Consider the following 72,089-nt stretch of genomic DNA (forward strand, 5'->3'; position numbering starts at 1 on the left):
CTTGGACGAGACAGAGTAGAAGATTGCCGAACCATGCAGAAATCATGAAGGAGAACTGCATGTGATCATCATAGAAGAAGGAAAGAGTACAAACGACTTAGCAAAACAACAACAAATGACCTCACAAACAAAAGAATATCAGAAGCGGGCCTTCTAGGCAAAACACGATACGTGTAAACGAGTCTTCTCTAATTCAAATAGTTGTGAGAAGATAAGAAGACACTTTTGAACACGTACTCTAAATGCTGCACTACATTTATCTTCACCTCCTCTCGCTATGCCCGATATTGAAGAAAAAAGTGACCCTTCGAGAAATAGGCAAATCAATTTTTACTTGAATGTTAAAGCTTACAGAATGCTCAGATTAGATACTTGAAACTTGTGGATGGGCTCTTAGCCCCCAGTGGTCAGAGTGCAGTGCCGCCTTCTAGCTGGCGCGGGTTTGAACCTCGGTTCTACGTGGGTCTCATATTTCCTTCTTAATCTTAATAATCTTAATTAAAAGCCGTAGGGGCTCCTCTCCATACTGGTCTAGTTTTTTTTGTAAGATACTTGAAACTTTTACGAGTAAACTTTCTTGAAAGATATTTTCATGCACATATAGTTTCCTTGCTAGGTGCTGTAGCATAATTGCAGGAACCTTATGTAAGCACGTGACAGACCAGCTGCATATTTTGGACGACTGAGAACAGTTATGATCATGATGTGCGACCTAACAAAGGTGGATAGGGACAAGGTACACGCAAGTCATCATCATGGTACCCATTGGCCATTATCCAGTTCACTTAATTGCCACACTATTTATAACATTGTTGCGCAAGTTTCGTGTTGTGGCAAAAGATGGTACTCACAGCGTTTGGTTTCATTCCGGCATCAACCATTGTAACATATTATTTAGTTTTAAAATTAGGACAGCGTAAAGGATTGCGATCTGCCGACACCCAATGGTTATTGACATCATATTTTATACTCCTTTGTCAGGAATTACTTGTCACAAAAATGAATGTATCTAGACGTATTTTAGTTTTAAATATATCCATTTTTTTCTTTTCGTCACAAGTAATTCAAGACGGAGGGAGTAGTATATTCCAAGGGATTTAGGGTTCCACCCAAGAGATCTCCCAGTAAATATTTATCCTTTTGTGATAGGCTCCGTGTAACAGTGCAGACTCTTAGTTACGTTTACACTTGCTCAATTCATGGACATTGCGTGCAAGTTAAGAAAAGTGGTGACCTATTCAACGGTAGGGAAGTCAGTGATATCTGAGAATTTGAGAATATGTACAGTAGAGTTGTATTTTTTGTTGGATAAGGTAGTTGTGTATAGGGGCACAAGCAAGATTATTGTAAGCTCTTTCAAAGATATGCTTCACATAAATAAAAGTTCTTCCGTATGCATGGATGCATGTGCATACGTACCTACATTCTTTTCAGATCTTTATCAAAAAAGTACCTTTCCAGATTTACAAATCTAAAATTTTGCTGGTGCCACATCATTGTCATCGGTGCGCCGAGTCGACGAGTCGTATCCACAAATTTGGATTTTTCTTGATATCCGATAGGTCCCTATAGCGACGTCTAAACTAAGAATAGTCTATAGACAATGCTTAGGATCACTATCTGAATAATATGGACAGCAGTTGACGACTGACTGAACTACTCTTAATACATAGTGCTCTATTGCTAATTCTAGGATTGCCACGTCAGAAAGAACTGTAAAGTCCGTTCGGAAGGGATGTGATTTTTTTGTACCCATCAGTATTTAGTCCAAGTTTAAGCTAAATACTGAAGGCGGCAAATTTTTTACACCCATTCCAAAAAAACCTAAACTGATGTAGATAAAGCCGACCTTTTCCAATTTCCATGTATGGCATTGTTCCTGTTATTGCTTAGCATTCCAGTCCATCCATTTTAGTTCATCTACGATTACACTAGTTATGGGCTTAAATTATTTAAGATGGCTCAATATTTTTTTTGATAAAGGTCATTTTCATCCATTTAATACTGAACGAATACTCTGGTGCGCTGGTCTTTTAGGGCCTTAGAACGACGACTTCTCAATTGTCTACTACAATAAGATTAGCCCGGCTCTAGTGAGAGATGGGCGATGACGGCGGCGCGCCTTCGGCTTTGCTCCAATGCATGTAGTCGTCGCTAGTTGGTCCATGGACCTGGTTGTAATTTTATTACCTCTAGTGCTCTATGTACTGCCAAGATTGATGAATAGATTGAAAAGTTCTCTCGCAGAAAAAAAATCCATGATCGACAAACTACAACAATAACCTCATGCGCACCAAACATCTTATGAAACCACAAGCGATGATGTTCTTCAATAGCAACGCCTTCATGAACGGAGCCGCACTCAAGCGTCGTTGTCACCTGATCTAACCATCAAAGGCCAGATTCTAGGTTTTCACCCTAAAGAATCAGTCCGAGCAATACCTTCTATAAGGTAACGGCGCATAAATATCACCATTGCCAGGTATACCAACTCGGGTCGGAGCTAGGTTTTCACCCAGGAGCTCGAGACCGGTGCTTAAGTAGCACCACATCAAAGTCACTCAAATGTTGTTGGCACCACTTTTCTACTATCCCAGCAGCTACATGAGATTGGCGACCGTCACCGCTGCATAACCATACCCTCTGCATCAAGCCGTCGTTCATAAATTACATCTCATCGTCGAAGACAACCATCGGATCTAAAGGGAGAACCCTCACGAAGACCTTTTGGTGGCCACCACAATCTGTAGTGAGGCTGCCTCTGCAGGACGGAGTGGTCACCACTCGGACCAACACCGACGACAAAGCACATAACCGCCGACTGCCACTTCGCCAAAAAGAGCTCTGCCCATGCCCGTCGTCCAACGGGTCGACATGGCTAGATCTGGAGCACGAAAGTAGATGCCCATTATCGATGCTCACCCACGTGAAGTGCAGCCGCCACTAGACCAGGAGTGCACCGGCCGCCAAAGTAACGTCGCGCTTCCTAACCAGAGCACTACGCCCGGCACGAGCATGCCCACCATCATGCCTCAACCATGCCTTCACACCGCCGCCTCGCAGCCACGCCTTTGAGGAAGCCCACAACCGTGTCGCCGTCCTTGGGAGCCTTGAGGCTTGCCCTCCGGCCCTCTCTGGTGGCGGCGAGAAGAGGGGAGGAAGAGAAGGACGATGGCAGCAAGGTGATGACCCATAAGTGTAGGGTATCAATCATAGTCCTTTCGATACTTAAGACTTTCAAACCCAACAAGGAGCAAAAGGAAATGATAATCGGTTTTCAGCAAGGTATTGTCTACAAGTACTGAAAGTGGCGGTAACAGATAGTTTTGTAGCAAGGTCGTAACAAGTAGCAAGTAGCAATAGTAACAAAGGCGCATCAAGTTGGCCCAATTCTTTTTATAGCACAGGACAAGCCGAAACGTTGTCTTGTAATAAGCAAAGTGTTCTCGAGGACACATGAGAATTATTTTCTAGTCACTTTCATCATGTTTATTTGATTCACGTTCGCTACTTTGATAATTTGATATGTGGGTAGACCAGTGCTTGGGCGTTGTTCTTACTTGAACAAGCATCTCACTTATGATTACCCCCTCTCGCAAGCATCCACAACTACGAAAGAAGAATTAAGATAAATCTAACCATAGCATAAAACATATGGATCCAAATCAGCCCCTTACAGAATAACGCATAAACTAGGGTTTAAACTTCTATCATTCTAGCAACCCATCATCTATTTATTACTCCACAATGCCTTCCCTTATGCCCAAGTATGGCGAAGTATTATGTAGTCGACGTTCACATGACACCACTAAAGGAAGCAACAACATACAAATCATCAAAATATCGAACGAATACCAAATTCACATGATTAATTATAACAAGACTTCTCCCATGTCCTCAAGAACAAAAATAAGTACTCACAGATCATATTCATGTTCAATATTAGAGGGGTATTGAATATCATTAAGGATCTTAACATATAGTCTTCCACCAAATAAACCAACTAGCATCAATTACAAGATGTAATCAACACTACTAACAACCCACAGGTACCAATCTAAGGTTTTGAGACAAAGATTGAATACAAGAGATGAACTAGGGTCTGAGATGAGATGGTGCTGGTGAAGATGTTGATAAAGATTGGTCCTCCCACGATGACATGATCATTTGTTATGTCGATGGCTTCGATTTCCCCCCTCTCGGAGGGAAGTTTACCCAACGGAATCGCTCTGCGGGGGAGAAAAAGTGCTCTTGCCCAGGTTCCACCTCGAGACAACGACGCTTCGTCCCGAAAGTCTTATTATTATTTTCTTGGGAAAATGGCTTCATATAGTAGAAGCTGGGCACCAGAGGCCTACGAGGGGGCCCACAAACTCATAGGGTGTGCCGAGGGGGTAGGGCACGCCCCCTGAGCTTGTCGCTCCCTGGTGGCCCCCCTCCTGGTATTTCTTCTGCCAATATTTTTCATACATTCCAAAAGAATTCTCTGTAAATTTTCAAGAGATTTGGAGTTGTGCGTAATAGCTATCTCAGTTGTAGCCTTTTCCGGTCCAGAATTCCAGCTGCCGGCAATCTCTCTCTTCATGTGAAACTTGCAAAATAAGAGATAAAATACATAATAATTGTATCATAAAGTGAAATAATCACTGGTACACGTCGGTGCTATACAAACGGTTTTAAACCCCTTTTTGCGACGACATTTGGAACCGTCGCCAAGTGAGTGTGGGCGATAGGGGAGGTCCTTCCCACACGACCCAGAAATCGTCGGGGATAGGCCCTCTTGGGACACCAGATGAGTTCGTGTGCAATCGGGTGACCCATGGAAACCCAATCATTTCCGTACGTATGTACATCCCACACGGTAAATCCCAGAAAACATTTCCGTAGGTATGTACATCCCACACGGTGAATCCCCAAAAAAAATTCTGTAGGTATGTATATCACACACAGTCAATCCAAGGAATACGTTTCCGTTCTTATGTACATCCCACACAGTCAATCCAGGAAAAACGTTTTCGTTCGTATGTACATCCCACACAGTCAAACCAGGAAACATATAGGCTCGTGTGTGATACATGTAACTATCACACACGCTCTGTCTTGGTTAACCGTTTGCTTTTATCAACTACATCACACATGATTTGATGAAGAAAACTGTGTGGCATTGGGCTATCCATCACAAGCGCTTTTACTTCTAGAACCGTTTGCAAAGTTCCATGACCCATTTCGCAGATTTATTAGTTTACAATTAATAATTCTAGTATTACGAAAATTCACATTTCATATCGAACAGTCGTTTGCCAATTTCATATCAGGCACATAGATATATTTTAACATCACAGTACGATAGCTACCTAAAAATAGCAGAGTACAACATATAGATAGTTCAACTTCATAAGAACAATATTAGAATAATATATTCATTTCCCTAATCGAGATCATCCAGACTCTCCTTATCCACCTTTGCTTTCAGTTCAATAAGAACCTGTTTTGCACTGGCCAACTGGTAAAGTGCCTCCTCCTTCGCCACCACCATCTTTGCAAAGTCTGATTTAAAAATCTGAGCTCATTCTCCACCTTCCTCTTTTTATCGCGCATTTTCAATTATTCTTCAGCATTGACAACACTATCTCTAAGCCTATCTCTGTTCTCTTCCTGATACATGCTCCAGAGCTTTGCTAGGCACATCTTCAAAGACTATGGCCACTCTTGATCAACCCACTCCAAGTAAGAACACTTCTGTTCATCCTATAATATTTAAAACTAGATTAGTAACAATTGTAGGGAAAATGGGTTTATAGCAACATAGAAAATCACCAATACTTATTTTAAAAAACTGAAGAAACATGTTAATTATGACATATCTCCTCAAAAAGATCAATGTGCAAATGAATTAATTGCTACTGACGGAACAACCAAATTCTGAAACATCAGAAGCTATAATTAACTATAACAACGCTACAAGTTCTTATTCATGTACTATAAATAAAAAATTGAACATTTTAAGAGGAAGGTAAACATAACTGCAACAACATAGCGACAGTGTTTGGATGACAGCAAATTGATACTAACAGGTGTGTACATGCACAAATTTAGTAACATAGAACTAATAGCACTAAGGCATCCACTATGTAAGCCAAAACCAGTGTAAAGACAAATGTTGCTACATCTCGCACCGGTGCCCTGCACTGGCGAGCCGATGCAGCGGAAAAAAATCAGGGACCCGAACTCCGAAGCACCTAGTTGCTTCGACGTCCAGTTCCTTCGTGCCATAAAGATATAGTATTTTACTGCTTGGCTACTCGGATGTGTGGACAAGTTGGCTCCACAAACTGCTGAAGCGGTGCCAAATAATTCTCTAATGGCACCGCTGATGAGATGGCAACATTTCTAGATACTAGGTACAAACTGTGATACTGTCTTATGATGTGTTTGGTTGAAAGTGTGGTATGAATGGGTTGGGATCGTGACAGTGTCTGAATCACATCTAACAGATGATTTGTAACAACGAAAGAGGGTCTAACCTTCTCTGCACATGCCAGAAACTTCCTCCCACTGTCCACAGATTCAAATGCAATTAGCTTCACGCATGGAGATTGATGGTGACAACGAGCAGACAGATCTTCAGCCAGCAAGCTCCATTCATTGTAACTGATGGTCCTAGGGAACTACAAGAGGAAGAAATGACTCAAATTGACCGCTGGATAAAAATCCTTCACAAAGTCATAGACTGAGAGAGAAGAGAGGTATACGCGGGTGGTGAAGGAGTCGTCGTCGGAGGAGGAACCGTTGGAGAGGTCTTTGAAGAAGACCATGGCGACCCCGGCGATAGGATGCGAGACGGCGAGAGCGAGGAAGCGACTGTAGCTTAGGAAGGAAGGAAGGCGGAAACAGGGGAAATGTGACTTGTGGTCGGGGAGAAAAGGGGATGGGGAGGGTAGATATTTCGGCGGTAGGCCAAAAATTTTGAAATGTGGAGGGAAACTTTGCGCGCGGTGCCGGCGGACACCATTCACTTTGAACGATAGTGTGCATCGCAAACGATTCTTCTGCTTAATGCGCATGGGATGAGTTTGATAATTGAAATTTTGGTGAAAATTTCCCCGCATACGTCATTGCATAATTTAACATCGCTTGCTAATTTGGGCACACAAAATAGCGTACATCACACAGACCAGACTTACTGAATTGAGCAATTTTAGTAATTAAACAGATATAGTTCACCTAAACATTGATCTAACAAAAGACCGGCTTTAAAAATAAAGCCTAAGTACGAATAATTTTAACAAATCTGCCGCCGCGCCGGCCTATGCATAGCCGGTGTGAGATGAGATGTCGATGACTTGTCCTGGCGACATGCCGCCGTTGATGGACTCTGTGTCCCCCCTGCTGAAGTCGACTGCGTCCTCGTCCTTGGTGCCACCCTCAAGGTTGTAGTACTCGTAGTAGTGGTTGCGCTAGAGCTCACGTTGGTACCCCACCGCCGATTCCTCGACGGACAGACTCTTCTCTACCTCGACCTGGGCCACGTGCAACTCCTTCTCCTAGCGCTGCTCGATCTCCGCCGCCTCCTGCATCTCCAGCTCCCGCTCGACGACCTCATGAGGAAGCAGGTGCTCCATGGCCACCGCCGCCTTTTCGAACGTGGGTTGCATGCTGGATTCTGAGGTGGCCTGGAATATGTTGGCGTGGATGGCCTCGACCCAGGCCAGGGCGACAGCAGCGGCACGGACATCAGCTCGAGCGCTCTCGGCGTTTGTAGCGGCCGTCACAGCAGCAGCTGCAGCTGTCTCGGCTGCTGCAGCTGCCCTATCGGCTGCCACAGACGCTCTCTCGGCGGAAGCGGCCGCGCTCTCGGTGCAAGCGGCGGCGCTCGGCGGGGATGCGGCCATCGTACGGGCCTCAACGAAGTGTTTCCACGGCGTCATCTTTGCAAGAAGGGGGTGCGGGAATGGGGATCGGAATTTGTGGATTCGGGGGTAGCCGACACTAGAGCAGACGAGCCGATGAAGCTTAAGGAGGAAGACTTAAATAGACCAGAATTTTTCACCGCAAACGATTCCTACAAAACAACTGTGTGTGATGTTGTACATATTTTTCATTAGCTGTGAAAGACGAATTTGGAGCAAAGTGGCAACGGATGGTGTTTTAAATGTACGAGAAAATTTGTAGTACTAATACAACTGTCATGTTAAATTTTGGAAAAATTTAGGGGTCATTTGACCTTTCAAGACAGTTAAGTGATTTTCTAGCCATTTAATGACCGTAATTGAAATTTGAACTACATGTACATGCAGCAGCTAACCAAAACGGTTTGAAAAGTCATATTTTGTGTATTTGTGTGTGATTTAATTCCACGTGCAGTAAATTGGAAGGAATTTTCAAATATATTGGTCTAACGGCTATGACACAATTAAGCATGGAGTGTCATAAAATTTAAATTCCAAAAAATTAAAAACATGAAACCTTGCTAGAGGTAATGTCATACCACCAAGATGATCTGGTACAAAAATTAGCCTGTTTGATGAAAGTTTGGACACACATCCCTCACAAACCGGAGCAACTCACTAGAAGGCTCGTGGTTCTGAGAGGGAACAATGCATGTTTGTTGACAAACGACAGATAGCTTCCTCTTACGGCTTTCAATTTTTTTTCTACGTGTAATGTGCACTGATACTAACTGTCATGTGAAAATTTGGAAAATTGCAGGGGTCATTTGACATTTTTAAGACATTTAAGTGATTTTCTAGCCATTTAATGACCGTAATTCAAATTGGAACTAGATGTACATGCAACGACTAACCATAATGGTTTAAAAAATCATGTTTGTGTACTTGTGTGCGAGTTAATTCCATGTGTAGTAAATTAGAAGTAATTTTCAAACACATTGGTCTCGCGGCATGGACACATGCATTGAGTGCCATGGCATTTTAATTCCAAAATATTAAAAAATGATCAGAAAAACATGAAACTTTGCTTGATGTAATGTCATGTCATCAAGATGATGTGGTACAAAAATTGGCCTGTTTGACGAAAGTTTGGACACACACCCTCACAAACCGGAGCAACTCACTAGAAGGCTCATGGTTCCGAGAGGGAATAATGCATGTTTGATAACAAACGGCAGATAGCTTCCTCTTACGGCCTTCAAAAAATTTCTACGTGTAATGTGCACAGATAGAAATTGTCATGTGAAAATTAGGAAAATTGCAGGGGTCATTTGACCTTTTGAAGACATTTAAGTGATTTCCTAGCCATTTAATGACCGTAATTCTAATTTGAACTAGATGTACATGCAACGGATAACCATAATGGTTTGAAAAATCATATTTGTATACTTATGTGCGAGTTAATTCCATCTGCAGTAAATTAGAAGCAATTTTCAAACATGTTGATCTCACGACATAGACACATGTACATGCATGGAGTGCCATGGCATTTTAATTCTAAAAATTAAAAAATGATCAGGAAAACATGAAACCTTGCTTGATGTAATGTCATGCCACCAAGATAATGTGGTACAAAAATTGGCCTGTTTGACGAAAGTTTGGACACACACCCCTCACAAACCGGAGCAACTCACTAGAAGGCTCGTGGTTTCGAGAGGGAACAATGCATGTTTGATGACGAACGACAGATAGCTTCCTCTTACGGCCACAACGGCCTACACACGACTAGAAACCCAACCTGTAGTTGGGCCAGGATGCAGGCCCGCTAGCCCAGTAGGCCTAACAGGGCATCGTAGTAGAGGTAGCCCAGAAGGCCTGCATTAGGAAGGAGCTCGAGACAGCAGCCGCGGCGGGGCTTATAAGCTGGCGTGGGCGCCCCTCGGCTTGCGAGGTGGGACTAAATTTGCCCGCACCGCACCTGTGCCAGGGCACACCTTTAGTCCAGGTTGGTGGCTCCAACCGGGACTAAAGGCACCCCCTTTAGTCGCGGTTGGAGCCACCAACCGGGACTAAAGGTCTAGTCCCGGTTGGTGGCTCCAACCGGGACTAAAGGTCCCAACTATATAAACAACACTTACGAAAATTTCATTTTCCTCTCCTCTGTTTCTCCATCGACTCGCCGCCCCATCCTGCGCCGTCCCCATCGCCGCCCTCATCGTGCGTCGTTGCCGTCGCCGCCTAGGCCCGTCCCCGTTGCATCATCCCCGCGTCGCCGCCTGCGTCGCACCTTCCCCGCGTTGCCGTTCCCCATCGCCGCCCCCGTTATGAGCTTTCCCCCCTCTCCCTCGCCCCGGGCCGCCATGGCCGCCCCTCCCCGAGCCCACACACACACATGCATGATGAACACACACACACACACATTTTTAGATTCTTATTTTAGTTTATATGTTTTGATGTTTATATGTTTTAGATTATGATTTTAGTTATAATTAGTTTAATTATTTTAGATTAGATGTCTAGCCATAGCTTTAATTAGTTTAGATGTTTAGCCTTTAATTATTTTAGATTATTATTTTAGCTTTAATTAGTTTAATTAGTTTAGATTAGATGTATAGCCATATGTATGAAATGCATGTTAGATGGATATAATTAGTGTTTAATAGTACGGATTTTTTTTATATAATGTTGTTTTTCTGTTTTTAATGAATCGATGTATAGAAGTTGCTTTTTCTGTTTTTAGTGTTAGATGCTTAATTAGTGTTTCCTTTTCTATTTTTAATTTTATACAATGTTGTATATCATAATATAGAAAAAATTGCATATAAAAAAGTTGCATAGGAAAAAGTTGCTCAAAATTATATTTGTTAGACGGAGGACTAGGAAAAGTCGCATAGGAAAAAGTTGCTCAAAATTTCCTAATAAAATGACATTGCATATACAGGAATTTTTTCATAAGAATTTGTTATCGACGTCAACGATGCCCGGCCCGCATCCACGCCGTCGACCCGTTCACGACGACGTCCTGCTTCAGAGGCGCCATGTCCTGGACTGGGCTCCGCCGGGCTAGCACTGGGAGGTGCTACCTTCAAGAGCACACATCTTGGTGAGGAACTCGGGTCCCGTCGTCGACCCGGAGCTTCTTTGGTGGCGGGCGTGTGGGCCACATTCGGTGCGGAGGCTGGCATCCCCCAAGGAGGTGGTATGCCATCGTGCCAGTGAGGAGGACGAGCACGTCCGTCGTTACATGGTTACGTTGGACATCAGGTTCTCCAATACCTGGCAGGTTCTTCAAGGATCTCATTGGAGCTATGATCCTGTGGTGGTTCCTTCTCTTTGGGTGTCCACCACGACTCAACTAGATTATTCGATAGTATTCGATCTGCATTAGCTAGAGTGATGTATTCGAGATCTTCGAGATGTTATATTCGAGATTATATTATTCGATAATATTCGAGGCGGTGTATTCGAGATTATATTCGATGATGCATATTATCTACTATGATTCAGTTTTATCTTTCGAGATGCATATCTATTATCTATTTTTATTCGAGATGCATATCAATTATCTAGTATTATTCGAGATGCATACTAAATTGTTTTATGTTTCTTTTGGATTAGTTAAATAAAATCTATGGCGGACAATACCGGTAGAGAAGGAGAAGAGGCTATGTTCGAGATCATACGTTCCTCGGGCCGGCCAGATGAGAATGACGAAGATGACGGCTCATGATATCTGAACAATACCGGGGAGGGTAATGATATGATATTCGATGAAGACGACCGAATGGATGAAGTCCAGAACTATGATGATCTTCAAATAGCAAACACCAATAAGGTATATTTATATAAGCAGGCATCTGGTGATCCATCACATGTTTTAATTGATTTGTATGTATATTAGCGAATCGATCTTTCTTCTTTCAGCCCTCCGGATCGAGCAAATCAGGAGAAGGCAGCAGGACAGTGCGAGGCCCGGCCAAAAAGTTGAAGGAAGGCGTAAAGTACAACATCGATGCCATCAAACCTAATGGCGACCCAATCGAGCCTAAGAAGAATGCGGGCAAGTTCGTTCGTCAGTGCAGAGTTCTTGTGAAGGACCAAATCCCGATCTCCATTCAAGAATGGAAGAAGCTAGCAAAGAACCGTCCAGATCTTACTTTTGTGGACAAAAGAGCAAAAGATCGGCTTTGGGAATCTCTCAGGTCACATTTCAGGCTACTAGATCATTTCATAGCTGAAGATGTGGAGAAAGTCAAGAACACTGCTCTTAGGAAGATGGCGATAGCATTAAACAACCACAAGAAAACGGTATGGAACATGTATCTCGGAGAAGGAAAGAAGACTCTAGAATTCAAGGGAACGCTGGAGAAGCAAAGAGATCACTGGGACGCTTTCGTGAAATTCAAGGAATCAAAAAGCTTAGGAACGGTCCAGAATAAACAAGGTCAATGCCTCGAAGAAGATATGGCACCATAAGCTGGGGCCAGGTGGCTACGAGGTGGCCCGGCCTAAGTGGGATCTCTCTGAGCAAGATAAGGGATGCAGGGGTCACTCCAGTTACATCGAGCTGCCCCCCCCCCCAGGGTCAGGACTTGGTTCTATGCGCATGGGGGCTCGTTGGAACCAAAGACAGGTGAGGTTTTGGAGCGGGCAAGTCTTAAAGGCACCACCGACAGTTTACTCATTGCAATCAAAGAGGCACGCACGGGGTTGTTCACGCCCAACAGAGAGAACTACGAGCTTACGCGCGCCCTCAAGAACCATGAACACCCGGGAAGAACATGAGGCATGGGCGTTGTTCCGTGGTATGAGGGGTTTAAGGACTAGAACGCCGACTACAGAAGTCATGCGAGAAAGAAGATGGTGGAGGAGAAGAAGAGGAAGCTGGAGGAGGAGCAGAGGAAGCAGGAAGCAGACCGCCTTCAAGGCCTAGAATCAGCGCATGCGGAGTTTGCACTCGCTTTCCAACGGCAGCAGCAGCAGATCGATGAAATCAGCCAAGGAAGGGGGTCTCGGCAGTGGTAGGAGCTAGCGGATCCAGCATTGGATAGCACCGTCCCATCCATGCCGAGAAGCAGCGTGGGTTCCTCCTTGGGCGATGAGGCACTGCTGGATAGATACCCTCTGGATGACATCATGGATAACACTAATTGTGAGCTACACTTCAAAATGAAGAACATATCCATCAAGGTGGCGGACGATGTTGCTTATACAAATCCCCCTGAAGCAACCTTCCATTGCAATCCGATTCCAACTGCCTATGCTCGTGTCGCGGTTGATGAAGTGGTGGTAGAATATTCTGGGCTACAACTTGACATTCCTGGAGGTGACGACGAGCGCACACTGGGACAGGCCATTCATCGTATCATTCTATGGAGAAAGGATTGCATCGTCTTTTCAAGTCCACCAGCTCCGCGTCCGCTGGTTCCGCCTCCAAGTCCGCCACCGCGTCAGCAGTCAACTCCAGCTCCTCCAAATCAGCCACCGCCTCTGCAGACTCCTGCTCCTTCAAGTCTGCCAACGAGTGAGCCCACTCCTGCTCCTCCAAGTCCGACACCGCCGCGTGAGCCCACTCCTCCTCCAAGTCCGGCACCGCCGCATGAGCCCACTCCTTCTCCTCCAAGTCCGGCACCACGTCATTCTAGTCCAACTCCTCCAAGTCATCAGGCACCGCGTCAGCCGTCTCCACCGCCTAAGCAACAGCAGAAGAGAGCCGCCGCAGCTCCGGCGGCTAGCGGTACAAGTACAGGAGGCAAGAGATTCCAATATGGTCCAAGCCTCAAGCCTCTTCCTCGTCGGCCTTACAACCTGACTGATGAGGAAAACGAAGCTGAAGTGTGAGCCCGAGTGGAGGCCCATTTTGGACCAAAACCGCCACCGCCACCAAAGGAGATTGTACCTGACCATGTCGTTGACCACTTCATCCGTATAGCTAGAGCACCAGCTCCCCCGCATGTTGACTCTAACTATGAGTGCCAAATCAAGAAGTCATTTCAAGCACAGAAAAAGGAGTCGAGCTCGAGCTCAAGCCAAGGAGCTGCAAAAAAAGCGGGAAAACTGTTCCCCATCTACGAGAACAGGCGGTGCAATCGACCCCCCCGCTCATTGTACCATCAACACATGTGAGTATCAGCGCCGATCTGCCGGTAATAACCGACACTCATAGAAGGATGGCTGAAGAGGCCGGTGTCACTATGGAACAACTCCTAGAGCTCGAGCCCATACCAGAGATTATAGAGGAGGAAGTAAAATGGAAATATGTCCACGGCCAACCTTTGGTCAATCCTGAGGAGGTTAAGAAGCTCTCAACCAGAATGTATCAATTGCATCAATAGCACATGAATGAAACCAAGACTACCGATAGAGAGTCCCTCATGGTGAAAACCAAGCAAGAGTATTACTATAATGAAATGGCTCTGTATCTCGAGTTTACAGAACTGTTTCGGTTATTCAATCAAGACGCACTCGACAAATCCCTCGTCAGTTGCTATTGTCTGTAAGTGATTTCTTTCTATAATTTAATAATTAAGTCTCTAGCTAGCTCTAGTGCTTGTTGATCATTACCTGTAATTATCCTCACTATATTATTTTATGTGGTATTATGCAGAATGAAGATGTATGAAATTAAAAAAGGCTGGATGCTATGGCATTGGGTTCATTGACCCAAATACCATTAATGAAGAGACATGATGATAACCCACAAGTATAGGGTATCGCAACAGTTTTCGAGGGTAGAGTATCCAACCCAAATTTATTGATTCGACACAAGGGGAGCCAAAGAATATTCTCAAGTATTAGTAGTTGAGTTGTCAATTCAACCACACCTGGATAACTTAGTATCTGCAGCAAAGTATTTAGTAGCAAAGTAGTATGGAAGTAACGGTAACGGTAGCAAAAGTAACAGTAGCAGTTTTGTGGTAACGGTAATAGTAGCAACGGTAAAGTAAATAAGCAGAGCACAATATGTGAAAAGCTCGTAGGCATTGGATCAGTGATGGATAATTATGTCGGACGCGATTCCTCATGTAATAGTTATAACATAGGGTGACACAGAACATAGTATGATAGTAATGGTAACTGTGTCACCCTATGTTATAGCTATTACATGAGGAATCGCATCCGACATAATTATCCATCACTGATCCAATGCCTACGAGCTTTTCACATATTGTGCTTCGCTTATTTACTTTTCCGTTGCTACTGTTACAACTACTACAAAGTTGCTATCGTTACTTTTACCACTGTTACCATTACTACCATACTACTTTGCTACTAAATACTTTGCTATAGATACTAAGTTATCCAGGTGTGGTTGAATTGACAACTCAACTGCTAATACTCGAGAATATTCTTTGGCTCCCCTTGTGTCGAATCAATAAATTTGAGTTGAATACTCTACCCTCAAAAGCCGTTGCGATCCCCTACACTTGTGGGTTATATACTCTAACTGATGCTTCCAAGGACTACTTGGATAGTTGTGTTGGTTGTGTTTCAAAGGAAAGAACAGTCGATGAAGCTGAATTACTATTGAATAATATGTTGGCAAATGAAAATAATTGGACTCTTCCTGAGCCAATTCCTGAGGCAACTGAGCCAACTCCTGAGCCTATTCCTAAACCCACTCCTAAGAAGAGAGGTGTTCTATTTCTCAGTCCTGAAGATATGCAAGAGGCAAAGAAATCAATGAAAGAAAAAGGTATTAAAGCTGAAGACGTCAAAAATTTACCACCTATTGAAGAAATACATGGTCTTGACAACCCGACACAGGTAGCAAAGGTAAATTGTCTCTATAGATATGATAAAGTTGAAATCCCATCTAATAAATTTCATAGCCCATGCTTAGATGAATTTGATGACTTTATGGCTAGACAAGAAAGTTTTAATGCTTATGTTGGTAGAGAATTAAAGAATAATGCTTTCGAGATAGGACGCTTGAGTGATTATATGGATAGAGTTAAAGGTGAACTTAAACTCATTAGCAAATATGCTTCTATGGTTACCACTCAAGCTGAGCAAGTACTTAAAGCTCAAAGTGATTTGCTTGATGAATTAAATAATAAATATGACTTTCCTATTAGAGTGGCTACTAGAACCGGTAGAATGACTCAGGAACCTTTGTATCCTGAAGGCCACCCTAAGAGAATCAAGCAAGATTCTCAGAGAAATAATTTGGAGGCACCTAGTTCTTCCAAAAAGAAGAAAAAGAAAAACGATAGGACTTTGCATGCTCCTAATGAACCTGTTGTAGACACACCTAAGAATCCCAATGATATCTCTATTTCTGATGCTGAAACACAATCAGGTGATGAACATGAACCTAGTGCCAATGTTAATGATAATGTTCATGTTGATGCTCAACCTAGAAAAAATAATGATGTAGAGATTGAACCTGCTGTTGATATTGATAACCCACAATCAAGGAATCACTGTTATGATAAAAGAGATTTTGTTGCTAGGAAGCACGGTAGAGAAAGAGAACCATGGGTTCAGAAACCCATGCCGTTCCCTCCTAAGCCATCCAAGACAAAGGATGATGAGGATTTTGAGCACTTTGCTGAAATGATTAGACCTATCTTTTTGCGTATGCGTTTGACTGATGTGCTTAAAGTGAATCCTTATGCTAAGTATATGAAGGATATCATTAAAAATAAAAGAAAGATACCGAAAGCTGAAATTTCCACCATTCTTGCTAATTATACTTTTAAAGGTGGAATACCAAAGAAACTTGGAGATCCAGGGGTACCAACCATACCATGCTCCATTAAAAGAAACTTTGTTAAAACTGCTTTATGTGATCTTGGAGCCGGTGTTAGTGTTATGCCTCTCTCTTTATATCATAGACTTGAATTGAATAAGTTGACACCTACGGAAATATCTTTGCAAATGGCTGACAAATCAACTGCCATACCTGTCGGTATTTGTGAGGATGTGCCTGTTGTGGTTGCAAATGTCACTATCTTAACGGACTTTGTTATTCTTGATATTCTCGAGGACGATAGTATGTCGATTATCCTTGGTAGACCCTTCTTGAATATTGCAGGGGCTGTTATTGATTGCAACAAAGGCAATGTCACTTTTCATATTAATGGTAATGAGCATATGGTACACTTCCCGAGGAAACAACCTCAAGTTCATAGCATCAATTCTATTGGAAAAATTCCAACTATCATTATTGGAGGTTTTGAATTTCCTCTTCCTACTGTCAAGAAAAAGTATGATATTCTTATTGTTGGCGATGTTCATATCCCCGTTGAGGTAACCTAGTGTTATTCAAAATTTCTCCGGTTCCGTTGTATTCGGAATGAGTTTGTTAACAAGACTTGATCAACCTTGTTAGTGGATTCATTTTGATGATCATGAGATGGATGAAACTAGAAGGCACAACCTTCTGTACCCTCTTTTTAGTTTCTGTTATTTAGAATAAATAAAGAAAAAATAGTATTATCCGTCTATTTTCTGAATTATCCATGCAATAAAAAATATCCTGAAAATAAAAGTGCTCCAAATGCCCTGCAATTTTAGTATGAATTTTTATGGAATATTTGAGGATTTTAGGCACTGAAAACACTGCATGAGGGGCAAGCACCAGGCCACGAGGGTGGAGGGCGCGCCCCCCTGTCTCGCGGGCCCATGGTGGCCCCCTGCACTTTTTCCTACACCCACACACTCCATCTTTTTCCTGAAAAAAATCCCCATCCAGCTCAAGCACGAGTTCTAGCTCATTTTGCTGCGATTTTCGATCTCCTTGCTCAAAGATCCATTCACAAAACTGCTTTGGGAGATTGTTGCTTGGTATGTGACTCCTCCATTGGTCCAATTAGTTTTTGTTCTAGTGCTTTATTCATTGCAAATTTTTGCTGCATAGGTGACCATGTTCTTGAGCTTGCACATTAAATTTATGAGGTCCTAAGTAATTCTAATGCATGATATAGGCTCTAGGCACTTGTAGGATGAGTTGCTATCAATCTTGTTTAGTTTTATTCACTTTTATTTTGAAGTTACTAAAATTTCAGAAATTTTCAGAAAATGTTAAGGAGATTTTTGAGGGGCTCTTCTAGCCAAGGCTCCCATGAGAAACCTGCTAAAGAGAAGGAAAAGGGCAAGTATAACCCTCCTCGCATAGCGGAAGTACGGCCGTGTGAATGGCCCTGTGACCACTTCTTGAGAGAGGCTGGAATTTATGAAGACTTTTATTCTTTGATCGAGAATGCAGGCCTTCAGTATCATTTCATTTGTATGATGAATTCAGGGAAATGTCTTTACGTAATTTTTGCGCGGTATGTAGGATACCCTTTGAGGGAAAATTAGATGAACCACATCGTAAAGATGTGGATGGCTTTGTTAACACTATCACTGTAGGGGATCCAAAGAAGGCTTCCGATGCAAGAATCTCTAGCATACACTTTCCTGTTTTGCGCTACTTTGCCATATTTGCTAGTAGATGCTTAATTGGTCGTGGAGGAAACTTCAATGTTCATAATATTATTATTCTTCACCATGCCTTGTTTGGTGATAATAGTTTTAGTATGGGTGCTGTTATTGCTAAACGGTTAAGCCTAAATCGTACAAAAGGCCCCATCTTTGGAGGTATTTATGTTGCACGTCTTGCTAGACATTTTGAGATACCTATTAGGCACCATGAGAAAGAGGAGACAATATTGCCTCCTTACATTTTAGATTATAGGAGCATGGTAGCGCATGAGTTTATTGTTGACAACGAAGATAAGATGCTTCTGTATAACCTGAGATTTAATAAGAAACACAATGAGACTATTATTCTGCATGCGCCTGTGTTGTTTGATTTGACTGTAGTTAATTATCTTGTCACGCCGGGAGCGGTGTACGCTCATCAAGGCCAAGCATCCACTCCAGAACCTGAGCATGAGTCGGAACCTTCACTGGACCCTTATCGTGCATCATCCTACCAGTGGGATTCGGAGGAGATGGCCAGCCAGTGGTATCCTGATTACACCCCTCAGTATACCGAGGAGAGTAGCCGCGGTCCTTGGCAGTAGACCAACTTAGGCCAAAAGCCTAAGCTTGGGGGAGTACGTATTTCTCACCGACTTTACAATCATGTTCACACATTATTCTAGTCGTCGGTGCTCATACTCTTTCTTTGTATTATCCATGCTAGTTTAATTTTCTTTTTCTCGCTTTCTTCTTGTGTGTTTGATAAACCTTAAGAAAAACCAAAAAAATAGTTAGTTTAATTTCCATGCTTGTAGTAGAAATTAAAATAAAAACCCAAAAATATTTCTCGCTCTTCTTCTTACTTGTTGGGAGCTTCCCCGTGTAAATAGTTTTATTTTTCTTTCCTTTGGGGGTCGAGAGTAGAAGACCATATTGAAAATGTTTAGTGGCTCTCATATGCATGACTGTTTATTTAACTTAGAGCCCACATTGCTTTTTCTTCTCTCTTGAGTTGAATGCTTGCAGATTCCAGCTTAGTCCAATGCACGTGCACTATTATTATTATACACATCGTTCGGTCGTGCAAGTGAAAGGCAATAATGACGATATATGATGGACTGATTGAGATGAGAAAAGTTGGTATGAACTCAACCTCTCTTGTTTTTGTAAATATGATGAGTTCATCGTTCCTGATTCAGCTTATTATGAAGTAAACATATTTGCAATGAGATTTAGAGATTATAGTAGCTTGTGCCATGCTTGATTAGCTATGAGTTATAATGGTTTACTTGCGTGCCAACATGCTATTAAAATGATTATGATGTGGTATGATGGGATGGTATCCTCCTTTGAATGAATTGAGTGACTCGACTTGGCACATGTTCACGCATGTAGTTGAAACAAATCAACATAGCCTTCATGATATTTATGTTCATGGTGGATTATATCCTACTCATGCTTGTACTCGGTGTAAATTAATTTTAATGCATGTTCATGACTGTTGTCGCTCTCTTAGTTGGTCGCTTCCTAGTCTTTTGCTAGTCTTCACCTGTACTAAGCGGGAATACTGCTTGTGCATCCAAACTCCTTAAACCCCAAAGTTATTCCATATCAGTCCACCATACCTATCTATATTCGGTATCTACCTGCCATTCCAAGTAAATTTGTATGTGCCAAACTCCAAACCTTCAAATGAAATTCTGTTTTGTATGCTCGAGTAGCTCATGTTTCAACTAGGGCTGTCTGTATCTTCCATGCTAGGTGTGTTATTCTCAAGAGGAGTGGACTCCGCTCCTCATTCACGAGAAAGGGCCGGTAACCGAGATGCCCAGTCCCATGATCCAAAAATATCAAAGCAAATCAATATAATTAAATAAAACTCCCCCAGGGTTGTTGTTAGTTGGAGGCACTCATTGTTTCGAGCAAGACATGGATTGATGCTTGTTGGTGGTGGGGGAGTATAAACTTTCACCATTCTGGTTGGGAACTGCCTATAATGCATGTAGTATGGAAGATACAGCCATCTCATAGTTGTTGCGTTGACAGTGAAAGTATGCCGCTCAAAATTTTATTCCTCTCTATTTTAAAATCGAGCTCTGGCACCTCTACAAATGCCTGCTTCCCTCTGCGAAGGGCCTATCTATTTATTTTTATGTTGAGTCATCACCTTCTTATTAAAAAGCACCCACTGGAGAGCACACTGTCATTTGCATTCATTACTATTGGTTTATATTGGGTATGACTTGACTGGATCTCTTTTACCATGAATTACAATGTTTAGTCAATCATTGATCTTTAAAGGTGCTCTGCATTTATGTTTTGCGGTCTCAGAAAGGGCTAGCGAGATACTATTTTCTTATATCATATTATGATTGTTTTGAGAAAGTGTTGTCATCCGAGTTTTATTATTATGGCTCACTAGCTGATTATGCCATTGATGTGAGTAATTGTGAGACCTAAGTGTTATTGTGAGTATGGTTAGTTCATAATACTTGCTGAAACTTGAATGTTGGCTTTACATATTTACAACAACAAGAGAAAATAGAGTTTGTAAAAGTTTTTCTTTATCACTTTCAGTTTATCAACTGAATTGCTTGAGGATAAGCAAAGGTTTAAGCTTGGGGGAGTTGATACGTCTCCAACATATCTACTTTTCCAAACACTTTTGCCCTTGTTTTGGGCTCTAACTTGCATGATTTGAATGAAACTAACCCGGACTGACGCTATTTTCAGCAGAACAGCCATGATGTTGTTTTATTTGTAGAAAACAAAAGTTCTCAGAATGACCTAAAAATCCACGGAGATAAGTTTTGGAAAATATAAAAAATACCGGCGAAAGAATCAAGACCAGGGGGCCCACACCATGTCCACGAGGGTGGGGGCGTGCCCTCCCCCCTGGGTGTGCCCCCTGTCTCGTGGGCCCCCTGAGGCTCCACCGACCTCAACTCCAACTCCATATATTCTATTTCGCGGAGAATAAAATCATAGAGAAATTTTATCGTGTTTTACGATGCGGAGCCACCGCCAAGCCCTAATCTCTCTCGGGAGGGCTGATCTGGAGTCCGTTCGGGGCTCCGGAGAGGGGGATTCGTCGTCGTCGTCATCATCAACCATCCTCCATCACCAATTTCATGATGCTCACCGCGTGCGTGAGTAATTCCATCGTAGGCTTGCTGGACGGTGATGGGTTGGATGAGATTTACCATGTAATCAAGTTAGTTTTGTTAGGGTTTGATCCCTAGTATCCACTATGTTCTGAGATTGATGTTGCTATGACTTTGCTATGCTTAATGCTTGTCATTAGGGCCCGAGTGCCATGATTTCAGATCTGAACCTATTACGTTTTCATGAATATATGTGTGTTCTTGATCCTATCTTGCAAGTCTATAGTCACCTATTATGTGTTATGACCCGACAACCACGAAGTGACAATAATCAGGATACTTCTCGGTGATGACCATAGTTTGAGGAGTTCATGTATTAACTAGGTGCTAATGCTTTGTTCCGGTTCTCTATTAAAAGGAGGCCTTAATATCCCTTAGTTTCCACTAGGACTCCGCTGCCACGGGAGGGTAGGACAAAAGATGTCATGCAAGTTCTTTTCCATAAGCACGTATGACTATATTCGGAATACATGCCTACATTACATCGATGAATTGGAGCTAGTTCTGTGTCACCCTATGTTATAGCTATTACATGAGGAATCGCATCCGACATAATTATCCATCACTGATGCAATGCCTACGAGCTTTTTGCATATTGTGCTTAGCTTATTTACTTCTCCGTTGCTACTGTTACAACTACTACAAAACTGCTATTGTTACTTTTACCATTGTTACCATTACTACCATACTACTTTGCTACTAAATACTTTGTTGCAGATACTTAGTTATCCAGGTGTGGTTGAATTGACAACTCAACTGCTAATACTCGAGAATATTCTTTGGCTCCCCTTGTGTCGAATCAATAAATTTTGGTTGAATACTCTACCCTCGAAAGCTGTTGCGATCCCCTACACTTGTGGGTTATCACGACTCCGTATCGTAAAATGCGATGATTCTTTCTCTTTGATTTTTTTTCTCTGCCAAAGCAAATATATGGAGTTGGAGTTGAGGTCGGTGGACATCCAGGGGCCCACGAGGTAGGGGGCGCGCCCCACCCTCATGGACAGGGTGTGGGCCCCCTAACATTGATTCTTTCACCAATATTTTTTATTAATTCTGAGAAGTTTCTCCGTGGATTTTCAGGTCATTCCGAGAACTTATATTTCTGCACAAAAATAACACCATGGCAGTTTGACTGAAAACAACGTTAGTCCGGGTTAGTTCCATTCAAATCATGCAAGTTAGAGTCCAAAACAAGGGCAAAAGTGTTTGGAAAAGTAGATACGATGGAGACGTATCAACTCCCCCAAGCTTAAACCTTTGCTTGTCCTCAAGCAATTCAGTTGACAAACTGAAAGTGAAAAAGAAAAACTTTTACAAACTCTGTTTGCTCTTGTTGTTGCAAATATGCAAAGCCAGCATTCAAGTTTTCAGCAAAGATTATGAACTAACCATATTAACAATAACACTTAGGTCTCATGTTTACGCATATCAACGGCATAATCAACTAGCAAGCAATAATAATAAAACTCGGATGACAACACTTTCTCAAAACAATCATAATATGATATAACAAGATGGTATCTCGCTAGCCCTTTCTAAGACCACAAGACATAAATGCAGAGCACCTTTAAAGATCAAGAACTGACTAAACATTGTAATTCAGGGTAAAAGAGATCCAGTCATAGTCATACCCAATATAAGTTAATAGTAATACATGCAAATGACAGCGGTGCTCTCTAGTGGGTGATTTTTAGTAAGAGGGTGATGACTCAACATAAAAGTAAAGAGGTAGGCCCTTTGCAGAGGGGAGCAGGGATTTGTAGAGGTGCCAGAGCTGGATTTTGAAATAGAGATGAATAACATTTTGAGCGGTATACTTTCACTGTCAACATAACAACTAAGAGATCTCGATATCTTCCATGCTACACACATTATAGGTGGTTCCCAAACAGAATGGTAAAGTTTATACTCCCCCACCGCCAACAAGCATCAATGCATGGCTTGCCCGAAACAACGGGTGCCTCCAACTAGCAACAATCCCGGGGGAGTTTTGTTTGCAATTATTTTGATTTTATTTGAGCATGGGACTGGGCATCCCGGTGACCAGCCATTTTCTCGTGAATGAGGAGCGGAGTCCACTCCTCTTGAGAATAACCCGCCTAACATGGAAGATACATACAACCCTAGTATATACATGAGCTGTTCAAGCATACAAAATAGAATTTCATTTGAAGGTTTGGAGTTTGGCACATACAAATTTACTTGGAACGGCAGGTAGATAACGCATATAGGAAGGTATGGTGGACTCATATGGAATAACTTTGGGGTTTATGGAGTTTGGATGCACAAGCGGTATTCCCGCTTAGTACAGGTGAAGGCTAGCAAGAGACTGGGAAGTGACCAACTGAGAGAGCGACAACAGTCATGAACATGCATTAAAATTAATCAACACTAAGTGCAAGCATGAGTAGGATATAACCCACCATGAACATAAATATCGTGAAGGCTATGTTGATTCTGTTTCAACTACATGCGTGAACATGTGCCAAGTCAAGTCACTGAATCATTCAAAGGAGGATACCACCCTATCATACCACATCACAACCATTTTAATAGCATGTTGGCATGCAAGGTAAACCATTATAAGATCCTAGCTAATTAAGCATGGCATAAGCAACTATAATCTCTAATTGTCATTGCAAACATGTTTATTCATAATAGGCTGAATCAGGAATGATGAACTAATCATATTTAAAAAAACAAGAGAGGTCGAGTTCATACCAGCTTCTCTCATCTCAACCAGCCCATCATATATCGTCATTATTGCCTTTCACTTGCACGACCGAACGGTGTGGATAATAATAATAGTGCACGTGCATTGGACTAAGCTGGAATCTGCAAGCATTCAATTCAAGGGAGAAGACAAAGTAATATGGGCTCTTGGTTAAATCAACAATCATGCATATGAGAGCCACTTAAACATTTTCATTGTGGTCTTCTCCTCTCGACCCCCAAAGGAAAGAAAATAAATAAAACTATTTACACAGGAAAGCTCCCAACAAGCAAAAGAAGAATGAGAAATCTTTTTGGGTTTTCTTTTAATTACTACTACAGACATGGAAATTAAACTAACTAATTTTTTTGGTTTTTCTGAAGGTTTATCAAACACACAAGAAGAAAGCTAGAAAAAGAAATTAAACTAGCATGGATAGTCCAATGAAAAAGTATGAGCACCGACTACTAGAATGAGTGTGTGAACATGAATGTAATGTCGGTGGGAAATACGTACTCCCCCAAGCTTAGGCTTTTGGCCTAAGTGGGTCTATGCCCATGGGTCGCGGCTACTCTCTCCAGTGTACTAAGGAGTGTCATCATACTGCCACTGGCTGGCGATCTCCTCCGGATCCCACTGATAAAAGGATGGACGATAAGGGTCAAGTGGTGGTTCCGGCTCGGGCTCTGGAGCTGATGTCTGGCCCCGGTACGCATAAACGGCCGCCGGCAAGACAAGGTAAGGGCGTGCAGTTAAATCAAACAAAGAGGGTGCATGCAAGATAATAGTCTCACTGTGTTTCTTATGAAATCTCAAATTATACTTAAGCATATTCTCATCATTTTTAACAATAAACTCATGTGCTACCATGCTCTTATAATCTAGGAAAGTAGGAGGCAGCAGTTTTTCTTTCTCAAAATGCCTAATAGGTATCCTGAAATGGTTAGCAAGGAGTGAAGCATAGATACCCCCAAAGATGGGGCCCTTTGTACGGTTTAGACTTAATCGTTTAGCAATAATAGCACCCATACTAACAAAGTTATCACGAAATAAAGCATGGAACAAAATAATAATATCAGGGACACTAAGGTTTCCACAGTTTCCGCGACCAATTAAGCATCGACTAGCAAATATTGCAAAGTAGCGTAAAACAGGAAAATGTATGCTAGTAATTCTTGCATCGGAAACCTCCCTCGTTTTCCCTACAGTTATAGTATCAATAAATACATCCACATCTTTACGATGTGGTTCCTTTAAGCTGCCCCCGAAGGGTATCTTGCAAACCGTGCAAAATTCATATATTGACATCTCCCTAGCCACATCATATAAACGAAACTCTACTGAAGGAGGTGATTTCTTAGGATAAAAGTAGAAATTTTACATGAAAGTATTGGTGAGTAAGAGATATTGTTCGATCTGGTCGTGGAGGAAGTCGGTGACTCCCGCATTATCAACCAACGAATAAAAATCATCATGAATCCCGGCTGCTCTCAAGAAATCATCACAATGCCATTCACACAACTGTATTTCCACCACACGAGGGAGATTATACTTGGGCTTTTCATTCTCCTTAGCTTGTTTATCCTTAGAGCCTTGGCTAGAAGAGCCCCTCAAGAAAAATCTCTTCATCTCTTTCTGAAAATTTCTGAAATTTTTAGTAACTCAAAATAAAAGTGAATCAAACTCAACAAAATTGATAGCAACTACTCCCACACGTGCCTAGAGACTATATCATGCATTAGAATTACTTGGGACCATATAAATTTGACATGCAAGCTCAAGAACAGGATCACCTAGGAAGCAAAAAATTGCAATAAATAAAGCACTAGAACAAAAACTAATTGGACCATTGGAGGAGTCACATACCAAAGAACAATCCCCCAAAGTAGTTTTGTGAATGGAGCTTTGAGCAAGGAGATCAAAAATGGCAGCAAGGTGAGCTAGAACTCGTGCTTGAGCTGGATAGTGATTTTTTTGGGAGGAAGATAAGTGTGTGGGTGCAGGAATAAGTGGAGGGGGGCCACCATGGGCCCATGAGGCAGGGGGCGCGCCCTATAGGGGTGGGCGCGCCCTGGACCCTCGTGGTAGGTGCCAGCTCCCCTTGCTTTGTTCTTAGTGCCAGATATTCTCAAATATTCCAGAAAAAATCATATTAAATTTGCAGGGCATTTGGAGAACTTTTATTTTCGGGTATTTTTTATTGTATGGATAATTCAGAAAACAGACAGAAAATACTATTTTTACTTTATTTAATCTAAATAATAGAAAGTAAAAGGAGGGTACAGAAGGTTGTGCCTTCTAATTTCATCAATCTCATGCTCATCAAAAGGAATCCACTAACAAGGTTGATCAAGTCTTGTTAACAAACTCATTCTGAATAACATGGAACCGGAGAAATTTCGAATAACACTAGGTTACCTCAACGGGGATATGAACATCCCCAATAATAAGAATATCATATTTCTTCTTGACATTAGGAAGAGGAAATTCAAAACCTCCAATAATGATAGTTGGAGTTTTTCTAATAGAATTGATACTGTGAACTTGAGGTTGTTTCCTCGGAAAGTGTACTGTATGCTCATTATCATGAACATGAAAAGTGACATTGCCTTTGTTGCAATCAACAACAGCCCTTGCAGTATTCAATAAGGGTCTACCAAGGATAATCGACATACTATCGAATATCAAGAATAACAAAGTCCGTTAAGATAGTGACGTTTGCAACCACAACAGGCACATCCTCACAAATACCGACAGGTATAGCAGTTGATTTATCAGCCATTTGCAAAGATATTTTAGTAGGTGTCAACTTATTCAATTCAAGTCTACGATATAAAGAGAGAGGCATAACACTAACACCGGCTCCAAGATCACATAAAGTAGTTTTAACAAAGTTTCTTTTAATGGAGCATGGTATAGTTGGTACTCCTGAATCTTCAAGTTTCTTAGGTATTCCACCCTTAAAAGTATAATTAGCAAGAATGGTGGAAATTTTAGCTTCCGGTATCTTTCTTTTATTTGTAATAATATCTTTCATGTACTTAGCATAAGGATTCACTTTAAGCACATCAGTCAAACGCATACGCAAAAAGATAGGTCTAATCATTTCAGCAAAGCGCTCAAAATCCTCATCATCCTTTTTCTTGGATGGCTTAGGAAGAAAAGGCACGGGCTTCTGAACCCATGGCTCTCTTTCTTTACGTGCTTCCTAGCAACAAAGTCTCTCTTATCATAACGTTAATTCTTTGATTGTGGGTTATCAAGATCAACAGCAGGTTCAATCTCTACATCATTATTATTGCTAGGTTGAGCATCAACATGAACATTATCAGTAACATTATCACTAGTTTCATGTTGATCACCAGATTGTGTTTCAGCATCAGAAATAGAAATATCATTGGGATTCTTAGGTGTGTCTACAACAGGTTCACTAGAAGCATGCAAAGTCCTATCATTTTTCTTTTTCTTCTTTTTAGAAGGACTAGGTGCATCTCCATTATTTCTCTAAGAATCTTGCTCAATTCTCTTAGGGTGGCCTTCAGGATACAAAGGTTCCTGAGTCATTTTACCCGTTCTAGTAGCCACTCTAACAGCAAAATCATATTTATTATTTAATTCATTAAGAAAATCATTTTGAGTTTTAAGTACTTGTTCTGCTTGAGTGTTAACCATAGAAGCATGTTTGCTAATGAGTTTAAGTTCACCTTTAACTCTAGCCATATAATCACTCAAGCGTCCAATCATGTAAGCCTTACTCTTTAATTGTCTACCAACATAAGCATTGAAGTTTTCTTGTCTAGCCATAAAGTCATCAAATTCATCCAAGCATTGGCTAGCAAACTTAGTAGAGGGGATTTCAACTTTATCATATCTACAGAGAGAATTTACCTTTACTACCTGTGTCGGGTTATCAAGACCATGTGTTTCTTCAATAGGTGGTATATTAAGTGTAACATCCCAAATTTTCAATTTGGAATGTTATACATTAGATCATCATTGCATATCATATTTTATTGCATTTGGCTTGATCCTAGAAATTCTACGCAACTCAAGGACCCACAGAGAGAGTTGGGGATTTCGTTATTTTCATATTTGAGTTTTCTCAAATTTTTGAAAATAAGATCATTTGATTTTAATTATTTTATCTTCGTATATTTCTTTTATAAAAAAATAAAAGAGAGGGAATAAAATGACTTTCCCAAAATAAAGAAATATTGGAGATTTAATAATAAAATCATTTAAGATTTTATTTCGGAGTTTTTATTGCTATTTTATTTGAATTAGGAAAAATGCGTGTTTTACAAAATTGCATTTTTAGGCCCAAATAAATGTTCAACTTGTCCAGCTTATTTTTAGAGGACGGGGAAAATTTACTTCGGGATTTTTGGAGTCCGTTTAGTATTTCTTTTCTTTCTTTTTCTGCACGACGGAATTATTTAAAAAAAGAAACCGACTCCGGGTCGTACCTGAGCGGGACTCCGCACGGGGGGGCTTTATAAGCCGGGCCCCCTTGCCCTGTAGCCCACACCGCCACCCAGCCCACCCGCGCCCCGAACCCTAAGCCTAGCCGCCGCGCCGCCATCGCCCCGCGTCGCTGACGCCGCCGTCCGCCACCGCCCCTCGCCGAACCCCGCCACCACCGGAGGTAGCCCCGCCGCCGCTGCGGGTTTTCCTTGGAAAACCATTGGTTTTTTTAGGAACCCCGGTTTATTTTTTTATAGATCGGTTTAGTTTTTTCTGGTTTAATTATTTAGCGAACGGCCGTTCGTACATTCGTTTTAACGTACAGTTTTCACCGATTAGCCGCAGACAACGAACGTTTGTTCGTTAGCCTGTTTGCCAGTTTTTCTTTTTCCAGGGTTTTTCGCGATTATTTTCGATCGCGATTTCTGATCCGATTTTCGTTCTAGTATAACTTTTTCGCTCGTTTATCGGAATCAGGCGATTCAAGCGCCTGGAGTTTCGTCTTGAAACCCTCTTTCTGTTTAACCAACTTAAACAAGTTTTTGCTACTGTTAAATTTGACTTAGGTCCAAATTAGTAAACGAAGCTTGTTTTTTTTGCCGTTTGAGTTTCGTTGCTTCGTTTGATTTGATTCTTTTTGCAAACCGGAGTTCTTAAGTTGAACTTTCTGGTTAGATCTCTTATTTGAGTTTTACCCGTGCATTAGATGAGTGCTTATTGTATGCTTGTTTGTTTGCGATAGAGTACCCGGAGTGCGCAGCGTGCTACTACGAGTCTCTAGGTTTCACGGATCATCAAGAAGGCAAGTAACACTTTGATCATACCTCTTTACTACCCAGTTTTATTGCATTAGATCAATCCTCAAACAATTGCATGGTTAGGATCTGATTAATATGTGGGTTTTGGGAAGAAGATGAGGTAGTACCTATTACCTGTTTATTATCAAACCTTTGGGAGTTACTTCTATGTTTGCTTATATTGCTATGCTAGTAGACATGGATTGGGTGAGTGTATCCATGACAGATTTGAGTATTTTTAATTAATGGTTAACTTAAGATGGCAACTTTAATACACATCTGGGTGGATTGAGGCACCTGGGGAACCCAGTGTTGTCTGTATTTTTGGAAATCCCGGGGTATCGTGTGATTCTCCTATGGACCGCCACCCAGGATCAAAGGGATCATGAGATTATTCATGCTAAGAACTTTTGTGTGCAGCCACAAGCTACTATGGGCTCTAGCATAGTTGATTAAGTCATGTGAACTCTTAAAGTGGTAGACTAGCAGATGTAGGGGAAAGTAGGTGTAACTGTCTACCCATCATAAGGTGCTAACGCTTCTGAAAGACTGTGTCTCAGTCATCCATTTCACAAACACCATGTAGTGCAAGAAGTCCAACGGAGGAGATCGAGTCTTGTAGGGAAAAGTGCGCAAACCTCTGCAGAGTGTATAAACTAATCATGGTTAGCCGTGTCCCTGGTTATGGACGTTTTGAGTATCTAGTTCTTGGATTATCATGTGAATCTCATCATGTTACTAAATTTAATTTTGATTGGGTTAATGTTGATGCTTAATTGGGATTGAGTTGGGTGAACCTTCTCAATGTTTAACAACCACCATGATAGTTAAATAAAATTATTCCTTTGTTGTAGGGGAAAATTGGCTTTATACAAAACTGTAACCATAGAGCTTTCCACCAACCATATATGCATGTAGTGATAGCATTATTCTGTTCATTACTTTGTATGTGTTACATTGCCAGCATATTCCATGTGCTGACCCATTTTCGGGCTGCAACGTTCATGTTGCAGACTTTTCAGACGACGAGTAAGGTGCCTTAGGTCGTGATCTTTCACTCAGTGATGCCGTTGGAGTTGATGGACTCACTTTATCTTCCAAGCCTTCTGCTGTTATCGTTATTTGATGGCCTTAAGCCATATTTATTGTAATAAGTTCTCTTTTGAGACATTCGATGTAATAAGTGTGTGATTGCTACTCTGTTATAAATCCTTCAAGTATTGTGCGTGTCAGCATTACCGATCCAGGGATGACACTGATGCACAGACATCAGACTGTTTGAGGTTTGCTTGCTACATTAAGACCAGGTATTTCTTCAACAGGAGGTAAATTCTTAACATCTTTAGCTTTAATACCTTTTTCTTTCATAGATTTATTTGCCTCTTGCATATCTTCAGGACTGAGAAATAGAACACCCCTCTTCTTCGGAGTTGGCTCAGGAGTTGGCTCAGGAATTGGCTCAGGAACTGTCCAATTATTTTCATTAGTCAACATATTATTCAATAGCAATTCAGCTTGATCGACTGTTCTTTCCCTGAAAACACAACCAGCACAACTATCCAAGTGGTCCTTGGAAGCATCAATTAGTCCATTATAAAAGATATCAAGTATTTCATTTTTATTAAGAGGATGATCAGGCAAAGCATTAAGTAATTGGAGAAGCCTCCCCCAAGCTTGTGGGAGACTCTCTTCTTCAATTTGCACCAAATTATATATTTCCCTTAAAGCAGCTAGTTTCTTATGAGCAGGGAAATATTTAGCAGAGAAGTAATAGATCATATCCTGGGGACTACGCACACAACCATGATCAAGAGAATTAAACCAAGTTTTAGCATCACCCTTTAATGAGAATGGAAATATCTTAAGGATATCATAGTAGCGAGATTTCTCATCATTAGTGAACAGGGTGGCTATATCATTTAACTTAGTAAGATGTGCCACAACAGTTTCAGATTCATAGCCATAAAAAGGATCAGATTCAACCAAAGTAATTATCTCAGGATCGACAGAGAATTCATAATCCTTATCAGTAACAAAGATAGGTGAAGTAGCAAAAGCAGGGTCACATTTCATTCCAGCATTCAGAGTTTTCTGTTTTAATTTAGCTAATAACTTGTTAAGATCAGATCTATCATTGCAAGCAAGAAAATCTCTAGTAGTTTCTTCATCCATAACATAACCCTTAGGAACAACAGGCAATTCATACTTAGGGGGAGAACCTTCATCGTCACTATATTCAATAATATCAGTTTCAATAATTTCATTCTCTCTAACCCTAGCAAGTTGTTCATCAAGATATTCACCTAATGGCACAGTAGTTTCAAGCATAGAAGTAGTTTCATCATAAGTATCATGCATAGTAGAAGTGGTGTCATCAATAACATGCGACATATTAGAATTAATAGCAAAAGCAGGTTTAGGTGTCGCAAGCTTACTCATAACAGAAGGAGAATCTAGTGCTGAGCTAGATGGCAGTTCCTTACCTCCCCTTGTAGTTGAGGGATAAATCTTAGTTCTTTCATCTTTCAAGTTCCTCATAGTGACCAGCAGATATAAATCCCAAGTGACTCAAAGAATAGAGCTATGCTCCCTAGCAACGGTGCCAGAAAATAGTCTTGATAACCCACAAGTATAGGGGATCACAATAGTTTTCGAGGGTAGAGTATTCAACCCAAATTTATTGATTCGACACAAGGGGAGCCAAAGAATATTCTCAAGTATTAGTAGTTGAGTTGTCAATTCAACCACACCTGGATAACTTAGTATCTGCAGCAAAGTATTTAGTAGCAAAGTAGTATGGAAGTAACTGTAGCAGTTTTGTAGTAATTGTAACAGTAGCAACGGTAAAGTAAATAAGCAGAGCACAATATGTGAAAAGCTCGTAGGCATTGGATCAGTGATGGATAATTATGTCGGATGCGATTCCTCATGTAATAGTTATAACATAGGGTGGCACAGAACTAGCTCCAGTTCATCAATGTAATGTAGGCATGTATTCTGAATATAGTCATACATGCTTATGGAAAAGAACTTGCATGACATCTTTTGTCCTACCCTCCCGTGGCAGCGGGGTCCTAATGGAAACTAAGGGATATTAAGGCCTCCTTTTAATATAGTACCAGACCAAAGCATTAACACATAGTGAATACATGAACTCCTCAAACTACGGTCATCACCGAGAAGTATCCTGATTATTGTCACTTCGGGGTTGTCGGATCATAACACATAATAGGTGACTATAGACTTGCAAGATAGGATCAAGAACTCACATATATTCCCGAAAACATAATAGGTTCAGATCTAAAATCATGGCACTCGGGCCCTAGTGACAAGCATTAAGCATAGCAAAGTCATAGCAACATCAATCTATGAACATAGTGGATACTAGGGATCAAACCCTGACAAAACTAACTTAATTACATGGTAAATCTCTTCCAACCCATCACCGTCCAGCAAGCCTACGATGGAATTACTCATGCACGGCGGTGAGCATCATGAAATTGGTGATGGAGGATGGTTGATGATGATGACAGCGATGAATCCCCCTCTCAGGAGCCCCAAACGGACTCCAGATCAGCCCTCCCGAGAGAGATTAGGGCTTGGTGGCGGCTCCATATCGTAAAACGTGATGATTCTTTCTCTCTGATTTTTTTCTCCGCGAAAGCAAATATATGGAGTTGGAGTTCAGGTCGGTGGACATCCAGGAGGCCCACGAGGCAGGGGGCGCGCCCTAGGGGAGGGGGCGCCCCCCTACCCTCGTGGACAGGGTGTGGGCCCCCTAACGTTGATTCTTTCGCCAATATTTTCTATTAATTCTGAAAAGTTGCTCCGTGGATTTTCAGGTCATTCTGAGAACTGTTATTTCTGCACAAAAATAACACCATGGCAGTTCTGCTGAAAACTGCATCAGTCCGGATTAGTTCCATTCAAATCATGCAAGTTAGAGTCCAAAACAAGGGCAAAAGTGTTTGGGAAAGTAGATACGACAGAGACGTATCACATGGTCATAGGAATTCTATCAAAAAGACACAGAGAAAAGCTTGCTAGAGTTCTTGAAGCGCCTAAATGCCTGTCCAGATATACTACTTCCTTACAACTTCGAGTGAGTCACACTGTCTTGTACTACAAATTCTATTTTTTCTTACTAGTTAGATGTTAATAAGTGTATAGGGGGTTTACGGTAGTTGATGAGTTATGCACATGCCCGCTTAATTACACATGCAAACATGTGCGCATGCAGTTTCCAGTGAATCTTGTTAATCATTAAAGTTGACGAGGGAACAATTGAAGTACTTGACTCACTACTGAAAGAAGTTACTGACTATGCAATCGTGAAGGGGAGAAAAAATTACCTTTCACATATGGTAATTTCAATCATTATCGAACTATATGTCGACCTCTCTAAGTTCGTCATTTCCTGATATCAACTAATTAATAACTCCTTTATTCATTTTCTTTGCCGGCGGGCTGGGCTTGGGAAAGGTTCATCAAACAGGTTGATGGCCAATGGAAACAAAAGCTTCACTGGTATCGACCCAAGGTAATTAATTAAGCAGTACTAGCTAGCTAACTAACATCTCTTTAATTCTAGTTTCAATACTATTAGTTAGCATGCTTGATTAATTATTATCTGATTGAATTCTATTACCCACTACCGAAGTAATGCCTCCATGTAATGATCTGCATGCAAATTGTCGGAGAAATTGTATATACCAGCTTGTATATATATGTGTGTGTATATACGTGAATGGTCGTGCGAGAAAGTCGATGATATATATATGATCGGTTCTACAAGAAATTCTATTTATATATATGCATAACGTGTACAATATGTAGTAGCATAAAATATGTTTCAAATGAAAAAGAATTAAATGGAAAATACAAAATTAAAAGGAAAAATAAATCATAAAACAAAAACCCCTAAACCTTTTCGTCCTTGTTGGTGTTACCAACCGGGACTAAAGGTCTCCTAGCCCCCTACACGGGCTCGTGCCATGTGGACAGCCATTAGTACTAGTTCGTGCTGAATCGGGAATAAAGGGGGGGACTTTTAGTCCCCACCCTTTAGTGTCGGTTCTAGAACCGGCACTAAAGGGGCCTCACGAACCGGGACTATATCCCTTTTTTGCACTAGTGAACATATCATGAGTTTTACTTGGAGCGTCTTGTATTATATGAGTCTTTGCTTGTTTTGCTTTTTATTTTGTGTCATCTATCTTTGTTGTACACACCTATTTGAGAGAGCCAAAATTATGCTATGACTTGTTAGAATTGCTCTCTATACTTCACTTAAATCTTTATGAGCTATGGAATTGCTCTAGTGCTTCACTTATATCTTTTTGAGCACGGTGTACTTTAGTATTTTTGAATAAATGCTCTCATGCTTCACTTAGATTTATTTGAGAGTTAGTAAATTTTTTAAGAAATTCTCTCTTACTTCACTTAAATTATTTTGAGAGAAGTATTTTTTCTATGCTCATGTTCTTCACTTAGATTTGTTTGAGCTATCAAAAGCAACATATGAAATTAGTCCCGAAGTGATAGATATTCAAGAGGGATATAATAAAAACTTTCATGAAGATCATTGGACAAAATAAACTTAATTCTTTGTAATAGTTTAGCTATATGATGATATAATATGTGAGTCATGTTGATGATTAATTTTTCTTTAGTAAGAATATTGGTGTGAAAGTTTGCGATTCCCTATGCAAGCATGAAAGTCAATATTTATGCAATGAAATTACATCCTACTTGTGGTGCATTATTCGATGTTAGTTATGCTTAATGCTCGCTTATGATATTTTTCATTTCTTGGTTCGATGCTTCTCAATCTTTTGCTAGCCTTCACTTGCACTAAGTATGATCACTACTTGTGCATCCAAAATCATCCAACCTAGTTTTGCCATATGAGTCCACTATACCTACCTATATGCGGTATTATTTTATCGTTCTAAAGAAATTTGTACGTGCCATCTCTAATTTTCAAAATAAATTTCTCTTTTGTGTGATCGTATCGCTCATGAAACGGTAGGGGGTGGCTGATATTTTTCCATGCTATATGTATTATTCTCAAGATGAGTGTTTATTCACTTGTCATTGCACGAGAGTACGACAAAGGTATTAGGGATGCCCTGTCCCAAAATGAAAAATGAATTTATTTTATGTTGCCAAATAATAAATTCCTTGGAAAGTGTTGGTATGGACGGCACCCGTGGATTCGGTTAGCCGTGGAATGTGAAAGTATGGTGGAAAAAGGAATAAACTTTATTTTCTGTTTGGGAACCGCCTATGATATATCTAGCATGGAAAGTATTGGGAACTACTCGATCGTTTTCGTTGACAAGAAAAGCATGCCACCAAAAATGTTTTATCTCTATCTTTTTGCGTTGAGCTCTGGCACCTCTACAAATCCCTACTTCCCTCTTGGAAGGGCCTTTCTATTTACTTTATGCAATTTTTATTTTGAGTCTCCATCTTCTCTTATAAAGCACCAACTAAGGGGCACTATGATCGTACTTGAGCATTGGTTGTAGCTAATATGCGACTGTGTTTCATGAATGGATCAATAATTGAGCATAATGGGCTAGGGATAACTTGCTTTAGTATTAATATTTTGAAAGACATGGTTGCTTGTTGATATGCTTGAGTATTAAAATCTTCATGTCAAAACTAGACTATTGCTCTGAATCATATAAAAGTCCAAATGTCCATGCTACAAAGAAAAGAATATGTGATGAACATGTTAGGCAGCATTCTACATCAAAAATTCTATTTTTATCATTTACCTACTCGAGGACGAGCAGAAATTAAGCTTGGGGATGCCGATACGTCTCCAACGTACCTAAAATTTTTGATTGTTCCATGCTGTTATTTTATCATTCTTGGATGTTTTACAATCATTTTATTATAAGATTTCCCTCTTCTTTTAAAATGCTTAGAGATGCACTGGAGCATCTCACCAACACATATTGCCCTAAATACATTGTGTGATGCATTTGTTTGCTCCATTGTTTATTTGCTCCGTGTTACTTCTTTTTTGGTAGACCCTGAGGTTGTCGCTGACCCTGGGTATGACTACGTCAATGATGACCCATCCTTCTCAGCAGAGCTTCTAGGCAAGCAAACCCCCCTTGATCATTCCGATATCGCCTATTATTTCCCCTCTACTGCTTGAATTAGAGTAGTGTTACTTTTACTGCTTTATCGGTAGATCCTATACTACTTCATAGCATGTCTTTGTTAAATGATGTTGATACCATCTTGTTATCATATATGCTTAGTATAGGTTTCCTACTATACCATCAGTGGCCCTACATCATTGTCCATGTTGCCATGACATTCTATCTGGGTTGTCCGAGATGATGGATCATTGTACAAATACCTGAACACCCGTTTAACCCCTACGATTGTTCGACACTACAGAGCGGCAAGTAGAGTGAACTTCGTGACAGTGATTCCTCATAGTTCACTCTCAATGATGACTTTGTAGCGCAGCACATCTAGTGTGACCTTATGAAGGGTGATTCCTCATATACACTCTCAATGATGTCTTTGTCGTGTAGTATATCAAGTGTGAATCTATGAGGGTGATTCCTCAGGTTTTCCTTGGTGCTTTGGACCTGAACCCCGACTGTTACAATGTTAAAGATGGCTCGGCCTCAAGGGTACCCATGAGTGAATCACTTTTGGCAGAATGATAGGACGGGTAGAGACCACCTAGGAGAGAGGTGGGTCTGGTCATAATAACACGCTTAACGAGATTGGGTATTTGATCTAAGATTGTCATTGGCATATATGCACTAACCACCGCGCGAGATAATGGTATATGGGACCCTTGGTGTCATACATTCCTTCCGAAAGTTTTCAGATGTCGTAGTTCAGAGATGCAGGCTGATTGTTGGGGTGGCTGGATATGCCTGCTTGTGTATACAGAGGCGCGCGTGGGCACTGGCGTGTCATTCAACGTGTCGGAGTTCTTAGGGTGATGAGCCCATGAACCCTTCGCACTTAGGATTTAGACCGGTGTGTTAACCTCTCTAGAGAGCCTAGGTTGGTCTATGACGTGTCGATTGTCTGAGGTCAGGCATTACCCAGAAAAGTGTGTCCAACTAGAGGTAATTGAGCGTACCGAGTAATGTGGTGCATCCCTACAGGGAAGTAATTAATCTATCGAATAGTCGTTTCCATGGTAATAGGACGACTTGGAGACAGATACCCCCGTAGATCGCTTTCCCCCAGGGAGATGAGGAGAGGATCTGTGGGCAGGATTATTGTTATACGTATGTACAAGAGGATACCATATGATGCTCCTCTCTTCTATTGCTGCAAGATGATGGCTACAAGAAGATGTAGTCTTTGATAGGATGAGCTTCTCCCCCTTATTCTGGCATTTTTGCAGTATAGTCCACATATAATACCCCATTCCTTTGATACTGATGCATATCTAGTGTAGATCTGATGTAAGTCTTCGAGTACTTCGGGTGAGTACTCACTGTTGCTTTGTTCCCTTTTTCATTTGACCCGGTTGCTGCAATAGTTGGTAGCACCGTGGATGCAGGTTACCGCGATGGTGGTTACTACGTGGAGACCAACGACCAGGAGTAGTCCGGAGGTCCTAGACAGGAGGCCTCGCCTTTCGATCTAGTGTCATTGGTTTCTCAGCCTTCTTAAGGCAAAACTTGTCTAACTATGTCTGTACTCAGACAATACTTGCTTTGATGACTAATGCATTATGGGTCTTCGTGCTCGGGTTTGTAAAATAAAGATTTATGTTTATTTTGTGTCGTAGAGTTGTGTTGTGATATCTTCCCTTGAGTCTCTGATCTTGATCGTGCATGTTATTAGGGAAACGTAGCATGCAATTTCAAAAATATTCCTACGTTCGCGCAAGATCTATCTAGGAGATGCATAGCAACGAGAGGGGGAGAGTGTGTCTATGTACCCTAGTAGACCGTAAGCAGAAGTGTTTGGTAACGCGGTTGATGTATTCGAACTTCTCCTAGCTCCGACCGATCAAGTACCGAACATACGACACCTCCGAGTTCTGCATGCATTCAGCTTGATGACGTCCCTCGTCCTCTTGATCCAGCAATATGTCAAGGAAGTAGATGAGTTCCGTCAGCATGATGGTGTGGTGATGGTGATGGTGATGTGATCCGCACGGGGCTTCGCCAAAGCACCGCGAGAATATGACCGGGGGTGTAATCTGTGGAGGGGGGCGCCGCACATGGCTAACAATTGATCTTGTGTCCTCTAGGCGCCCCCTCCCCATATATATATATATATATATATATATATATATATATATATATATATATATATATATATATATATATATATATATATATAGGTTGGAAGGAAGGAGAGGCAGTCAAGGGCGCCCCAAGTAGGTTGAATCCTACTTGGGGTCCTCCCCAATTCGGCCTTCCCCCTTCCTTTTTTTACCGGAGAAGAAAGGAAGGGGGAAGAAGAGAAGGAGGGGGGGGCCGAACCCCCTCTTCTCCTTCTCCTATTCGGCCACCTACCTTAGGGAGCCGCGCCACCCCTTGTGGGCTGGTTTGCTCCCCTCTTATGGCCCATATGGCCTACAAATTCTCCCCGGGGGTTCCGGTAACCCCTCCGGTACTCCGGTATGTACCCGGTACTCTCCGGAACACTTCCGTGTGTGAATACTATCATCCTATACATCAATATTTACCTCTCGGACATTTCAAGACTCCTCTTCATGTTTGTGATCTCATCCGGGACTCCGAACAACATTCGGTCACCAAATCACATAACTCATATAATACAATATCATCATCAAACGTTAAGCGTGCGGACCCTACGGGTTCGAGAACTATGTAGACATGACCGAGACACCTCTCCCGTAAATAACCAATAGCGGAACCTAGATGCTCATATTGGCTCCCACATATTCTACCAAGATTTTTATCGGTCGAACCATTATGACAACATACGTTATTCCCTTTGTCATCGGTATGTTACTTGCCCGTGATTCGATCGTCAGTATCTTCATACCTAGTTCAATATCGTTACCGGCAAGTCTCTTTACTCATTCCGTAATACATCATCCTGCAACTAACTCATTAGTCACTTTGCTTGCAAGGCTTCTTATGATGTGTATTACCGAGAGGGCCCAGAGATACCTCTCTGATACTCGGGGTGACAAATCCTAATCTCGATCTATGCCAACCCAACAAACACCTTCGGAGATACCTGTAGATCATCTTTGTAATCTCCATGTTAGGTTGTGACATTTGATAGCACACAAGGCATTCCTTCGGTATCCGGGAGTTGCATAATCTCATAGTCAAAGGAATATGTATTTGACATGAAGAAAGCAATAGCAATAAAACTAAATGATCATAATGCTAAGCTAACGAATGGGTCTTGTCCATCACATAATTCTCCTAATGATGTGATCCTGGTTATCAAATGACAACACATGTCTATGGTTAGGAAACTTAACCATCTTTGATCAATGAGCTAGTCTAGTAGAGGCTTACTAGGGACATGGTATTTTGTCTATGTATCCACACATGTATCAAGTTTCCGGTTAATACAATTCTAGCATGAATAATAAACATTTATCATGAAATATGTAAATATAAAATAAAAACTTTATCATTGTCTCTAGGGCATATTTCCTTCATATGTTTGTGTGTATGATTAGTGCATGATTGATTCGAGGGCATCACAAGCATGGTGCTTCCTCAGAGTTTTAAGTAATCTCTTTTCTTCATGTTCTGAAAGGTTAGCAATGATAATAACATGATATATCTTGTTTTCATCAAGATAAGCATATTTCGGTGTATCAGGTAATTTCTTTAATTCAAACACAGGGTCACTATTAGGTGGAAGAGGGTCTCCACGAGTTTCAACGGGTAAATTATGTTTAAGGATAGGCGCTTGTTTACAGAATATCTCATCTATTTCATTTCTTCCATTCATATGCATATCATTTTCATGGTCTAGCAAATATTGTTCTAAAGGATCGGTAGGAGGAATAACAATAGAAGCAAGACCAATAATATCATCCTTACTAGACAATTCTTTCTCATGAGGTTGCCTACAAAACTTAGAGAAATTAAATTCATGAGATACATCACCAAACTTAACTCTAACCTTTTCTTTAACACAATCAATTTGAGCATTAACGGTAATTAAGAAAGGTCTACCAAATATAATGGGACAAAAATTATCTTGTTGTGAACCGAGTACTAAGAAATTAGTAGGGTATTTTATCTTACTACACAAGACTTCAACATCACGACCAATCCCAAGTGGTGAAATAATATCTCTATTTGAAATCTTAATAGTAACATCAATATCTTCAATCTCAGTAGGTGCAATGTCATTCATAACTTCTTGATATAAAGAAAAAGGAATAGCGCTCACACTAGCACCCATATCACATATACCATGATAAGAATGATCTCCAATTTTAACAGAGAAACAACGGGCATGCCAACTACGAGCTTATTCTTATCTAACATATCTCGTTCATTTCTAGTAGCTTTAGCAATTCTAGCAGCCTCATCACGAAAGTAAATAACATGCCCATCAATATTATCAACCAAGAGATCCTTAACCATTGCAATATTAGGTTCAACTCTATTTTTTTCCAGATGCTTTAGGTGTTCTAACATTACTTTTATTGACCACAGTTGTAGCTTTAGCATGTTCCTTAATCCTAATAGGGAAATGAGGTTTCTTAATGTAAGCAGTAGGCACAACTGGATCAACATTATAGAGTCGGTTCATCTTTAGCTATAACAGGTTCTTCACAATTTTCTTCAATAGGAAGATGAAACTTAAACCAATTCTCATTAGGGAGATGAACATTAGCAGCAAAAGATTCACAAAAAGTAGCTACTATCTCCGAGTCAAGTACATATTTAGTACTAAGCTTATGAAAAACATCGGTTTCTATAAATAATTTAACACAATCAAACTTAAGATTTATACCTCACTCTTTACCTTTGTCAATTTCCCAATCTTCGGAGTTATGTTTAATTCTTTCGAGAAGATCCCATTGGAATTCAATAGTTCACTTCACAAAGGAACCATTAGAAGAAGTATCAAGCATGGATTGATCATTATGAGAAAGTCGAGCATAAAAGTTCTGAATAATTATTTCTCTTGAGAGCTCATTATTGGGGCATGTCTGCATCATGTACTTAAGCCTCCCCCAAGCTTGAGCGATACTTTATCCTTCAGGAGGCCAAAAATTATATATATAATTCCGATCACGATGAACCAAATGCATAGGATAAAATTTCTGATGAAACTCCAATTTCAACCGGTTCCAATCCCATGTTCCAGTACCATCCAATAGCATATACCATGTCAATGTCTTTCCCTCCAAAGATAAACGGAATACCTTCTTCTTAACTCCATCCTTGGATAAACCTGCAAGCTTAAACAATCCACAAATTTCGTCTATATATGTGAAGTGCATATCAGGATGTATCGTTCCATCTCCTTCATAAGGATTAGCTAGTAGTTTCTCTAACATACCCAAGGAATCTCATAATAAATATTTTGAGTAGGTTCAGTAGGTTGAGGAGCAACTCTTGTTCCTTCCGGTCGAGGTGAACATACCTCGAACAAGCCCCTCAAAGGATTATTTTCCATAGTGACAAGTGACAATAAATTTTAGCACGTAATATAAATGTTTCCTTACCAAAGGCGCTTCACTCCCTGACAACGGCGCCAAAAAAGAGTCTTGATGACCGACAAGTATAGAGAATCAATCATAGCCCTTTCGATAAGTAAGAGTGTCAAACCCAACGAGGAGCAGAAGGAAATGATAAGTGGTTTTCAGCAAGGTATTCTCTACAAGTATTGAAAGTGGCGGTAACAAATAGTTTTGTAGCAAGGTAATTCATAACAAGTGCCAAGTAGAAATAGTAACAAAGGTGCAACAAGGTGGTCCAATCCTTTTTATAGCAAAGGACAAGCCGAAGCATTCTCTTATAATAAGCAAAGCGTTCTAGAGGACACATGGGAATTATCGTCTCGTCACTTTTATCATGTTTATTTGATTCGTGTTCGCTACTTAGATAATTTGATATGTGGGTGGAGCGGTGCTTGGGGGTTGTTCTTACTTGAACAAGCATCTGACTTATGAGTACCACCTCTCGCAAGCATCCGCAACTACAAAAGAAGAATTAAGATAAATCTAACCATAGCATGAAACATATGGATCCAAATCAGCCCCTTAGGGAATAACGCATAAGCTAGGGTTTAAGCTTATGTCGCTCTAACAATGCATCATCTACTTATTAGTGCATAATGTCCTCCCTTAGGCCCAAGTATGGTGAAGTGCCATGTAGTCGACGTTCACATGACACAACTAAAGAAAGCAACAACATATGTATCATGAAAATATCGAACGAATACCAAATTCACATGATTACTTATAACAAGACTTCTCACATGTCCTCAATAACAAAATTAAAGTAACTCCTCACAAATCATATTTATGTTCAAGATCAGAGAGGTATTGAATATCATTAAGGATCTGAACATATAATCTTCCACCAAATAAACCAAATAGCATCAACTACAAGATGTAATCAACACTATTAACAATCCACATGTACCAATCTGAGGTTTTGAGACAAAGATTAAATAAAAGAGATGAATTAGGGTTTGATATGAGATGGTGATCATGAAGATGTTGATGAAGATTGGTCCTCCCGCGATGAGAGGATCGTTCGTGAAGTCGATGGCTTCGATTTCCCCTGACAGAGGGAAGTTTCCCCAGCAGAATCGCTCCGCCGTAGAGCAAAAGTGCTCCTGCCCAGGTTCCACCTCGAGAAGGCAGCGCTTCGTCCCGTAAGTCTTGTTTTTTTCCTAGGGAAAATGGCTTCATATAGCAGAAGATGGGCACTAGAGCCCTACTAGGGGGTCCACAAACTCATAGGGCGCACCCTGGGGGGTAGGGCGTGCCCCCTGAGCTTGTCACTCCCTGGTGGCCCCCTCCTGGTATTTTTTTCTACCAATATTTTTTATATATTCCAAAATAATTCTCTATAAATTTTCAGGTCATTTGGAGTTGTGCAGAATAGTTATATCTACTGTAGCCTTTTCTGGTCCAGAATTCCGGCTGCCAGCAAACGCCCTCTTCATGTGAAACTTGCAAAATAAGAGAGAAAATGCATAATATTTGTATCATAAAGTGAAATAATGACCCAAAACATAATAAATAACAGTAGGAAAACATGATACAAAATGAACATATCACAAGGTTGGTCACCACCCGAGTTGCTTGTGAAGAGCAATGTGGGGGCCTCTAGAATTATAGGATCGGATGTTCGCTCCTGTCGTGCTCACCCCTGCTGAGATTCCTTTCAGCTGAGCCAACAACACTTCTTCCTAGCGCCCAACTAGCCTACGAGTACGAGACTCTTCTCGAGAGCTATAGTAGTGAGGAGGAATTGGCGGCATCTTCATCTTTCTGGTCCTTCCACCACCATCTCCGGGTGCCCTCAGGGTGGCTGGAGGTTGGGGGAACCGCATATCCAGGTGGGGCATGTATATATATGTTGATGGCTAAATTTGATAGAGTAGAAATGTGGATCGTGAATCAAAGCATTAGCCTCAAATTCTCAATGATGTTGATCTACTAGCGTATGTTCTAAGCTGAAGGTTGTTGTCTTCAAAAAAAGGTGAAGGTTGCTCCCTAAGTGAAGATGTCCACACGCCTATGGAGTTGAAATGGTAGGTTAGTACATGAAGTTTCAAATTCAAGCTTCAGTATTATTCATGTACGGAGTAATAAATTTGTCGGATGAGATTGTTGTGATAGAAGTACGCTTGGTTTTTTGTGGAGTTTGAGAGGACCGGGCGAAGCTGGTCTGCACGGTTTTTATTATCAAGAAAACTAGGAGAGTACTGTTTGGATCTAAGCATAGAGATAAGATACGAATCAGATGAAACCAAATTGTAACCAGACCGCTCAAAGGATCAAAGTCCAGATCACTCGGGGATGAGGCTGGTAGAGGTGATACCCAACATCGACAAAAAACAAATCTACTATTTCTACGCACTATTTTCTATCGTTCGTTTTTTCCATCGCATACCTCTATTCAAGATCTCACACACTGCTGCACCCGGCTAGTGGGGCTTAGAGCTCACTTAGGATGTGTTCAGTTACGTGCATCATTTTTTGCCCATTTGCATGTTTTTCCAGTTGGGCCTGGTTGAGCATATGCACGCAAAAAACCAACATCTACATGTTGATTGGTTGCCTGTATTGCATCAAGGCCCAGATGGGCGCATGTTGTTTGGTTGCCTGTGTTTGTGCTTTAGGGGTGAGTAGATGCAAAGCACAGTTGTTTGGCTCTGTGCAAGTATTTGGTCTGCTCACACCTTTCAAATGTACCACCCATTTGACAGCACACGATACACACAATCAAGAACAGCAGAAGAAGAATGGGAAGGACAGAGCAAACACTTGAAAACAGGCAGATAAGCTAGGCATAAGCAGCATAAGAACACTACTAGCATTAGATTAAATAGCGGGGCATCCCATGCTCCTGCTGGACCCTAGGGTGTTGGTCCCTAGGCAAAATATTGACATGTTCACAGCAAAAGAGACGTTCAAACTTAAGTTCAGGCATAAAGTACTTCAGTTCATACTTGACAGACATACTACATGACATAAGAGATGTCGCCGATGCAGCTGTGCTTGGAGCCACGAACCCTACAGATGCTGGAGGTATTGGCGTTGAAGATCTGCACCTTCAACCCTAGCCCGGAGAGCCTAAAGACTAGGAGCTTGTCGGGGACGATCTTGTGTGTGTGGCAGAAGTACTCCCAGCCGCACCCGAGCATCATGTGCCACTTGAACATCTGCACCTGGTCCCAGAACTCGCACCACTTGTTGGCGGAGAGACTGACAACGCAAGGAGGGCCAAGGACCAGCCATTGCTTCATCACCGCCCTAAAGGCAGGCGGGATGATGAGCATGGCGATGTCCTCCTGCACGTAGAACCTGATAGCTTCCCGTTCACCCCCCTCATGGCCGGTCCTTGGCTTCCTGCCAGCGTCAAGCGGCAAGCTCATGTAGTCCACCCTGCCAGGAACCACCGCCCTCTTCAGCCACCGGTTTGTGGGGATGAGGTCCTCCGCACCCGCTGCGCTAACGACGACCTACGCTCCTCTGTCGGCTCTGTCTCACTCCATCTTCATTATCTTGTCAGGAAGGTGGACGACAGTTAGCAACAAATGCCAATAATAAAAGCTACCAATCAGAGATGATCATTGGTAGTGCAAATGCTCACTGATCAAAGCTAACACTGATGAGTGCTAACAATGATCACAGCTAGCAATGATCAATGATAACACTAATCAAAGCCAACAATGATCAGTGCTAACAGTGATCAGAGCTAGCATTACAGTTGACATCAAAATAGTTTGTGCGGAGCCAGGGTACCTTTATTCGAGAACTCCCTGTCAAGACTCTGTCGCGAAGACGTGGGAGAAGCCCAACACATATTGTTCACAGCAAAATAGTTTGCGCAGCACCACACTAAATTATCGAATAGGTTAGCATGTCTTCTCTTTTGCTGTAAGAGAAACGAAATGACCTTCTTTTTGCTGGCTTCAAGGAAACTTGATTTTCTTAAGGAATTTTCAACGGATCAACAACAAAAGGAACCTAAAGATGCATTTGGTAGGCTGTATTAGGTCCATCCAGGCCCGTGCGGGAAGAATTTGGCTAGTTTGGTTGCCTGGGCTGCATCTGATTCCTGGCCCGCACGAACCTCAAAGTAGGTCTAGGCTTAGCTCTGCAGGAACGGCTGAATCGGTTGTTTTCGGCAAGTCAGGCTGGCTCGAGCAACATGGCGAGCACTTGCACGCTTGGGAAGCACAGGAGATGACACGACATCTCCTAACTCCACACGCACCTTTCCGCCACCTCCCTCGCCAGATCACAAGCACTCCCTCTCTCCCCTCACCGCCCGTTCGGTTTCTCCGATGGCAGAGCCGCCGTCTCATCGTGCCCCACCCACTCCCGTCATTGCCGGCAGCAATCCCATCCAGGCCGCCGCCCCAGGCCAATGCAACGCCGCCACCAATACTAGAGCTCCTCCTCTTGGGTTCAACGACGGCGGTGATTCAATCCTTGCAGCCTTTGTCGGCCCCTCTTATTGCGGTATTTTTACCCCCATTCGAGGGTTTTATCCTCTGCATCCAATGCAATGGGAGGAGAGCTCAAGGACACTGGTCTCATCTTCCAGCCGCCGCCCGACGATGACCACGGCGGTGGCAACACCCTTCTTCCCACCGGGGTTTTCTCCACGGCCAGCGTACGCTCCACCATCATCCCACACGGTAAGCTCCTAATCTCCCCCTTGCTAATGAGTTTGTAGTTAGGGTTCTTAGGGTAGTTCGACTAGTGTTAGATTAGATTGTTGACAATGGATTCGATTGGGCTTGATCCGATTAGATTCGACCGGATTCGATCTGAATCCACTGTTTCGAGGATGAGTCAAAGTGCATGCTAGTGTTGGTAGTGCTTACATAAGATCTTGATGGTGTTGGTGCCACAATGTTAGTTTGTTCACTCCACATGAGTGTGTAGCTGTGTAAGTGTATATGTTGTTGTTCTTGCTATTATTAGTGTGTATGTTGTTCAGATCTTATTGTTGTTGTTGTTGTTGTTGTTGTTGTTCGTTATGTTAGTGATGTTCTGGCTATTCTTCTTACTGTTGTAGTTGTGTAAGTGTGTATGATGTTGTTCTTGAAGGAAATATGCCCTAGAGGCAATAATAAAGTTATTGTTTATTTCCTTATTTCATGATGAATGTTTATTATGCATGCTAGAATTGTATTAACCGGAAACTTAGTACATGTGTGAATACATAGACAAAACATACTGTCCCTAGTATGCCTCTACTTGAGTAGCTCGTTAATCAAAGATGGTTATGTTTCCTAACTATAGCCATGTGTTGTCATTTGATGAATGAGATAACATCATTAGGAGAATGATGTGATGGACATGACCCATCCATTAGCTTAGCATTATGATCGTGACAGTTTCATTGCTACTGCTTTCTTCATGACTTATACAAGTTCCTCAGACTATGAGATTATGCAACTCACGAATACCGGAGGAACACTTTGTGTGCTACCAAACATCACAACGTAAAAGGGTGATTATAAAGGTGCTCTACAGGTGTCTCCGAAGGTGTTTGTTGGGTTGGCATAGATCGAGATTAGGATTTGTCACTCCGTGTCCCGGAGAGGTATCTCTGGGCCCTCTCGGTAATGCTCATCACTATAAGCCTTGTAAGCAATGTGACTAATGAGTTAGTTGCGGGATGAAGCATTACGGAACGAGTAAAGAGACTTGCCGGTAACGAGATTGAACTAGGTATGAAGATACCGACGATTGAATCTTGGGCAAGTAACATACCGATGACAAAGGGAACAACGTATGTTGTTATGCGGTTTGACCGATAAAGATCCTCGTAGAATATGTAGGAACCAATATGAGCATCCAGGTTCCGGTATTGGTTATTGACCAGAAACGTGTCTCGGTCATGTCTACATAGTTCTCGAACCTGTAGGGTCCGCACGCCTAACGTTCGATGACGATTGGTATTATAAGTTTATGTGATTTGATGTACCGAAGGTTGTTCAGAGTCCCGGATGAGATCACGGACATGACGAGGAGTCTCGAAATGGTCGAGACATAAAGATTGATATATTGGACGGCTATATTCGGACACCGGAAGTGTTCAGGAGAAGTTTCGGATAAAACCGGAGTACCGAGGGGTTACCTGAACCCCCCAGAGGGTTAATGGGCCTACATGGGCTTTAGTGAAAGAGAGGAGGAGGAGGCCAGGTGTGCCCCCCCCCAAGCCCAATACGAATTGGGGAGGGCCCCCCCCCTTTCCTTCTCTCCCTCTTCCTCCTTCCTTCCCCTCCTAGTTGGACTAGGAAAGGGGTAACCTACTCCTAGTAGGAGTAGGATTCCTCCATTGGGGTGCGCCCCATGAGGATGGCCGACCCCCCTCATCTCCTCCTTTATATACGGAGGAAGGGGGCACCCCATAGATACACAAGTTGATCTTAGACGTGTGCGGTGCCCCCCTCCATAGTTTTCCACCTCGGTTATATCATCGTAGTGCTTAGGCGAAGCCCTGCGCCGGCAACTTCATCTTCACCGTCACCACGCCGTCGTGCTGACGGAACTCTCCCTCGGCCTCAGCTGGATCTAGAGTTCGAGGGACGTCACCGAGCTGAACGTGTGCAGATCGTGGAGGTGTCGTGCATTCGGTACTTGATCGGTTGGATCGCGAAGACGTTCGACTACATCAACCGTGTTACATAACGCTTCCGCTTTCGGTCTACGAGGGTATGTGGACACACTCTCCCCTCGTTGCTATGCATCACCTAGATAGATCTTGCGTGATCATAGGATATTTTTTGAAATTATCGCGTTCCCCAATAGTGGCATCCAAGCCAGGTCTATGCGTAGATGTTATATGCACGAGTAGAACACAAAGAGTTGTGGGTGATAATAGGCATAATGCTTACTAGCATGTCATACTTTGATTCGGCAGTATTGTTGGATGAAGCGGCCCGGACCGACATTACATGACCGCGTTCTTGAGACTGGTTCTACCGACGTGCTTATGCACAAAGGTGGCTGACGGGTGTCTGTTTCTCCAACTTTAGTTGAATCAAGTGTGGCTATGCCCGGTCCTTGTTGAAGGTTAAAACAGCGCACTTAACGAAAAATTGTTGTGGTTTTGATGCGTAGGTAAGAACGGTTCTTGCTAGAAGCCCGTAGCTGCCACGTAAAACTTGCAACAACAAAGTAGAGGACGTCTAACTTGTTTTTGCGGGGCTTGCTGTGATGTGATATGGTCAAGGCATGATGTGATATAAATTGTTGTATGAGATGATCATGTTTTGTAACAAAGTTATCAGCAACTGGCAGGAGCCATATGGTTGTCGCTTTATTGTATGCAATGCAATCACCATGTAATTGTTTTACTTTGTCACTAAGAGGTAGCGATAGTCGTAGTAACAATAGTTGGCGAGACGACAATGATGCTACGATGAAGATCAAGGTGTCACGCCGGTGACGATGGAGATCATGACGATGCTTTGGTGATGGAGATCATGAGCACAAGATGATGATGGCCATATCATGTCACATATTTTGATTGCACGTGATGTTTATCTTTTATGCATCTTATTTTGCTTAGTACGGCGGTAACATTATAAGATGATACCTTACTAAATTTCAAGGTACAAGTGTTCTCCCTGAGTATGCAAGGTTGCTACAGCTTGTCGTGCCGAGACACCACTTGATGATCGGGTGTGATAAGCTCTACGTTCACATAAAATGGGTGCAAGCCAGTTCTCCACACGCAGAATACTCGGGTTAAACTTGACGAGCCTAGCATATGCAGATATGGCCTCGGAACACTGAGACCGAAAGGTCGAATGTGAATCATATAGTAGATATGATCAACATAGTGATGTTCACCATTGAAAACTACTCCATCTCATGTGATGATCGGACATGGTTTAGTTGATTTGGATCACGTGATCACCTAGATGATTAGAGGGATGTCTATCTAAGTGGGAGTTCTTAAGTAATATGATTAATTGAACTTTAATTTATCATGAACTTAGTCTTGATAGTTATTTTGCATGTCTATGTTATTGTAGATCAATGGCCCGTGCTACCGTTCCTTTGAATTTTAATGCGTTCCTAGAGAAATCTAAGTTGAAAGATGATGGCGGCAACTACACGGACTGGGTCCATAACGTGAGGATTATCCTCATTGCTGCACATAAGAATTACGTCCTGGAAGACCGCTGGGTGTCAGGCCTGCTGCAAATGCTACTGATGACGTTAAGAATGTCTGGCAGAGCAAAGTTGATGACTACTCGATAGTTCAGTGCGCCATGCTTTACGGCTTAGAATCAGGACTTCAAAGACGTTTGAACGTCATGGAGCATATGAGATGTTCCAAGAGTTTAAGTTAATATTTCAAGCAAATGCCCGAGTTGAGAGATATGAAGTCTCCAACAAGTTCTACAGCTGCAAAATGGAGGAGAATAATTCTATCAGTGAACACATACTCAGAATGTCTGGGTACCATAACCACTTGACTCAGCTGGGAGTTGATCTTCCAGTTGATTGTGTCATTGATAGAGTTCTTCAATCACTGCCACCAAGCTATAAAGGCTTCGTGATGAGCTATAATATGAAAGGGATGAACAAGACTATTCCCGAGCTCTTCGCGATGCTAAAGGCTGCGAAGGTAGAAATCAAAAAGGAGCATCAAGTGTTGATGGTCAACAAGACCACTAGTTTTAAGAAAAAGGGCAAAGGGAAAAGGGGAACTTCAAGAAGAACGGCAAAAAGGTTACTGCTCAAGAGAAGAAACCCAAGTCTGGACCTAAGCCTGAAACTGAGTGTTTCTACTGCAAAGGGACTGGTCACTGAAAGCGGAACTGCCCCAAGTATTTGGCGGATAAGAAGGATGGCAAAGTGAAAGGTATATTTGATATACATGTTATTGATGTGTACCTTACTAATGCTCGTAGTAGCGCCTGGGTATTTGATATTGGTTCTGTTGCTTATATTTGCAACTCGAAACAGGGGCTACGGATTAAACGAAGATTGCCTAAGGACGAGGTGACGATGCGAGTGGGAAATGGTTCCAAGGTCGATGTGATCGTCGTCGGCACGCTACCTCTACATCTACCATCCGGATTAGTTTTAGACCAATTATTGTTCTATTTATATGAGTAATATATTTTATGGTCATGCACCCTTGATGAGTGGTCTATTTTTGTTGAATCTCGATGGTGATGATACACATATTCATAGTATTGAAGCCAAAAGATGCAAAGTTAATAATGATAGTGCAACTTATTTGTGGCACTATCGTTTGGGTCATATCGGTGTAAAGCGCATGAAGAAACTCCATGCTGATGGACTTTTGGAATCACTTGATTATGAATCACTTGGTGCTTGCGAACCGTGCCTTATGGGCAAGATGACTAAAACTCCGTTCTCCGGAACAATGGAACGAGCTACTGACTTATTGGAAATAATACATACCGATGTATGCGGTCCAATGAGTATTGAAGCTCGTGGCGGGTATTGTTATTTTCTTACCTTCATAGATGATTTGAGCAGATATGGTTATATCTACTTAATGAAATATAAGTCTGAAACATTTGAAAAATTTAAAGAATTTCAGAGTGAAGTGGAAAATCATCGTAACAAGAAAATAAAGTTTCCACGATCTGATCGTGGAGGAGAATATTTGAGTTACGAGTTTGGTCTTCATTTGAAACAACATGGGATAGTTTCACAATTAACGCCACCTGAACACCACAGCGAAATGGTGTGTCCGAACATCGTAATCATACTTTATTAGATATGGTGCGATCTCTTTTTTACCGCTATCGTTTTGGGGTTATGCTTTAGAGACGGATGCATTCACTTTAAATAGGGCACCATCAAAATCCATTGAGACGACACCTTATGAATTGTGGTTTGGCAAGAAACCAAAGTTGTCATTTCTTAAAGTTTGGGGTTGCGATGCTTATGTGAAAAAGGTTCAACCTGATAAGCTCGGACCCAAATCAAAGAAGTGCGTCTTCATAGGATACCCAAAGGAAACTGTTGGGTACACCTTCTATCACAGATCCGAAGGCAAAATCTTTGTTGCTAAGAATGGATCCTTTCTAGAGAAGGAGTTTCTCTCGAAAGAAGTGAGTGGGAGGAAAGTAGAACTTGATGAGGTAATTGTACCTTCTCCCTAATTGGAAAGTAGTTCATCACAGAAATCAGTTTCAATGATTCCTACACCAATTAGTGAGGAAGTTAATGATGATGATCATGAAACTTCAAATCAAGTTACTACCGAACCTCGTAGGTCTTCCAGAGTAAGATCCGCACCAGAGTGGTATGGTAATCCAGTTCTGGAAGTCATGTTACTAGACCATGGCGAACCTACGAACTATGAGGAAGCGATGATGAGCCCAGATTCCGCGAAATGTCTTGAGCCATGAAATTCTGAGATGGGATCCATGTATGAGAACAAAGTGTGGACTTTGGTGGACTTGCCCGATGATCGGCAAGCCATAGAAAATAAATGGATCTTTAAGAAGAAGACCGACGCAGACGGTAATGTTACTGTTTACAAAGCTCGACTTGTTGCGAAAGGTTTTCGACAAGTTCAAGGAGTTGACTGCAATGAGACTTTATCACCCATAGCGATGCTTAAGTTTGTCCAAATCATGTTAGCAATTGCTACATTTTATGATTATGAAATTTGGCAAATGGATGTCAAAACTGCATTCCTGAATGGATTTCTGGGAGAAGAGTTGTATATGATGCAACCAGAAGGTTTTATCGATCCAAAGGGTGCTAACAAAGTGTGCAAGCTCCAGTGATTCATTTATGGATTGGTGCAAGCCTCTCGGAGTTGGAATAAACGCTTTGATAGTGTGATCAAAGCATATGGTTTTATACAAACTTTTGGAGAGGCCTGTATTTACAAGAAAGTGAGTGAGAGCTATGTAGCATTTATGATATTATATGTGGATGACATATTGTTGATTGGAAATGATATAAAATTTCTGCATAGCATAAAGGGATACCTGAATAAGAGTTTTTCCATGAAAGACCTCGGTGAAGCTGCTTACATATTGGGCATCAAGATCTATAGAGATAGATCAAGACGCTTAATTGGACTTTCACAAAGCACATACCTTGATAAAGTTTTGAATAATTTCAAAATGGATCAGTCAAAGAAAGGATTCTTACCTGTGTTACAAGGTGTGAAGTTGAGTCAGACTCAATGCCCGACCACTTCAGAAGATAGAGAGAAAATGAAAGTCATTCCCTATGCTTCAGCCATAGGTTCTATCATGTATGCAATGTTGTGTACCAGACCTAATGTATGCCTTGCTATAAGCTTAGGAGAGAGGTACCAAAGTAATCCCGGAGTGGAGCACTGGACAGCGATCAAGAACATCCTGAAATACCTGAAAAGGACTAAGGATATGTTTCTCGTTTATGGAGGTGAAAAAGAGCTCATCGTAAACGGTTACGTCGATGCAAGCTTTGACACTAATTCGGATGACTCTAAGTCGCAAACCGAATACGTATTTTTATTGAATGGAGGAGCTGTCAGTTGGTGCAGTTCCAAGTAGAGTGTCGTGGCGGGATCTATGTGTGAAGCGGAGTACATTGCTGCTTCGGAAGCAGCAAATGGAGGAGTTTGGATGAAGGAGTTCATATCCGATCTAGGTGTTATAGCTAGTGCATCAAGTCCGATGAAAATCTTTTGTGACAATACTGGTGCAATTGCCTTGCAAAGGTCGAGATTTCACAAGAGAACCAAGCACACAAGAGACGCTTCAATTCCATCCATCATCAAGTGTCGGAGGGGGACATAGAGATTTGCAAGATACACATTGATCTAAATGTTGCACACCCGTTGACTAAGCCTCTTCCACGAGCAAAACATGATCAGCACCAAAACTCCATGGGTGTTAGAATCATTATTATGTAATCTAGATTATTGACTCTAGTGCAAGTGAGAGACTCAAGGAAATATGCCCTAGAGGCAATAATAAAGTTATTATTTATTTCCTTATTTCATGATAAATATTTATTATTCATGCTAGAATTGTATTAACTGGAAACTTAGTACATGTGTGAATACATAGAAAAAACATATTGTCCCTAGTATGCCTCTACTTAACTAGCTCGTTAATCAAAGATGGTTATGTTTTCTAACCATAGACATGTGTTGTCATTTGATGAACGAGATCACATCATTAGGAGAATGATGTGATGGACATGACCCATCCGTTAGCTTAGCATTATGATCGTGACAGTTTCATTGCTACTGCTTTCTTCATGACTTATACAAGTTCCTCATACTATGAGATTATGCAACTCCCGAATACCGGAGGAACACTTTGTGTGCTATCAAACGTCACAACGTAAATGGGTGATTATAAAGGTGCTCTACAGGTATCTCCGAAGGTGTTTGTTGGGTTGGCATAGATCGGGATTAGGATTTGTCACTCCGTGTTTCGGAGAGGTATCTTTGTGCCCTCTCGGTAATGCTCATCACTATAAGCCTTGCAAGCAATGTGACTAATGAGTTAGTTGGGGAATGAAGCATTAGGGAACGAGTAAAGAGACTTGTCGGTAACGAGATTGAACTAGGTATGATGATACCGACGATCAAATCTCAAGCAAGTAACATACCGATGACAAAGGGAACAACGTATGTTGTTACACTGTTTGACCGATAAAGATCTTCGTAGAATATGTAGGAACAAATATGAGCATCCAGGTTCCGCTATTGGTTATTGACCGGAAACGTGTCTCGGTAATGTCTACATAGTTCTCGAACCCATAGGGTCCGCACACTTAACGTTCGATGACAATTGGTATTGTGAGTTTATGTGATTTGATGTACCGAAAGTTGTTCCGAGTCCCGGATGAGATCACGGACATGACAAAAAGTCCCGAAATGGTCGAGACATAAAGATTGATATATTGGACAGCTATGTTCGGACACCAAAAGTGTTCCGAAGAAGTTTGGGATAAAACCAGAGTACCGAGGGGTTACCGGAACCCCCCGAAGGGTTAATGGGCATACATGGGCTTTAGTGGAAGAGAGGAGGCAGCCAGGTGTGGCGCCCCCCCCCCCCGCCCTCTCCCCAAGGCCAATCCAAATTGGGAAGGGGGTCGGCCCCCCTTTCCTTCTCTCCCTCTTCCTCCTTCCTTCCCCTCCTAGTTAGACTAGGAAAGGGGGAACCTACTCCTATAGGAGTAGGATTCCTCCCTTGGGGCGCGTCCCATGAGGCAGGCCGACCCCCTCCTCTCCTCCTTTATATACGGGGGAAGGGGCACCCCATAGACACACAAGTTGATCTTAGCCGTGTGTGATGCCCCCCTCCACAGTTTTCCACCTCGGTTATATCGTCGTAGTGCTTATGCGAAGCCCTGCACCGGTAACTTCATCATCACCGTCACTACGCCGTCATGCTAACGGAACTCTCCTCGGGCTCAACTAGATCTAGAGTTCGAGGGTGTCACTAAGCTGAACGTGTGCAGATCGCGAAGATGTCGTGCGTTCAGTATTTGATCGGTTGGATCGCAAAGACGTTTGACTACATCAACTGCATTACATAACGCTTGCGCTTTCGGTCTACGAGGGTACGTAGACACACACTCCCCTTGTTGTTATGCATCAACTAGATACATCAACCGCATTACATAATAGTTCTTGTTGTTAAAGTTGTGTAAGTGTGTATGATGTTATTCTCGTTGTTGTTAGGCTACGTGAATGCATGATCAACATAGAACATTGCATGTCCATGCTAGTAGGACATAACTGAATGCCAAAAATAGTAGGACATACATGATCAGCAAAGGACAATGTGCACTGATCATTGTTATCTTTGATCAGTCTGATCATTATTAGCTTTGATCAATGTTATCATTGATCATTGTTAGCGATCAGTGTTAGATTTGATCCATGAGCATTTGCACTACCAATTATCATCTCTGATTGCTAGCTCTGATCATTGGCATTTGTTGCTAACTGTCATCCATCTTGGTGATAACACAATGAAGACGAAGTGGGACAAAGCCAGCTATGCAGCGCAAGTCATCGTCACTGCAGAGGGTGCGTAGGACCTCATCCGCACAAACCGGTGGCTAAAGTGGACAGTGGTTCCTGGTAGGGTGGACAACATGAGCTTGTCGCTCGACGCTAGCAGGGGGCCACAAGGAAGGTGCACAGAAACCTATCAAGTTCTACGTGTAGATCCAGGACCAGGAGGACATCGCCATGCTCATCACCCCACCTGCCTTCAAGCCGGTGATGACACAATGGCTGGTCCTCGGGCCCCCTTGCGTCGTCAGCCTCTCCGCCAATAAGTGGTGCGAGTTCTAGGTCCAAGTGCAGATGTTTAAAGGGGCACATAGTGCTCAAGCGCGGGCACGGCTAGGCTTTTGCCACCGACACAATATCGTCCCCGACGACCTCCTACTCTTCAAGCTCTCCGGACTAGGGCTCAAGGTGCATATCTTCAACGCCAACACCTTGAACATCTACAAGGCCCGGTGCTCAAAGCACAACTACGTCGGCAACATCTCTTATACTCTCAAGTATGAACTGAACTAGTCTAGGTCTGAACTAAGTTTGAACGTCTCTTTTGCTGTCAACAATAAAGGTATCTGGCCCTAGCTCTAACAATGATCAAAGCAAGCAACCAATGTCTTGACTCAGAGAAGCGTGGTGAGTTGTGGGAGAGGCATCTGGTCATCTGTTACCCGGTGAGTTGGCGTGGATGTCTCGGATCAACATTTGTCTGGGATTTTAGATCCGATTTTTCAACTGGTGGCGGCTGTTGTTCGTGAACGCCACTTTGGAGGTGCTACTCCTGCTCCAGGTTTGGGCCAAAATCCGGTGCCGGCTGTTCGTCGACGGCGGAGAGATGGGGCGTCAGGCTTACGAGGAATGTGGAGGTTCTCTGTGTCTTTTTGCAATACATTCTGTACGAGGGGCTTTCATGTATTTCGGAAGTGACAGGGCTTATCGCCAATCGTCTCGTTATGTATTTGTACGCATATCTGTGTTATGTACTTTTTTCCGACTCATTATGGCTACAGCTTTTTTTTCTTTGAAAGAAACACGATCATAAAATTCTTGTTATAAATTTGTACTAGAGCCAGTACAAAACTGAGATACTTAACAGAGGAAGTGGTATAAGTTCTATATGTGTGCAGTGTGTCTTATGCTACGATTTGTAGCCTTGTGTTGTACAATCTGCTTTTAAATAAAAATGAAAATGTATCGATACGTTCTGTTCAGATCCGTGACATTAGATTTATGATGCTGTAGCATCTGCTTTTAAATAAAAATGAAAATCGTCAAAGGCCAGTTGAACTAAATAAATGTATCGATACATTCTGTTCGGATCCGTGACATAATATTTATGATGCAAATCCGGAAGAAATAGCAAAACGAGAGGAATCCATAGAGTAAAGATCCAGAAACACAACAAAAAACATAAGAATTTAAAGTCACACTCGAGCCAAAGACCTAAAGAACCAAAAACACCCGAGGGGGAGGAAGCGCGCATCAGAGTCATGGAAGTAGAGCAACACGTCTTGCTCCGGAGAGCCAGCTTCTGCTCCTTAAGCAGGATATGCATGTCGTCATCTGCACCCCTCCCCATCCTCAACAAGGCAACAAGTTGGAATAACAAAATCATCATCAAGAGACGAATCGAAAACGCACGAATGGAACGAAAGGAAAACAGCAAGTGGACCGCACGCAAGTAGGCGATTAACTAATCGATTCATTCGTCAATCGCAACTTGTTCATAAACAAGTGAAAATAAGGGCAGAGAGATGGGATAGCAAGGGTGGGGTGAAGCCCGAAGAAGGTTGCGGCGGCGGAGGGCTGCCTGGGGTTGGTATTTATGGACGAGGGTGGTAGCTAGGGTTTGGCGGGTGCCCTCTCTCAGCCGTCCGATCCGCAAGCCTTCGCGGCTGAGATTGGATTTTCAGGGATAGGTTGAATTCGCGGCGACGGAAGCCTGCCTCGGGGCGGTATTTTCGCTCTGTTTTTTTTTTCTTCTGCGGGCAATTTGGCATAACGCATCCATGAAATATGAGACGGTGAAGTATTATTTTCATGAAACTTCGTATTACAAGATTCTAATAAAACTGCAAACCAATATGTGGTTGGATGGTTAGAGATTGCCCCCCATGGGCTCGAAATATTGCCGCATAGGGGGCAAACCGGCGCTAAAATCGGCGTGGGGGCAGTACGCCTAGCACTACTACGCCGACGCCGCCGACAGCTTTCTACATGCCGAGGAGACTGTAGAATTGGGTGTAGTCACCGCCGCCGTCGTCATCATCGTCGTCGCCGCCGTCGTGCATGCCTTCGTCGTCCCTGCTGCACCCCTGACCAGCGTCGCCGATGCGCACGGGATGGACGGCTTGGGCGCTTCCTCGCCGTCGCTATCAAGGATGACAACACCGCCCTCCTCGCGTCCGTGGCTCCAAGCGGCGATCTCCTCAACGGCGCGGCGCTGGTGCTCCACCTGCTCGCGGACGTAGTCCGCCTTCGCCCATTTGATGGCGGTCTCGTCGGCGGCGGCCATGTCCGCTTGCTCCTTCTTCATGGGGAGCAACCTCGGCTCAGTCTTCGACTTGATGAGTCGGGAAGAAGAAGGAGAGGGGCAGCCGCCCTCGTGTATGACGAGGGCGGCGTCGCGGGTGCAGCGCCGGAGCGGCATCTCCTGTGGCTCCGGCTTGACGGGGCGGAGAGGCGGTGAATCAGAGGAGAGGGAGCCAGAGCCCGACGACGAGGAAGTCGTCGTCTCCATCCATCGCGACGTACAGGAGCTGCCATGACGGCGCGAGAAGGGGGGCGTTGGGTACTCCAAGCGCCGCGTGTTGCCGGCCTGGATGTGCTCGAGGACGGCTTCGAGGGTGCAGACAGGGACGCCCCACCATCGGCGCCGCCCCTCGGAGTTATGGCGGCCGCGGGGCTCGACGACGTTCGAGGAGGCGAGCTGCTCGGCGTGGCGGTGTTCGAAGTATGTCGTCCACAGCATGCTGTCGGGGGCGTACATCGGCTTGTTTCGCACCTGCTCCATCAACGAGGAGCGGATGTGCGCGATCTCGGCGCGCCGGGCAGCGCTGGTGGCACTGGGACTCCGTCGGCACTCAACTTCCACGTGCTCCACATGTCCGACGGTGCCGGTGCTCGGCCTCGTAGAGGAGCCATGCCTCATCCTCGTGTAGGTGACGGCGGCCGAAACCATTGGTCGTCGCCCCGTCGCGGAAAACGCTCGGCCATGCTCGTCGGCGGGGAGAAAGGAAGAGGAGAGGCGAGCTCGGTCGAGAGGGGCGTCGGTGGCGAATGGAGTGTGTGCTCCACGACGAGGGATGGTGGCTTTTATAGCCGGGCTTGGGCAGTGGGAAGGCGGCTGGCGTGTGTACGCGTGGCGGATCAGGCGGGACGCGTCTCGCCGCGCCTTCACTACGCCGCCCGTGAGGCATCAATGGAGGCTGACCGGCGCGGGCAGCGCAACCGCCTTGGCATTGATTCCCCGTGGGAACCGAGGCGATGAGGTGGTCGTGGACTCAGCGGGATGGCCGGTCTTTTACGTCAAAAATGATTCCCACGGCCTGGGTCTGACGACGCCAATTTCGGGCTGGACCGACAAAAAATAGGCTTTTGGGGGCACGGCCAGGCCGATTTTTAGCGCCGGCATTAAAAAATGACCTTGGGGGTCTGTTGGGGCGCGGCTGGAGATGCTCTTAGTTTCGCTCTAGGCATAAACAAGTGGCAAAGCTAGTAGAAAGATCTTGTGGGTCATTGCTAATTTTTGATATTATTTTTTTCCTAACAGTTGCCAGTCTAAGAGGGGTGTTACGACCTCGAGATCCCCTTCAAAAATTGGGGGAAAATACTATTGATATTCAATCATGACAGTACAATGAACATCATAGAAAAAAATGCATCCAAATCCGTAGACCACCTAGCAACAACTACAAGCACTGAAGCGAGCCGAAGGCGCGCCGCCATCATCGTCCATCGCTCGCCAGAGTCGGACAAATGTTGTTGTATTAGACAGTCGGGAAGTTATCATGTTAAGGCCCCATAGGACAAACACAGCACAATAGGAACTGCCACCGATAAAGAGTAGCATAGATCAGAAGGATCCAGCCTGAATAAACACAAGCATAGACAAACTACGACCAGATCCGAGCAAATCCACCAAGGACAGATCCGCCGGAGACACACCTCCACACGCACCAATGATGCCAGACACACAACCGGCAACGGGGTTAGGCAAAGACAAACTTATTCCATCTTCAGGGAGTCTTCGCCGTCTCGGCTTCCTGAGCAGGACACAAATCTTAACAAAACTCAAATGAACATATAAAAACAGAGCCCTCCCGACGGCAAGGGCCAGAATCCACCACACCGCCATGGCCCTAAGGCCATCGATGGCGGATCGACGGCGGCGTCGATGGGAGGTAGAGGAACCCTAAGCTTTTCTTGAGGAAGAAGGCAAGCTGCGTATCTCGCATCAAAATTTTAACCTTATTTGAACAAAAAAGCTGAGAATTTGTGCCTTTTTCACACCGTTAACATTGAGCCCCTTCTTCGTTTTCTTCGGTTGTTGGAAAATTAGGCAAGTTCATGATTAATTCCATTAAATAATTCATGACTAAAACAGATAGTAGCATACAACAATCTAGCAAACTAGAAGAACAGCAAAACAGCAGCAACGACACACATGAAACAACAACTTTAGAGATAGACATGAACAGATGATGTTGGACATACTGTTCGTTAGCTATTGTGGGTGCGACTGTGTTGATGACGATGTTGGCGACGATCTGTTGCTGACAGCGATGAAGACGACGATGAGTAGCACCACCCGACTTGGACGGAAGACGACCCGTGATGAGGCGAGGTGAGCGAGCGCGCGTGTGGTCTTCCCTTTCTCTTCTCATACACCACTTAGAGTGGTGGAGAACCCACTATATAAAGAGGTCCAACTCTTGTTCAATTTTCGGGGTGGGACTAAACTTTAGCACCACCACTTGCCATTTTACACATGGGCCACTATTTGAGATTTCATAAATTGCTATGGGCCTAGCCCATTAATTCTAACAATCCCCCACCAGATCTCAAATACCCATTTAGAGATTTTCCTTCTCTCACCACTTGTTTAATATACCAGTGTTTCAGCAGAGACTGTTAAGTTGAACTTGTGCCAAGAACTTTAAGCTACATCCATTCACAACTTGATAATGGACTATGCCTTGAATTGCTGGTTTTGTGTGAACAGGTTTCACTCAAAGTCTTAACCAGTACCTGACCGCCAGTAGGCTACCCCATGGTTTGGAGCTTATACGTCATACTCCCTGGTCTCTTTGTGAGCTTACTAGAGATCACCCAAATCTCATAGACTGCGATGTTTAGAGTTGGAGCTCATATAGGTGTGTTCTTTCAAGACTGCTCTGTAGGACATCATCTTTGCTAATTATAGCCAATAGAACCACATTAAGGCATGTTGCCAACCTGCCTTATAGATCTGAGCCTTACAACTCTGAGAGTTTTGCATCTTCACTTGGAGACGATCATTAGTTATTACTAGTTATTACTCTCCTTAGTTAACCAATAGCTTGTTCTTCCCAGATCCTAATTCACGGGATCTCCGATCACAAAGGTTGGGTTATTACTGTGGAGTAACATCTATGGGTCTCATACCCATCTCCCTCGAGGCAATATCTATCACATTCCGTGATAGTCCCTTTGTAAAGGGATCTGCCAGGTTTTTGTCTGTTTGAATATACGTAACAGTTATTACTCTGGAGTTTCTCAACTTCCTGACAGACTTCAAATGACGTGTCTTGATGACTTCGCATTATCTTTAGAATTGTTCACTTTAGAGATAACCGTTTGGTTGTCACAATTCATAAGAATAGCCGGTACAGGTTTTTCAACCACATGCAAGTCCATCAAGAGCTCACGCACCCACTCTGCCTCAACAGTAGCTGTGTCCAAAGCAGTTAGTTCTGCTTCCATAGTTGACCTCGTCAATGTGGTTTGCTTGCAAGACCTCCATGACATTGCGCCACCTCCATGAGTAAATACATACCCACTTGTTGCGTGGACTACATCAATATCGGAGATCCAATTTGAATCACTATATCCTTCTAGCACAGCAGGATGCCTTGAATACGTAATTCCGTAACTCATAGTACCTCTCAGATAGCGCAAGACCCTTTCTAGTGCATGCCAATGATCATCACCCGGGTTGGACATGAACCTACTCAGTTTGCTCACAAGAAACGAGATATCTAGTCTTGTAGCGCTAGCTAAGTACATGAGTGAACCGACAATTTGAGAGTATCTTAATTGATCTCTCGTTTCTTTCTTGTTCTTTCTGAGTGTCACACTGGGATCATAATGTGTTGGAGAAGGCTTGTTATCCATAAAACCAAATCGGTTCAAGACCTTCTCAACATAGTGAGATTGTGTTAACGTAATCCCACTCTCATCCTTAATAAGTTTGATGTTTAGAATTACATCGGCTTCTCCCAGATCTTTCATGTCAAAACTTTTTGATAGAAAAGACTTGACCTCATTAATTGCATTAATGTTTGTACCAAAGATCAGTATGTCGTCCACGTACAAACATAATATGAAACTATTGCCCCCACCATGGCGATAGTAAACACACCTATCAGCCTCGTTAATGACAAATCTTGCAGAAGTCAGAGTTCTTTCAAACTTCTCATGCCATTGCTTAGGTGCCTGTTTCAGACCATACAAAGATTTCAACAACTTGCACACCTTTCTCTCTTCACCCTTTACCACAAACCCGTCAGGCTGATCCATATAGATTTCCTCTTCCAACTCTCCATTGAGGAAAGTTGTCTTTACATCCATTTGATGAATGATAAGACCATAAGAGGCAGCCAAGGAAAGTAACACTCGAATGGTGGTCATTCTAGCAACGGGTGAATATGTGTCAAAGTAATCTTCGCCTTCTTTCTGAGTGTAGCCCTTGGCCACTAGTCGCGCCTTGTACTTATCAATAGTACCATCAGGCTTTAGCTTCTTTTTGAACACCCACTTACAGCCCATAGGTTTACAACCATATGGTCTATCAGTTAGTTCCCAAGTTCCATTGAGTCCATCTCATTATAAACAGCTTCTTTCCAATCATCTACATCCAGAGATGCATATGCCTCTACAATCGTCTTGGGTGTGTCGTCCACAAGGTATACAATGAAATCATCACCAAAGGATTTTGCAATCCTTTGTCTCTTGTTCCGTATAGGAACTTCATTGTTATCCTTCTCAAGGACTTCCTCATGTGATTGTTCGAAATATTCATCAGTTGTACTAGATTCAGGAATTATCTCAAAAGAAAATCTAGTAATGCTATGCATATCTTTCATAGGAAATATGTTCTCAAAAAATGTTGCATCACGAGATTCCATTATAGTATCAACATGCATATCAGGTACTTCAGATTTTACCACTAAAAACCTATAAGCAATGCTCTGTTGAGCATACCCTAGAAAGACACAATCCACTGTCTTTGGTCCAAGTTTGCGTTTCTTAGGAATAGGAATATTGACCTTTGTCAAACATCCCCAAGTGCGCAAATAAGAAAGTGATGGTTTTCTCCCAACCCACTCCTCATAAGGGGTTTTCTCATTATTATTATTGGGAACTCTATTCAGGACATGACATGAAGTCAATAGAGCCTCCCCCCACCATGCCTTAGATAAACCAGCAGTGTCTAACATGGCATTCACCAAGTCAGTCAATGTGCGGTTTTTCCTCTCGGCAACTCCATTTGATTGGGGTGAATAGGGAGGCGTCCTCTCATGAATAATACCATGTTCCTCACAAAATTCATCAAAAACTTTGGGAAAATACTCTCCACCATGATCGGACCTAAGACGCTTGATCTTTCTCTCTAGTTGATTTTCAACTCCAGCTTTATAGATTTTAAAGTAGTCCAATGCTTCATATTTAGTTTGCAACAAATAAACATAGCAAAATCTAGTCGCATCATCAATTAAAGTCATGAAATATCTCTTTCCACCTTTTGTCAACACACCATTTATCTCACAAAGATCAGAATGTATGAGTTCTAGAGGTGCCAAGTTTCTCTCCTCGGCAGCCTTATGAGGCTTTCGAGGTTGCTTCGATTGCACACAACTATGGCACTTAGAACCTTTGGAAATGGTGAAGTTCGGAATTAAACTCATACTGGATAGCCGAGACATTAAACCAAAATTAATATGACATAAACGAGAGTGCCAAATACTTGCATCATCATTACCACTAGCACAAATTTGGTTTATTGACTTATTGCAAAAATCTGAAAGAGAAAAGCGGAAAAAGTGTCGGGGGTTGGCTGCGACATATGCCAAAGGATGGCTTATCATGGTGGGAGCGAGTAGAACGTCGCTGGTGCCTGAGAGCGGGATAAGGCGTAGACACGTACGCCGGCGAACTTTACCCATGTTGGGGGCTACCCGTGGAGATAATACCCCTACTCCTGCTCTGCGGGGTCTCCGCATGATCACTAAGGCACTAGTGATACAAGGTGCTCCTTGAGCTGTGTCTAGAGGTAGGAGGAGGCAGGGCTAGCTCTCTCCTGCTCTAAGGGAAATGGCTAGTTCTATCAGGGCCGGAACCCTTTGCATGGGTGGCCTGGGGGGCTTAGATAGGCCTGCCCCCCAGGGGTACAATGGTAATTGGGCTGGCTGCTGGGGCCCGTCTGTCAGCGTCTCCAGCCTCCGGCTCCTCCGCCGACTACTGAGGCCCACCGACTGGTTGGTGGCTGCTTACTGTAGTCGTGTCGTCTATGACGAGGGCTTGGTCATCTCATCGTGGCTACAGTCCCGCCGCCTGGCGGGAGGTTACCGTAGCCACACCTGGTCTCATCAGGTTAATCGCTCGCTTGCCTCGGGGCGAGGGACGCCGCCTGCTGGAGGCCAGCCCTCCCCAAGCCCGACTCGCTGGGCATCCGCCGTCTTCTGCGGCGTCACTGCCTGATAGGGCCCGCGGCTGGCAGGCCGTCGTGGGGAACAAGGTTCCGCCTGCTCGGAGTGACGTCGGGGGGGGGCATGGCACAGTACCACGCCGCGCGGAGATCTCTGCCTGTACGGGGCACTGTAGCCATACCCATCCCGAGATTCGGGGGCGAGAGGCTTCACTGTAGCCACGCTCTATCTTGTACTCTCGATGGGGGCCCGGATGCTCTGAGGCCGCGAGGTGGCCGCCTGCCTGATGCCGTCCTCTCTGGAGGCCGGCAGGCTGGAGCCGGCCACTCGTAGCGCCGTAGGCTAGTGGTTGGCCGCCCTCTCGTGGCCGACCGCCGATCTAGCCGGCCCCCAGAGGGCGGAGCTTCAGCTTGGGGCCCAGCTAGGCAGAGTTGGCCCAAAGTCTTGATATATCCTGGGACCTGGTTGAGGCTACCCATGGCCCATTACTCCGACAGTAGTCCCCGAAGCCGGTGAGGCGTTGCAGTCGAGGGGCCGCGAAGTCTCAGTGTCTCCCCCCCTCACCGAGCTCCGGGAGAGCGTCGGTCCGCCTTGTGGCCGGCCGAGTCCGGAAGGCGGCTTCTTCTTGGCGGGTTGTTGGTCGATTTCGAACTCCTCGGTGGGAAGGCAGGTGGCATGCCTGCTAAGCTTCCCTGGCCGCCGCCTGCCACAAACGCGCCACGCGGCGTGCGCCAGCCAGGCCAGCCTGCCACCCCACGCCCCTGATGGGACATGACAGCGGGCCGGGCCCACCACTACCGCGCCTCGGCACTCGGGCCGATCCGCTGTGCTGAGGGGGGCGGTTGCGATTCCCACGACCGTTCGGGGCGTGGTGAATGCGCGCGGTAAATGGGGGGCATGGGGTCGTGGGCGCAGTTAATCCCACGACCCGCTCCCTGTCCCCTCGGCTTCATAGCCCGAGGGCTATAAGTAGGGGGGAGGGAGGGGTGCGGCAAAGCTTGCGCGCCCCCTCCCACTCTTTCTTCCTCCTCTGCTCTCTCCTCCATAGCTGCTGCTGCTGCTTCGTGCTGCCGCTCGTCGCCGACGCACCCCTCCTCCTCACGCGGCCCGCCCGAAGCCATGGCGCGCGAGAAGGGCGGCGATTGGGACGGGTCGACGGTGATCGAGGTTCATATCTCCTTCCTCCGCGACACGCGCTGGATGCTGAACGCGGCGTTCGTCAAGGCGGGGGTGCCGCCGGAGGCGGAGATTTTGCCGGTGCCGAGGGGGAACGAGCGGGTCGTCTTCCGCTCGCACTTCCTCCGCGGCTTCGGCCTTCCGGTGAGCGGATTCCTCCGCTCATTCCTCGACTTCAATCACCTCCAACCTCATTACCTCACGCCGAACACCGTGACCCTACTCTCCGCCTTCGTCATGGCGTGTGAGGGCTACACCGGCATCCTCCCCACACTCGAGTTGTGGGGAGCTTTCTTCTATGGGAAGCTCGGCACCTCCGCCAAGGATACGGCGGCCGAGTGCGGCGGGTTCTTCGCCGTGCGCTGATATGTCTCCAACGTATCTACTTTTCCAAATACTTTTGCCCTTGTTTTGGACTCTAACTTGCATGATTTGAATGAAACTAACCCGGACTGACGCTGTTTTCAGCAGAACTACCATGATGTTGTTTTATGTGTAGAAAATAAAAGTTCTCGGAATGTCCTGGAAATCCACGGAGGCACTTTTCAGATTTAATAAGAATTTTTGGCGAAAGGATTAAGGTCAGGGGGCGCACGGACTATCCACGAGATAGGGGGGCGCCCCCCCTAGGGCACGCCCTCCTATCTCGCGGCCCCCCCGGACCTCCTCCGACCTCAACTCCAACTCCATATATACCGTCTCGGGGAGAAAAAAATCAGAGAGAAAGTTTCATCGCGTTTCACGACACGGAGCCGCCGCCAAGCCCTAATCTCTCTCGGGAGGGCTGATCTGGAGTCCGTTCGGGGCTCCGGAGAGGGGGATTCGTCGCTGTCGTCATCATAAACCATCCTCCATCACCAATTTCATGATGCTCACCGCCGTGCGTGAGTAATTCCATCGTAGGCTTGTTGGACGGTGATGGGTTGGATGAGATTTACCATGTAATCAAGTTAGTTTTGTTAGGGTTTGATCCCTAGTATCCACTATGTTCTGAGATTGATGTTGCTATGACTTTGCTATGCTTAATGCTTGTCACTAGGGCCCGAGTGCCATGATTTCAGATCTGAACCTATTATGTTTTCATGAATATATGTGTGTTCTTGATCCTATCTTGCAAGTCTATAGTCACCTATTATGTGTTATGATCCGACAACCCCGAAGTGACAACAATCGGGATACTTCTCGGTGATGACCGTAGTTTGAGGAGTTCATGTATTCACTATGTGTTAATGCTTTGGTCCGGTTCTCTATTAAAAGGAGGCCTTAATATCCCTTAGTTTCCACTAGGACCCCGCTGCCACGGGAGGGTAGGACAAAAGATGTCGTGCAAGTTCTTTTCCATAAGCACGTATGACTATTTACGGAATACATGCCTACATTACATTGATGAATTGGAGCTAGTTCTATATCACCCTATGTTATAACTATTGCATGAGGAATCGCATCCGGCATAATTATCCATCATTGATCCATTGCCTATGAGCTTTTCACATATTGTTCTCCACTTATTTACTTTTTCGTTGCTACTGTTACAACTACTACAAAAACCCAAAAACATTTACCTTTTCTGTTGCTACCGTTACCATTACTATCATACCACTTTTGCTACTAAACACTTTGCTGCAGATACTAAGTTATCCAGGTGTGGTTGCATTGACAACTCAACTGCTAATACTCAAGAATATTCTTTCGCTCCCCTTGTGTCAAATCAATAAATTTGGGTTGTACTTCACCCTCGAAAGCTGTTGCGATCCCCTACACTTGTGGGTTATCAAGACTAATTTCTGGCGCCGTTGCCGGGGAGCATAGCTCTATTCTCTGAGTCACTTGGGATTTATATCTGTTGATCACTATGAAGAACTTGAAAGACGCTAAGACCAAGATCTATCCCTCAACTACGAGGGGAGGTAAGGAACTGCCATCTAGCTCTGCACTAGATTCTTCTTCCGTTATTAGTAAGCTTGCGACACCTAAACTTGCTACTGCTATGAATTCTGATATGTCGCATGTTATTGATGATGCCACTTCTGCTATGCATGATGAAACTACTTCTGTGTGTGATACTACTCTGCCATTAGGTGAATTTCTTGATGAACAACTTGCTAGAGTTAGGGGGAATGATATTACTGAAGATGTTATTGATGATAGTGATGATGAATGTTCCCCCAATGATTATGTTTTACCTGTTGTTCCTGAGGGTTACGTTATGAATGAAAAAGCTGCTATGGAAATTATTGCTTGCAATGATAGATCTGATCTTAAGAAATTATTAGCTAAATGGAAGCAGCAGTCTCTTAATGCTAGAATGAAACCCGATCCTACTTTTGCTACTTCACCTATCTGTGTTACTGATAAGGATTATAAATTCTCTGTTGATCCTAATATTATTACTTTAGTTGAATCTGATCCTTTTTATGGCCTTGAATCTGAAATTGTTGTGGCACATCTTACCAAGTTGAATGATATAGCCACCCTATTTACTCATGATGAGAAGTCTCGCTATTTATATACCTTAAGATATTTCCGTTCTCATTAAAGGGTGATTCTAAGACTTGGCATAATTCTCTTGCTCATGGTTGTGTGCGTAGTCCCCAGGATATGATTTATTACTTCTCTGCTAAATATTTCCTTGCTCATAAGAATCAAGCTGCCTTGCGGAAAATATATAATTTTGTGCAAACCAAAGAAGAGAGTCTCCCACAAGCTTGGGAGAGGCTTCTCCGGTTACTTTATGCTTTGCCTGATCATCGACTTAAGAAAAATGAAATACTTGATATCTTTTATAATGGACTAACCGATGCTTCCAAGGACCACTTGGATAGTTGTGCTGGTTGTGTTTTCAGGGAAAGAACAGTCGTTGAAGCTGAAATATTATTGAATAATATGTTGACTAATGAAAATAATTGGACTCTTCCCGAGCCAGTTCCTGAAGTAATTCCTGAACCAATTGAGACAACTCCTGAGCCTATTCCTAAACCCACTCCGAAGAAGAGAGGTGTTTTATTTCTCAGTCCTGAAGATATGCAAGAGGCAAAGAAATCAATGAAAGAAAAAGGTATTAAAGCTGAAGATGTTAAGAATTCACCACCTATTGAAGAAATACATGGTCTTAATATACCGCCTGAAGAACCACATTGTCTTGATAACCCGACACAGGTAGTAAAGGTAAATTCTCTCTATAGATATGATAAAGTTGAAATACCCTCTACTAAATTTCGTAGCCCATGCTTAGATGAATTTGATGAATTTATGGCTAGACAAGAAAGTTTTATGCTTATGTTGGTAGAGAGTTAAAGAATAATGCTTTCGAGATAGGACGCGTAGGTGATAATCTGGCTAGAGTTAAAGATGAACTTCACCGCATTAGCAAATATGCTTCTATGATTGCTACTCAAGCTGAGCAAGTACTCAAAGTTCAAAATGATTTGCTTGATGAATTGAATAATAAAAATGACTTTGCTGTTAGAATGGCTACTAGAACTGGTAGAATGACTCATGAACCTTTGTATCCTGAAGGCCACCCTAAGAGAATCGAGCAAGATTCTCAGAGAAATAATTTAGAGGCACCTAGTTCTTCTAAGAAGAAGAAGAAGAAAGACGATAGAACCTTGCATGCTTCTAGTGAACCTACTGTAGACACACTTGAGAATCCCAATGATATTTCTATTTCTGATGCTGAAACACAATCAGATGATGAACATGAACCTAGTGATAATGTTAATGATAATGTTCATGTTGATGCTCAACCTAGCAAAGATAATGATGTAGAGATTGAACCTGCTGTTGATCTTGATAACCCACAATCAAAGAATCAATGTTATGATAAGAGATATTTTGTTGCTAGGAAGCACAGTAAAGAAAGAGAACCATGGGTTCAGAAACCCATGCCCTTTCCTCCTAAACCATCCAAGTCAAAGGATGATGAGGATTTTGAGCGCTTTGCTGAAATGATTAGACCTATTTTCTTACGTATGCGCTTAACTGATATGCTTAAAGCAAATACTTATGATAAATATATGAAGGATATCATCACAAATAAAAGAAAGATACCGGAAGCTGAAATTTCCACCATGCTTGCTAATTACACTTTTAAGGGTGGAATACCAAAGAAACTTGGAGATCCGGGTGTACCAACTATACCATGCTCCATTAAAAGAAATTATGTTAGAACTGCTTTATGTGATCTTGGAGCCGGTATTAGTGTTATGCCTCTCTCTTTATATCGTAGACTTGAATTGAATAAGTTGACACCTACTAAAATATCCTTGCAAATGGCCGATAACTCAACTGCTATACCTGTTGGTATTTGTGAGGATGTGCCTGTTGTGGTTGCAAATGTCACTATCTTAACAGACTTTGTTATTCTTGATATTCCCGAGGATGATAGTATGTCTATTATCCTTGGTAGACCTTTTCTTAACACTGCAGGGGCTGTTATTGATTGCAACAAAGGCAATGTCACTTTTCATGTTAATAGTAATGAGCATACGGTACACTTTCCAAGGAAACAATCTCAAGTTCATAGTATCAATTCTATTGAAAAAGTTCCAACTATCATTTTTGGAGGTTTTGAATTTCCTCTTCCTACTGTCAAGAAAAAGTATGATATTCTTATTGTTGGGGATTTTCATATCCCCGTTGAGGTAACTTAGTGTTATTCGAAATTTCTCCGGTTCCATGCTATTCGGAGTGAGTTTGTTAACAAGACTTGATCAACCTTGTTAGTGGATTCATTTTGATGATCACGAGAAACTAGATGGCACAACCTTCTGTACCCTCTTTTTACTTTCTGTTATTTAGAATAAATAAAGCAAAAATAGTATTATCTGTCTGTTTTCTGATTTATCCGTGCAATAAAAAATAGTCCGAAAATAAAAGTGCTCCAAATGTCCTACAAATTTAGTATGCTTTTTTCTGGAATATTTGAGGATTTTAGGCTCTGAAAACACTGCAGGAGGGCCAAGCACCGGGCCACGAGAGAGGAGGGCGCGCCCCCCTGTCTCGTGGGCCCCTGGTGGCTCCCCTCCACTTATGCCAGCACCCACACACTTCATCTTCTACCCAAAAAATCCCCATCCAGTTCATGCCCGAGTTCTAGCTCGTTTTGCTGCGATTTTCGATCTCTTAGCTCAAAGCTCCATTCACAAAACTGCTTTGGGAGATTGTTGCTTGGTATGTGACTCCTCCATTGGTCCATTTAGTTTTTATTCTAGTGCTTTATTCATTACAAATTTTTGAGGTCCCAAGCAATTCCAATGCATGATATAGGCTCTAGGCACTTGTAGGAGTAGTTGCTATCAATCTTGTTTAGTTTTATCCACTTTTATTTTGAAGTTACTAAAATTTCAGAAATTTTCAAAAAATGTTAACGAGGTTCTTTAAAGGCTCTTCTAGCCAAAGCTCTAAGGAAAAACAAGACAAAGAGAAGGAAAAGCCCAAGTATAATCTTCCTCGCTTAGCGGAAGTACGGTCATGTGAATGGCCATGTGAGGATTTCTTGAAGGAAGCCGAAATTCATGAAGACTTTTATGCTTTAGTCGGGACTGCAGGCCTCACCGGTTTCATGAACGACCGAATCGATCAGTATCTCTTACTTACCAATACTTTCATGCAAAACTTTTATTATTATCCTAAGAAGTCACCGCTTGTAGTATCATCTCATTTATATGATGAATTCAAAAAAATGTCTTTACGTCATTTTTGTGCGGTATGTAGGATACCTTATGAGGGAGAATTAGAGGAACCCCATAGTGAAGATGTGGATGGCTTCGTTAAAACTATTGTTGTAGAAGAGACAAAGAAGGGCTCTGAGGCAAAAGTCTCTAGCATACACTTTCTTGTTTTACGCTACTTTGCCATATTTGCTAG

The sequence above is a fragment of the Triticum dicoccoides genome, chromosome 7B (genome assembly GCF_002162155.2).
Source record: "Triticum dicoccoides isolate Atlit2015 ecotype Zavitan chromosome 7B, WEW_v2.0, whole genome shotgun sequence".
Classification (NCBI taxonomy): Eukaryota; Viridiplantae; Streptophyta; class Magnoliopsida; order Poales; family Poaceae; genus Triticum; species Triticum dicoccoides.